Source organism: Pistacia vera, unplaced genomic scaffold (assembly GCF_008641045.1).
Source record: "Pistacia vera cultivar Batoury unplaced genomic scaffold, PisVer_v2 Contig677, whole genome shotgun sequence".
NCBI lineage: Eukaryota > Viridiplantae > Streptophyta > Magnoliopsida > Sapindales > Anacardiaceae > Pistacia > Pistacia vera.
Window position 1 is genome coordinate 1 of NW_022196531.1, and position 60890 is coordinate 60890.

The window sequence follows — 60890 nt, forward strand, 5'->3', positions numbered from 1 at the left end:
TCACATTTATAAAATAAATAAACAAAATTTCAATAATTCAGAGGGTCAATCATATAAATTCAAAGATAAAGCTAGCCAACAGCTAAATAAAGGTACATAGTTATCTGTGACTCTAATAACCTCTCAATAATATCATCTCTCTCACTCCATTTACTGGTCATGGCTACTCAAGGTCAAGTCATCACATGCAAAGGTACTCCTTTACACTCTCTTTTCTTAAATTTGTGTGTGAAAAATCTGATCTTTTACGTGATTGTGATCTGGGGTTTGTGAAGCCGCGGTGGCCTGGGAACCCAATAAGCCATTGGTGATAGAGGATGTTCAGGTGGCTCCGCCGCAGGCTGGTGAAGTCCGAATCAAGATACTCTTCACTGCTCTGTGCCACACTGATGCTTACACCTGGGGTGGCAAGGTACTTGTTTCTTTAAACGTTTTTTATATTGAAGTTTGTTTTGTTTTATGTTTAGTGTTGAAATGTCAGTGATCTCGTGGTTTGATTAGTAAAGTGATAGTGTTGTTTTGTGATTTGAATGTTTTTTTTTTGAGTGATGGGTTATTTGTTCAAATGGGCTTGTGACTTTGAGTGGACAACTTTCTGTTAAGGTTTTGAGTATGATTTTGGTTACATACGGCAATGGGTTATTTGACTATCTGCGTTGGTTTTGATTTGTTGATAAGAGAGAAAGAATTTATTCCATCATTTGCAGTATTAGAACAAATAGCTTCAGTCGTCTTAAATGACCTCGTGATAATAATGGTTTTTCTTTTCCTGAATGTTATCTAAAATGCTTTAAGGTATTTTGTTTTATTATTGTTTTCTGTTTATGGTTTTAATGCGGAAAAATGTTCTTAGTTTGTATTGAGATTGTTGCTGAATTTTATGATTTTTGTTAGTGCCAAATGTAATTTAGAGAAAAGGAATGGTGCAGGCATGCTGAAATAGGTGTGTAAAGGGTCTGAGGTGCAGCTAATTTGATGAATGCCTTTTTCATTTTTCCGATACTACTATCTTAGTTACATTTTCCTCCGCATCTCTTCAACATTTAATATGATGATATATTAGCTGTTATTTGTTAGCTTGACACTGATGTGAATTTCGCTTGATTTTCCTTCCAGGATCCTGAGGGTCTCTTCCCGTGTATCCTTGGCCATGAGGCTGCTGGGTATCTACTCCATATATCTGATACCACATATTCAGCCTCTGGTTTCTTTAAACGCTGAAGGGAAAGTTCTGATTGATTTTTTCTTCTTTTATTTTTCTGACACAGGATTGTGGAGAGTGTTGGTGAAGGTGTGACCGAAGTTCAACCTGGAGATCACGTTATCCCTTGTTACCAGGCTGAATGCGGAGAGTGCAAGTTTTGTAAATCAGGAAAGACAAATCTCTGTGGTAAGGTTCGGGGTGCTACTGGTGTTGGAGTCATGATGAATGATAAAAAGAGCCGTTTCTCAATAAACGGAAAGCCTCTTTATCATTTCATGGGAACCTCTACATTTAGCCAGTACACAGTTGTACATGATGTTAGTGTTGCAAAGATTGATCCACAAGCACCTTTGGATAAAGTGTGCCTTCTTGGCTGTGGTGTTCCTACTGGTATGGGTTTTCCATAACATCATAGTTTCTTCCTAGGTCACGAACCTAAAATTCTTATTTCTTAGCAGATAATGTACTGTAATTTTTATCGATTTGATCATTCTGCAAACCTTTTTTATTTATCCGTTCTGTTTGAAATTTTGAACAAGGTAATAAATTGTTGGTTTTATAGGCCTTGGAGCAGTTTGGAACACTGCAAAAGTAGAACCTGGGTCTATTGTTGCTATTTTTGGCCTTGGAACTGTTGGCCTTGCTGTAAGCATCTAATATAACCTTCTACTTCAGTTTCTTCTCCTATTTCCTTACTTTCTATCCTTTTTTATCTGTTTTTGGCTGGGAATTAGGAGGTTTTGAGACAGGTTCTTGTGCTTGTGCCATAGTTTTTAAAATATTAATTTTATTTTGACTTGATAGGTTGCTGAGGGTGCAAAAGCAGCTGGAGCTTCACGTGTAATTGGCATTGATATTGACAACAAAAAGTTTGATACAGGTACATATCTTGTATCATATAGTAGATTATCATCTATAATTTGATAAATCGTGGATATGATATATGTGTTATGGTTGTCTTTGTCTCTCTTTGTTGTTGGGGTTTCTGGTGCATTGGTCTGGAAAAATGATTAAAGTGGAACTTGCTATGCTTTTGTTACTTTCATAATGTATTTGCCCCACACCCCCTCTCCCTCACTATGGCTGTATACTTATACTTGCAAAATTGATACTGCCAGCAAAAAAGTTTGGAGTCACTGAATTTATAAATCCAAAGGACCATGATAAACCAATTCAGCAGGTCATTGTTGATCTCACTGATGGTGGTGTTGACTATAGCTTTGAGTGTATTGGAAATGTCTCTGTGATGAGGGCTGCTTTGGAGTGCTGTCACAAGGTCAGTGTTTCCGGAATTTGTAGCATAAACTAATGTGTAAAAGGTAGAACAATTATCTGATGGTCAAAACTTTCAGGGCTGGGGAACATCAGTTATTGTGGGTGTTGCAGCATCAGGGCAAGAGATATCAACCCGGCCCTTCCAGTTGGTGACTGGTCGTGTTTGGAAAGGAACAGCTTTTGGTGGTTTCAAGAGCCGTTCACAAGTGCCTTGGCTTGTAGAAAAGTACATGAAGAAGGTAATTGTCATCTAGTTTATGTATTCAATATTTGAGTTCATTTACGTTGGCAGAACTTATGATATTATTCTCCTCCTTTGTTCATAATGCAGGAAATCAAGGTTGATGAGTACATAACTCACAGTATGAGTCTTGGGGAGATCAATGAAGCATTTCACTTGATGCACGAAGGGGGCTGTCTCCGTTGTGTGCTTAAGATGTATGACTGAAATGACCTATTATATTAGCCCTGCATCAAGTTCTTATAATATATGGACATATCTTGTTGCTGCTATTAAGGGCTACATGGAAATTGCATCCCCTCGTAAGTGGAAACTGGAAACTAGACTGTTTGAAGAAAAGTACTGTTATGTCTCTGTTATGATCTTGAAGAAGGTTTGCTTTAAACTTTTAAACATGTGTTGCGGCTAAACGCTTCCAAAAGACTTGCATTATGGTAATAATGATAATCTCAAGTGTGTTCCAATGTTTTGGGTGCTGACTCTATCAAATATTTTTCAATAATCTATACCATAAAAGTGATATGTTGGCTTGCTAACATGGAAGTTATGTGTGATTTATTACTGTCTTGTTATAGAGAAAGTTTAAACTAATGTTTGGTACTGATGGCATTTCAAGGTAGCCGCCATGTTCTCAGTCGGATATTGAAATTTGAATCAAAGATAAAATCACTGCCCATGTTCATGTGTGTGTCAGGACAGCCGGGCATTTATGCTCAGTCACTGCATGAATTTTGAAACTGACTTTTTTTTTTACCTGAACTGTTCTTTAGAACTGCTTTATTGTATTTGTAACAGAGGAAATAGCAGGGAAACCAGGGTTGAAATTACTGCGATTGATTAGTCGTGGATCAATCTAACACTTTACACGACAAATCTCACCCGCTCATTTCCTTAATTAATCGCCCCAGATTCTTTCACTGGATAACAATCTCGCGCTAAAAATAAATCAATAAACTGGAAACGGCACATTTTCTAAATTTAAGTGGATCATCATCATCTAAGATGCAAAGCCGAAGCATAAAGCATTCACACAGAATATTTCTTAGCCTCTGTTTTATTTGTGATTCAATTGTAATTTTTAAAAATTAAAATACGAATTCAAATCAATTTCAAGAGTCCCAACAATGACTAATATTTTTATACTAAATTAATAAACTAAACTAAATAACATAGGAAAAACGAAAACCGTCGGATGTATTATTCAAGAGGTCATAAGTTTGATCCATTTGGGTTGTTAATAGGAATGGTCGCTAAGGGGATTTACTCAGCTGTAAACTTCAAAGCCTTAGAGGATCAATTGAAGTGCGTGCAAACTGGCCGAACACTCCCGTTCAACAAAAAAAAAAAGTTTCGAAACTAACTTAACTGTACAAGACTACAGTCTGAATAAGACATATATGCATATAATACTGAACATCAAAACTAGATACACCAATATAAAACAAAAATCAAACAATTGACTAATCAATCTACGCCATCATGTATGATGTATCCACCTCTCTGTGTTGAATCGCCATGTTCATCATAAGAATAATACTATACATACAACATCTCTCATCATAATAGGCATATGCTAATCCACCATGACTTGTCAAGTCCATTCCTGCCACCTCCTCAGTTGATATCCTCAATAACTTTTGAGTTTATTTAGCATAAAAAACAATGTCCCCATGGTAACACTCACCCATCCTGTACTAACAAAAAATTGTACAACATGTGCTGCTAAAAAACTTTTCCCCACCTCCCATAAACAACCCATATGGCCTCCCTAGTCTGCCTGGATAAACCTCATTAAAATATGACTCCTTTGCAAACAATCCGATGAAAGTAATCCCCCATGCACCACACCCTCCATGAAGTTGAGTAGCTTCTAGGGGATCATCATACTTGAATTTCTCCGCTTACTTGTTACACCCAATGAGGATCCAAGCAGCAACAAACCCACAAATGATAGCTACCCAAGGATCCATAACCAAGCAGCCTCCAGAGATTGTGGCGAACACACCTAGCAAACTGTTACAAACATCAATGACGTTCCAGTGACTTGCAAGTAAACATTTGCCAAAAAGCATGGTGAGTGCAGCTGAGCATCTAGCAAGTGTTGTGATAGATGTTCTTCCAATTGCACTCCATTGACCATGGTAAGATCCACTTTCTCCATAAGTTTTTAAAATCTTCCAAAAGGAACCAGGATTGAATTAATGTAGACGTAAAAATCTACCTGTACGGAAGGGGGGTCTGATCCCATGAGGTTGAGGCCACTAGCGATAAGCTGCACCTGCACCCGTAGAGAAACAAACGCGTGAAGCGAACGGGAAACACCGGGGTGGTGTTTGCCATAGGCACTCCGACGCTCAAGTCAGCAAGGTTGAAAGAGGCTAGTATAGTGAGGGCTAGAGAGTAGAGAGGTTACCAGAAGTCTAGTCGGAGACTGTGACTACGACAGTGATGCGAAACTCTCAAGTAGGAGCTTCGGGTGTGAAGGTGTAATGTCATGTGTCCCTTGTGAGAGGGCTGGCCTCTATTTATATAGCGACTGTCCGGTCTCCCAATCCTGGTGGGAGTAGGAGTCCTAGTGTGACTCTGATGCAAACCCTAGAAGAATTAGGGTCATGGTCAGCTGTCTTACCAGTGTCCGGATAGGAAGGTGATCCTGATTAGGAAAGTAACTTTGAGTAGGAAAGTGTTCTGAACAGGAAGGTGATCTCGAATAGGAGATTGTTCAGGAATAGGAAAATATTCTAAGGGAGCCGTGGGCTCTGGACTCGTCCATGGACCTAGAGAATGGATTGGGATTAGGAGGCTCGTGCCCAGGTGGTTTGGGCCGATTGTATCTTGTATCAAATGGGCCTAATCCAGATTGGGTCGCATTGGGATTGGGCTTGGCTTCTCCTTCACTGTCAGGCCCGTTTTTCTATTTGGGCCAAGAATGATTTTTGGCGCTAACAATCAATACCATCCGAACCACAACAGGATGAACCTAGAACAACAAGTGTACTGTTGTGTCTACGTGAAGCTACAGGTTGATCAGCATGATCGAATCTACCAATACGAGAGCCTACAATGAAAGCACCCCAAAGACCGGCAATGCCTCCAACCATGTGAACGACTTCGGAACCTGCAAAATCAATGACCCCTGTTTCGTAGAAAAGATTATTATCAATTGTAGCTGGACTACCCCAACCGTCGGGTGACCAGAACCAATAAAACTATTGGATAAACTAAACCAGTCAGGAAAGAAGAGTGGATTAGATATGAAATGAACTGGATTCGTCTGGCAATAGAACCACTAGTGATTCTAGCAGTTGCAACGACGAAAGCCCACTAATAGAGGAAGTAAGCATAGTCAAATGAAGGTGAAGGGAAAATTTTAGAGGTCGAAGAAGTGCTTGCCAATGAAACCATTGGAGGGAGAACTAAACGCAAAGGCAAAGCTAAAAACATAATAAAAAAGGCCACCTATGGCGGCGTGAAGGACATTGGTGAGCATGATTGTGTTTTTGGCACGGACAGAGCCAACACAAAGTATGGGAAAGCCAAGCTGCATGACAAAAACAAGGTTGGCAGAGAAGAGAAGATAAACTTTGTTAATGGCACGGGTGATGAATACTGGCTTCTATAAATTAATCCAACTCACTTCCTCTCTCACACTCAGTAACTCAACATGCACAATGACCAATTAAATTAATCAATCAAGCAATAACAAAAATAAAAATGGAACAAACCAGAGGAAAGTGACAGATTATATTGATATTCCATAAAACAGTAGTTCATCAACAAAAGGAACAAATAATTACGAACCTAAAAGAAAAGTAACAATTGGACTTTGAGGGCCAGTACCTCCAAAGACTATTCCCCAGAAAATACAGAATGCCCACTACACCTCACGTCTCTCATTTTTATTACCAACACACTCGGATTCCTTGTAACTAATTCTGCCACATGTTGCTTTTAGTAATTCCCTTTTTTGCCCCTTCCTCTTTTGTATTGTTGAGATACCACGGCTCCATCAATACCCTCCCCAAGAAGTGTCACCTTGTCCTCAAGGTGGAAGGAAGGAAATTGGTGACAGATAGAGTCATAGCTCTCCTAAGTGTTATCCCAAGAAGGTAAGTTCTTCCACTTAATCAAGACTAATTCTCGTCCAAAATTCGGCGTTTATGGATAGCTTGTTCAAGCTCTACATTGAGTACTAGGTTGCTATTAAGGAATTCAGGAAGAGGTTGAGCGACTAATGGTTAGACCTGACAAAACGGGCAGGTGGACCAGGTTGGGGTTGAGTCGATACGAGTACGGGTACGGGTCCCATCCTATGCGTGTATGGGTGGACCCGGGGGTGTCCCTTTTTTCTCTCTCCAATTTTCAATTTTTGTAGTTTCACTCCCCATTAGTTTTAAATTATGACTATTACAACCCCAAAATTCCTGTAGTTTTTATTTTTTACAATTACACCCCCATAATTTCTACACATTGACTTGAAATAAAGGCAACTGAGTCTGACTGTCTGAGTGACATCTGATTTCTAAGTAAAATGGTAATGATTTTTTTTTTCCTTCCCTTTTCTCTCCTCTTCTCCTTCTTCACTCAACAATCCATTTGCTTGCCGTTTCTTTTTTTTTTTTTCTCTCCTCTTCTTCTTCTTCACTCCATCATCGATTTCCTTATTCTTTTTTTTGCTTCCCATTTCCTTTTTTTTTTTTTTCCTCTCTTCTTCTTCTTCTTCTTCTTCTTCACTCTACTATTCCTTTCATTTATTTTTTTACTTTATTTTCTTTTCTTTATTTGAGTAACTGGGTAAGGATTTGTTGGTTGCTTTTGTGTTTATGGTTGTTTTTTTTTCATTGTTTGTGGATGGGTTTATGATTAATAGTTGGCCAACTCTTGACAATTTCGGCTGCCATGGTTCAAACAAATTTGGCACACTAGATCCCATTTTCTTCCTCTTTTCGTTTCTTCCACAATCCTTTCTTCTTCTTTTGAGCAAAAATTCGGATCTAAAAAATTTCGACAGCATTTCTTTTGACTTCTCAATTGATTATTTATTATTTTTTTTTTAAATGAGAAGAGAATGAGGAGAAGAGTCAAATTGTTGAGTGTTGAATCGAAGAGAGTTGGACAATGAAATTTTAGGAATTAGGGATTTAGCTAAAAAAAATTAAATTTTTACAGGTGTGCCTGCAGGTATACCCAATCTGCCTGTTTAGAAAATGGGTACGGTCGAGTACGGGTAAAAAAAAAAAAAAGGGGGTCTAAAATGGTGAACCCATACCCTATATTATTTACCCGGGTACGGGCCGACCTGTGAGTCCAGACCCGTTTTGCCAGGTCTACTAATGGTTGAGTAGACACTTTCTTGAGTTGAGACACGTGAAAAACATTATGGATCTGGGCTGTGGTAGGCAATTGCAATTGATAAGCGACAGGGTCGACCTTCTTAGTGATTTGGAAGGGTCCATGAAATCTAGGACTGGGCTTTTTGTTGATTCGGCAAGCCAAGGACCTAAGGTGATAGTTTAAGATACACAAAGTGCCCTACCTCAAAGTGAATTTCTCTCATTTTCTCATCAGTGGATTGTTTCATATCATTTTAAGCTTTGGCCAAGTTGGCTTTCAACTCATATAAAATCAAGTTGCAGTCCGTTAATTGTTCATCCATTACTTCCACCATGGAACCGTGCTCAACATACCTAAGAAGTATCAGTGGGTCTTGGCCATAAAGGGCTCGAAATGGTGTCATTCCTAAAGACAGATTGTAGGTCGTATTAAACCAAAATTCTGCTCAACTTAACCATTTAGGCCACTGCCGTGGCTACTGTCCAACAAAGCATCTCAAATAGGTTTCCAAACACCTATTCACAACTTTTGTTTGCCCTTCCAATTGTGGGTGATAGGCTATACTCATGTGCAATTTAGTCCTGGATTGTTTAAACAACTCTCCCCAGAAAACACTCATGAAAATCTTATCACGATTTGATATAATAGTGCGAGGAAATCCATGTAACCTTACGATCTCATTAATGAATAAGATGGCCACCTCTTTGGCTAAAAAAGGGTGTTGTAGGGTGATGAAGTGGCGATATTTCGTCAATCTGTCAACAATTACTAAGATAGTATCTACACGTTGCACCTTCGAGAACTCAATAAAATCTATGGAGATGTCTTCCCAAACTTGTGTTGGCACCGATAAGGGTTGAAGCAAGCCGACAGGCTACAAACTGTCATATTTGTTCTGATGACAAGTGGGGTAGTCTTTCACAAATTTTTGAATATCACTCTTCATTCTTTCCCAATATACCACCTGGGATAACCTCTTGTATGTCCGGAAGAACCTTGAATCCCCCTGTAGGAGAGGAATGGAACTCCTGAAGAAGTAACTTAACTTGCAGACTTGACCTAGGAAGAATCAATCGATCTCCGTGGAAGAGTTGGTGACCGACAAGGCGGAAAGGTGGGTGGCTGTCAGGATTAAGCATTAATTCTTGATTGATCTTTTTCAATTTATCATCCCTTTGCACAACATCTTCCCACTCTTCCTTGCTTTTGAAATAACACTTGGAGATGACATTGAATTCTGCTAAATCATCATTCCTAGAGAGTGCATCTGCTGCTTTAATTTCCATTCCCGGCTTATACTAAATCTCAAAATCCAACCCCAATAACTTGACCAACCATTTATGTTGTTCTTCACCTTGCAATCTTTGGACATTTAAGTAGTGTAGGCTGCGTTGATGGGTGCGAATGATGAAGCGCCAACCAAGGAGATAATGTTTCCATTTTTAGATAGCAAAAACTACTACCATCAGCTCTCTCTCATAGACTAATTTTTAACCTTGACCATGAAAAAAAACCCTTGGCTGATAAATGCTAAAGGCCTAACATCTTGCATTAACACTGCGCCGAGTCCCTGTCCTAAGGCATCAATCTCAACAGCAAAAGTTTTAGTAAAATCGAGCATGGCCAAAAGAGAAACTGAAGTTAGGGCCCTTTTTAAGGCTTCAAATGCTGTCTGTGCCACCTTTGTCCAAGTGAAGGCATCCTTACGTAAGAGCTTAGTCAATGGTCTAGCACATACCCTGTATCCCTTCACGAACTTCCGATAATATCTCGTTAATCTCAAAAATCCCCTGAGTGCTCTAACTGTTAGGAAACGATCATCTATGGCAGCGGAAAAACAAAATAATTTATATGATAGATCGTTCCTTAGAACCAAGATCAGGGCATAAAAATTATAGTTTATACATTATAATAGAATCTGCAGAAAAATCAGTTGAAGTTTAGAAATCATACGCACGTTTGGAGGCTTCTCCAACTTGTCTTTGAACGGATTTCGCTACCGACCCAAAAGTAGGATCGAACCAATGTAGTCCACACGAAGACAAGCCTAAGGAACTAAAGAGAGATTTGCTAGATCCTCTTTAGCCTTAAGAACCAAGAAGAAATCAAGCAAATTTTGTTTCAAACAAAAAGGCAATCTGGCGTGGGAAAAAGAGAAAGGGGGCTAGAATTTTATTTCATTGATTGAATGAATTAATTCATTTAATTCACAAAATGTTGCACTTATATAGTGCATACTTTGCCCTATTCCATCATGGAATAGACTTGGGTACCAACCCAAACACCCTTGTATCCAAACATCCCCATTTAGATATTTTAATTTTAATTATCATTATCATTATCTCAATTAAATTCAATTAATATATATATATATAACATTTAGCAATAATGATAATTAGTTTAAACATATGCGAACATATATTTAAACGTAATCTCACTTATTTAATTTTAATATCAAATTAAATAAAAGCTACGACCTCAGCAAATTTAATTGCATTGTGAAATTACCAAAATACTCTTTCGCCTAAAAAGACGAAAATCTTATAAACAGGTTCTTAAATTATCTTCTATATGTGTGACCCGTAGGCTCCTCATCATACCTGTAGTGTGTAGTATTGCGATTAACACCAATTAATCGTCTCACTACACACAGACCAAGATTGACCCCTAGCAAGACATCATGGCCACCCGATAGATTCGGATTCAGCGAAGTAGCTACCTGTCAATGATATGGTTACCGTATAATCCGATTCTTTCATCATCCATTATCTCGACGAGACCGGGGCATAGAAATAGTGTCAACCTCGGTTACTCTCGATATTATGTATTTAGTTACTGGACCAATGACCTGTATTATAAACTGGATAAAGCAACAACTCAATCCCACTGTGGTCACAGTTTTAGTGTCATTGTCATTTACTGAATTGTGCTGTGAGATAACTTCTCCCGTATCCGGGAGTGATGAATCATCTGTCTATCCACCATAGTCTTGATACACTCCTTGATGCAGTCAATCACCACCGTATTGATAGCTCTGAATAAAACTACGTTAGGCTAGTGTCAAACTACACCAATCGGTGCACAAGGCGCTCCGGTGATCTCAAGTCTAAGGATCATAAGCACCACCATTCGTTAGAGGATTTGTTCCATAGAAACTAGGGTTACCATCCATATGGAATCCTCTGGTGGGTCAGTCCAGTGAACTTGCCTACAGTAAGAACCCATGTGATGTACCAGGTTGTCACCAAACAACCTTGACAAGTGAGATCAGTCACTGCCTTTCGACAGGGTCGTTCAACACTATGATATCATTACCGTATTATCTGTGCCCCTACTTCAGAATAATACTAAGGCTATAGACGTTTCTAGAATGACCACCATATGTGCTCATAGGGTTCTCATTATCAAGATTTGAAACACTTGATACCCTCGTCATAGTTCTACCATTCTAAGCACATATATCAATACATATAATGATGATTTACGCGATATAGAATAAAATGTCTTTTATTGATCAATGAACATTTTTACAAATAGTCAATTCTACAATAATTGATTGGCTCTAGGACACCTACTCTAACAATCTCCCACTTGCACTATAGCCAATCATTCATGCACTCAACATTGAATGACCCAAGTGCCTATCATGTTTTTGCTACAATAGAAACTTCAATAATGGGTTAGTAGGTATTCTACAAATCTGCACATTCCATTTCTGATCGATCTCTTAGATCAGATTGAATCAACTAAGTATGCTTTTGGATTATTGGTGAGACCATGATTCCCTAGCCACAACAATGGCTTCATTGTTATCGCAGTAGAACTATACTGAATTAGCAATGCTTGGAACCACATCAAGTTCAGTAATGAACTTCTTAATCCAAACCGCCTACATGGCTGCATTAAATAATGCGATATACTTAGCATCAATTGTAGAATTTGCTGTAGTACACTGATTTGAGCTCTTACAGCTCACTGCAGTTATATTGAGACAAAATATTCAATCCCTGATTGCGATCGATAATCATCTTTGTCTATTTGGAAACTAGAATCACTGTATCCTCTTACAGTGAGCTCATCTTCCCCTCTATAAACCAAGAACATATCCTTAGTCCTCTTTAGGTACTTAAGAATATTCTTGACAACCATCTAGTAACGCTCACCTGGATCCGATTGCTATCTACTGCAAGTGCTCAAAGCACATGAGACATCAATCCGAGTACATAACATGGCATACATGATGGATCCAATTGTTGATGCATAAGGGATCTTCTTCATCCTATCTCTCTCATCTTGTGTTCTAGATCATAATTCCTTAGAGAGATAAACACCATATGACATCGAAAGAAATCCCTTCTTGGATTCTTCCATACTGAATCTTTTCAGTACTTTGTCAATATATGCACTCTGACTTAGGCCAAGCAACCTACGTGATTTATCACGATAGATCTTTATTCCAAGGATGTATGCTGCTTCCTCTAGGTCCTTTATGAAGAAGCACTTGAATAACTAAGTCTTTATCGACTGCAAGTTCGGTATATCATTCCTGATCAGAAGTATGTCATCGACATACAACACTAGGAATGCCATTGCGCTCCCACTCACTTTCTTGTAAACATAGGGCTCATCTTCGTTCTTGATAAAACCGAATTTTTTTACGGCTTTATCAAAACGAATGTTCCAGCTCCTTGAAGCATGTTTGAGTCCATATATGGATCTCTGCAACTTGCATACCCTATCAACTTGCCCATCAAGAATGAAACCATTGAGTTGTGTCATATACACATCCTCTTCAAGGTTTTTGTTCAAGAAAATTGTTTTGTCATCCATTTGCCAAATCTCATAGTCTTGGTATGCAACAATCGCAAGCATAATCCGGATGGATTTAATCATGGCAACCGGCAAAAATGTTTCTTCATAGTCAATTCCATGAATTTGTTTGAAACCTTTGGCAACTAGTCATGCCTTATAAATATGCACCTAGCCATCCATGTCAGTCTTCTTCTTGAAGACCCATTTACACCCTATGGGTTTTACCCCTTCAGGTGGTTCCACCAAAGACCATACTTGGTTCTGGTACATGGAGTTCATCTCAGATTTCATGGCTTCAAGCTATTTAATGGAATTTGGATTCGATATAACGTCTTCGTAAGTTCTGGGTTCATCGTCTTGGTAGACTAGTACATCACCATATTGAGTCACGAGATAACCATATCTCTCGGGCTCATTACGTACTCTCCCAGATCTACGTAGCTCCTGTGCTACCTGAGGTGGTTTACTTTGATCCACAGTTTGTGGAGTAACCTTCTCTTGATGCTCAACCACTTCCTGTGGCACAGTATCCCATCCTTCATCTAGTATAATTTGTGGTTTTGGAACTTCATCGAGTTCTACTTTTCTCCTACTAGTACTTCTTATAAAAAATTCATTTTTTAGGAAAACACCAGAACGAGCAACAAAAAATTTTGCGCTCTTCTGGGTGGTAGAAATAGTATCCTTTGATCTCCTTTGGATACCCCACAAATATACATGTACAGGATTTTGGTCCCAGCTTGTTCGAAGTCAATTTCTTAACATAAGCTTCGCAACCCCAAGTCCTTAGATAAGACAAGTTCGGCTTTCGCCCACTTCATAGTTCATATGGAGTCTTATCTACAGACTTTGATGGCACACGGTTCATAACGTGAGTCACAGTCTCTAGGGCATAACCCCATAATGATGCAGGTAGATCACTAAAACTCATCATGGACCTAACCATGTCAAGTAAGGTCCTATTCCTCCTTTCTGACACTCCATTGTGTTGGGGTGTATATGGAGGAGTGAGTTGTGATACTATTCCAAATTCCTTCAAGTATGTTTAGCTCAATCTGCCAAAGTTGACATAGTTATCATTTTGAGATTATCCTTATTGTCTTTCTTAAGAACATATTATTATGAAATAGTTCCTTAAAGAATATTATTTACGTTCAAGGACAATAATCCATTAGTAAAGTAATACTCTTATTTGTTCTAAGTGGACACAGAAATATAATTTCTAGAAACTGAAGACAAATCATAATAATCCACGAGTTCTAAGATACAAGCCCATCGGCAAAATCAGACTATAAGATCCTATAGCAAATGTAGCACGACTTGCTTCATTTTCAATTGATAGGTCCACCTCTCCCTCGGCTAGCAATCTACTCTAACGTAGTCCCTACACATCAATCAAATGTGAGAACCACATTTTGTGTTAATAACCCAAGATGTTAATGGGATAAGTCGATCTCAAAAACGTACCTGACGAAGAAGTAACATTCTTTTTCCCTCTTGCTAGGAAGGCCTGCAATGTTTCCTCCAGTGGCTGGGATTCCCACAATGAGGACAAACGCCTTTCCTTTCTGTAGTAGTTCTTTCCAATGACTTCTGAGCCCTTGCCTTCTCACTTGAGCTAGCTTCAACCAACGTCAACGTTTCTGACATTTTCATGCCTAACTCAGTAGCCTTCAACATATTCAGAAGCTTAGAAAGGTTCTTCTTATCATCCTCAATGAAGTCATAGACAAATTGAGAATAAGAACCTGGCAAAGACTATTATATAAGGTCTATCGCTAAACCCTCATTAAGTCCACATCTCAAAATCTCAAGTCTGTTCATATACTTGGTCAATTTGAGTATATGATCGCCAGTTTTGGTACCTTCATCCATCTTGCATCTAAATAGAGACCGAGTCACCATATGCTTCTCATTCCTTTGAAGAAAATGAAGAATAGAAGCTAAGTCCATTTTCTGGCACTGCTGTCGCAGTAATGGTGCCATTGATGCAAGCACAATGTATCTAGTCATTTCTACTTTTGCATCATGTGTATGCTTCACATATACATACCCAGTCTCATGGATAGAACTATCAGCAGGCTCTGGTAATAGAGTTTGCTCTGGTAATAGAGCTTGCTCAATGATGTATAATCTATAGCTTGACTGAAGTATATTGTTTATACTTCTGTACCAGTCAACGAAATTCCCACCATTCCATTTCTCTCCCAGTTCGATGATTTGTCGCAGTGATGTTGGGATCATTTTGCTCAATTTTAAGTGAATCTACAAGTGCAGAATAAGTAATTGTTATTACCATGTTCATTATTGTTTAATATGGTCTTTTATTAAACGATGCTCCCACTATTTTACTCAAGTCAATAGCCCTCACTATTAACTCAAGAAAGCCTGTTGGCTTTCCTAGTGGACCAAGATCCCATCTAGCGTATTTCGAACCTTCGTTTTGGCGAACAAGCTAAAATGGGTTGATTAGGTAGGCCAACAAACTTAATTCACACCAATTGATAGCTCCTACTATCAACCTCAAATGTGACGAAGCCAACAAGCCAATCACACAATCTAATGGCCCTAACCATCGTCCTCAAGTGTGATTCTCAGTATCAGTAGAGTGGACACTACATGTCACAAGGTACACATAATATGTGTACTTCTCTACTATGCCTATGACGCGTTTATCAACCTTCTCTTCGGCGAACAAGCAAAACCGTCATTTTAAGTCGACCCATCACCATTAAGGAAAACTCCAATGCATTTTAACCTCCCACTGGTAAAAGTGTACCCTTTGCTTTGGCAGACAAGGTTTCAACGAACAGTAGTTTGATTAAAACCATAGTGATGGAAGGCTTACGTGACTTAATATACTTTAATTGAAGGGTTATTATTTAATGTCTCACCAGATTATTATCTTTGTTAGAATGACATTGTTTGGCATGTTATTGAACATTCAACCGTAGCATGCATTCTAAAAAAAATATTAAACTTGTCGGTATATGGCCCAACTAAAACTGATTTCCTCGAGCCTAGAGGAATCGGTAGGTCACCTAGGGGTCCTGTAATTAAATCTTGAGTCTTCAAGTACATTACAAAAACATCATACTAAATTTACAATAAAATTAATCTTAAACTAATTTTATATCAACAAATTTAAAAACCTCGATTTACATTCGAGGGGAATGAGATGAGAAGAGAATGTACATCGAGAAGAGGAGAAAGATAGGACACGCAGGCCCTATTAAATAAATTACAACCATACATACCCAAAAATTTTAAAACATTCACCATAGGTTTAAGGCTCATGTACCGGACACCATGCAATATACAAACACGTACATGTCATACATTTCAAAAACAATCAATTTTTGAATTGGGTGGGTGAATTATCAATTACCCCTTGACAATCTACAGATCTACAATTTGGTTCAAAAGTTTTGAAACTTTTTAATCTGGCCCCTGCGCACTCGAAAGTGCGCTCACTGCGACGATGGGTTAGATCGCTACAGCATGCGCTGATTAACGTCACGTTCACGCTCCACGTACATTTGCCATGGCGATGGCTATATCGTCGCAGTGAGCGTTGATTGCAAACAGCATTCGTCCTAAGGACAATCACCGCAGCGATGGGTTATATCGCCGCGGCGAGCGTACACTGATCTGTAGCAACATAACAGTTCAACCAGCAATCAAAATACGCCAAACGGATTTTGCAATCAATCTAAACTACTGATTTCAACAAAAATCCATAACCCAGTATATTCCAAAATTGCAGATCATCAACAAATTAAATTAATCAATTAATTGATTTCTTAAAACATGCTTTCATGGTAGACTTTGTGCAGATTCATCAAGGCAACATGTTATCAATCAAATACATGTAATCAACCATTAACAAAAACTGTAAAATCTGGTACCCTAGGCTCTTATACCACTATTAGGAAACGATCATCTATGGCAGCGAAAAAACAAAATAATTTACATGATAGATCGCTCCTTAGAACCAAGATCAGGGCACAAAAATTACAGTTTATACATTATAATAGAATCTGCAGAAAAATCAGTTGAAGTTTAGAAATCATACGCATGTTTAGAGGCTCCTCCAACTTGTCTTTGAATGGATTTCGCTACCAACCCAAGAGTAGGATCGAACCAATGTAGTCCACATGAAGACAACCCTAAGGAACTAAAGAGGGATTTGCTAGATCATCTTTAGCCTTAAGAACCAAGAAGAAATCAGGCAAATTTTGTTTCAAACAAAAAGGCAATCTGGCGTGGGAAGAAGAGAAAGGGGGCTGGAATTTTTATTTCATTGATTGAATGAATGAATTCATTTAATTCACAAAGTGTTGCACTTATATAGTGCATACTTTACCCTATTCCATCATGGAATAGACTTGGGCACCAACCCAAACACCTCTTATATCCAACACTAACATCCTTGGGCACTGACCATTTAAGAATACAATCAATCTTTGAGGGATCTACTGCCACACCTGGAGTTGAAATCATATGGCCCAAATACTCTAGTTGTTCTTACGCAAACGTACACTTTTTTTTGTCAACTACCAATTGATGTTCTAATAGTACCTAGAATGCAGTCCGAAGATGGTGCAAGTGGGCCTCAATGTCGAGGCTGTATATTAAGATGTCATAAAAGAAGACTAAGCCTGCAATCGAACTGAACACGAACGAACAGCCCCGTTCGAAACTCGTTCGATAAGCATGAAGGGGTGTTCGATTTCGTGATGACTGTTCGTGTTTGTTGGATTAACAAAAGGCCAGTTCGTGATCGTTTGACTAACTCATAAATACCTGTTCAAATAACTCGTTTGATAACTTGTAAATACCTGTTCGAATAACTCATTCGATAACTTGTAAATATCTGTTCGAATAACTCGTTCGAATACCTGTTCGAATAAAAAATATACACCAACTTTCCAATTCATGCTCTAAAAAACAAATATACAACAATTTATAATTCATACCTATTTAATTCAACATTTGAAAATAAACAAACTCTCTATCTATATTTATATTTTAAATAAATCAATAAAAACTCAGTAAATTAACATAACTAATAAAACTTCAAAATCAATTTAATAGAACAATAAATCGTTCAAAACAAATTTGGTTCCATATTAAACATGACACAAACAAAAGGAATTTGTATTTTGCATAGACATATATATATAATGTGTAATTGTGTATATACAAAATTATTATCATACATATATTAATCATAGGTTAAATATGTTAAATATTTTATGAAATTACCAAAATTATATGTTATCATATATTTATTATCATTACATGAATTATCATAAATATTTTAAATGTTTACATATATATTTTGTATCAACACCCATAAATTCATAGTGGAATGAGGGCTTATTGTAATATATGATCAATACATATGTGTGATTAATTTGTTATATATATATAATGTGTAATTGTGTATATATAAAATTATTATCATTCATATATTAATCATAGGTTAAATATGTTATGAAATTATCAAAATTATAGGTTATTATATATATATTACTATCTACATATATATTTTGTATCAACACCTATAAATTCATAGTGGTATGAGAGTTTATTGTAATATATGATCAATACAAATATGTAATTAATTTATGTTTAATTAAGCTATTATGTTATTAAATTTGTTATACTATATATCACTTGATTATACAATATGTTATGTTCATAAATTTGTCATATTATATTTAATTAAGCTATTATATTATTAAATTTGTCATGCTATATATCACTTAATTATACAATACGTTTTTTTTTTTTTAATGGTAAGAATTTTATAAAAGAGACAAAAAATATACAAAAACGAAGGGCATACCCCAAGAGAAAGACTGATAAAACTTAGTCAGGAAAACACATGAAAGAAAACCACAAAGCCACGAATTGGCATAAAAGAGCACGTAGGCTCCCCACAAAACAAATCAAGAAGATGTCATAAACCACAAAGCCACAAACCGGCATAAAGAGCACGCAGGCTCCCCACAAAGCTAATAAGGAAGATGCCAAATCGCACGAAGCTGGGCCGAGATCTCATACTTGGGTGCTAAACCCAATATCTTGGCTTGGACTAAATCACAAATAGCTAAGACCGTATCTCTGCGAGAGCTACAGTGTTGACGAAACACATGGTTATTCCGTTCAAACCATAGAAAATAAACTGTAGCTGAAAGGACTAACCGGGAAAGAAGGTACCTGAAGTCCCCTTTACGTCTAAGATGCAAGCTAGCCCACTGGAGCAAAGGGAGCCAAGAGAGAGTAGGCCATGTAGAGAGTGTCCTGGTAGTGACTTCCCGCCAGACATAACTAGAGAAGTCACAGCTGAAAAACAAATGGTCATGGGTCTCTGTAGCCGACCTGTACAAAACACACAGGGAGAATGTAATGACACCATGAGAGCTGAGCTGATCCATGGTGCGAAGCCAACCGAGTGAAGCAAGCCACATAATGAAAGAGTGGTGTGGAATATGCCCTGGAAACCACAAGAGATGATGAATCGAGTTCACAACCCGTTTGTCCCGTAACACATTCCAAGCTGAATCAATAGAGAATCATCCAGATGAGTGACCCTTCCACACAAGATGATCAAGACGACCCACTGAAGGCTGCACTGTAATATAGTCCCAGATATGCTAAAGATCTGCACTACTCAAAGGAAAATCCCACGAACCATCTCGAATAATATCCGAAACCCGAGCATCCCATGGCAAACTAGTAGAAGTCAAAATCCTAAGAGGGAGCAAGTCACACAAAGGTCCCTACGGTAGCCAGTGATCCCGCCATAACAAGGTGTCCCTACCATCACCGATACAAGTCATAATAAGACCCCAGCACCAATCCCTGCTGAGTAAGATCTTCCTCTAAGCCCATGAAGCACTAGAGGTAACTCGAATATGCCAAAAAGACCGGCCACGGAGGAGAACTAAATGGGCTCAAGAGGACCATACAGAAGACCTATCATTAAGCAGTCTCCAAACGTGCTTAAGAATAGCCGCTCTATTCCAATCTTCAATCCTCTTAATCCCCAGGCCACCCTCTCTCAATGGATAGCAAGACCATGCAACCTTGGCAGCCAAAGGGGATAGAGAAATACCCTTCCAGAGAAATGAGGCCAAAATACTCTCAATCCATCTAACTGTAGCTGTCGGCAAAAGAAACATGGATGACTAATAGACTTGTATGGATAAAAGCACCAACTTGATCAGCTGAAGTCGACCTGCATAGGTCAAAGATGCTTACGTCCATAGCTTGATCCGAGACAGAATTCACTCTAATAGAGGCCTACAATCAGAATGTCGAAGCTGGGTAGAGATCAGAGGAACCCCTAGATATCTGACCGGTAACACCCCCAGCTGGAAACCCAAAATAGACTGCAAATGAATTTGCTCCTCATATGTAATTCCAAAAAGAAACAACTGGCTCTTCTCTGCGTTAGTTACCAACCCAGAAACCTTGGCAAAAGAATCCAAGGCCGATTTTATCAGGCTAACAGAGGAAGCATCTGCTCGACAAAACACCATCAGATCATCTACAAAACACAAATGAGTAATAGCTGCCTGCCTACACCTCCAATGATAATGAAACCCAGGGCTTTGGGATGTTTCCCGAATGATACCAGCTAACCCCTCCATAGCCAACACGAATAAGTAAGAAGAAAGAGGGTCCCCCTGCCAAACACCCCGGGAGGACCTAAAAAAACCATGAAGCTCTCCGTTCAGGGCAACAAAGAAATACAATGTAGAGATACACGTCATGATCCACCTCACCATACGCTCGAGAATCCCAATGATACGTAGCCCCAAGAGGATGAAATCCCAACTCACAATATCAAAAGCTTTCCGAATATCAACTTTTAGGGCACATCGATGTGAAGTATCCCCAAAATGATAATTCCGCAAAAGCTCCTGAGTCAATAGAATATTATAAAAAATCCTTCGACCCGGGACAAAAGCCGACTGAGAACTCCCAATAACATCCGAAAGCACTACTTTAAACTGATTCACTATCACCTTAGTAATGCACTTGTATAGTACATTACAACAAGATATCGGTCTAAAGTTAGTCATACGACTCGGGTTCTCCACCTTAGGGACCAAAGCAATCCTGATAGCATTAACACATCTTGGCATTTCATTAGTAACAAATAAATATCTCACCGTGTCTCTGAGATCTATACTAATAATCTCCCATGCCCGCTTAAAAAACAAAGAAGTGTATCCATCTGGACTAGAGGCTTTATCATATGGGATAGAGAATAAAGCAGTCCTAATCTCATCATCAGTGATAGGAGCAATCAAGGGAGAAATCATATCAGAAGGAATGTGCCTAGAAAAATACCTGGAAGCCTCCGCGATCCGAGGTTGAGTAAGGGCAGCAAGAAGATCCTGAAAAAAACCCACTGCCAAGCGCCCTAAACCATAACTGGCAATAATATGAGTACCATTCCCATCAGTCAAACTGTGGATGCGGTTCCAAACCTGCCTGTGGATCAACGACTTATGAAAGAACTTAGTATTCTGATCCCCTAAATTCAGCCACTGAACACGAGATCGCTGCTTAAAAAAAGTCTCCTCATCTCGACAAAGACTGAAATACCGATTGGCAAGGTTTCTTTCCTGAGAGATACACTCAATAAAAAAGGGGTCCTGGTCCAAATTTGCTTGGGTTGTCGCCCACTGAGCACGAGCCTCAATCACCTTGCTGGAGATATGGCTGGAATCCCTAACATGTAGAGATTTGAGCTTCCATTTCAATAGCCCCAATTTCTGCGTAAGACGGAACATAGGATTGCCTACAATAGGCTCGTCCCAAACTGTCTGAACAATATCCATAAAATATGCACGATCAGCCCAAAAATTCATAAATTTAAAAGGGGATGGTACCTTGCCATGACGAGAGCCAAACCGAACAACCATAGAGCTATGATCTGAGACATCCCGAGGTCGAAACTCTGAAACTGTGGTCAGTCGATCAATGAACCAAGAAAGCGATGCAAAGACCCAATTGAGCTTTCGTAGAATAATCCCATCGCCCTGCTGACTATTATGCCAAGTATACTGAAGCCCAGTAAAAGGAACTCCAATCAACTCAGTATCATGAATACAGTGGCCAAAATCATCCATATAACCATACCACACAGGATCACCACCCATTCTATCAGAGGCTCCCAAAATGACATTAAAATCACCCAACACAAGCCATGGTAACCCTTCCAAATCAAACTTCGCCGCCTGATCCCTAAGGAAATCCCACAGGTTACGGCGATTCCTAGAGTCATTCAAACCATACACAAAGGTAATCCCAAAGGAGAACCCCTCTGAAACATGAGTAACCCTGCAAGTGACCTCCTGAAGAGAGGAATGAATGCTATCTACAAAGTAAAGAGAAGGATCCCAACATACTAGAATTTGGCAGGCAATAGAGTCTGTCACATTTGACGAAAACTGCCACGAAAGATGAATCAAATCAATCAAACCCAAAGATGAATAAGAAATCCAATTCCTCACTACGTGTTGTTTCGAAAAGCCGTTAAGGCCTTTAGTATTCCAACTCCCTATCATTGGAACTAGGATAGAAACAAACTATACAAGCACTTGGGCCTAGGCCCCTGCTTTCCTCGGCCCTTCCCCTTTTTCGAGGGTGGTTGGAAAATTGATCCAGATAAGGTGGCATCTGGCGTCTGGAGATCATCACTATGCAGAACAAGCGAGACAAACCTGTTGGAGGAAGTAGATTGTCTGCTCCCAGAACTCATACGAGAAGCCTGAGTGTTTCCCGTGCAGTTTATAAAGCCCATAATGCGGTCCTACTCAACTTCGATAGGAAAAGGCGTATCAAGATTCGACCTAGAATCAGAGTTGGAGAATTCACCTCTACTGGCATGAATAGTCTGCTGATATGGCACCAAATCCAAAGAAATATCTCCAACTGTAGCTGTACTAGAATGCATGGTAGTAGCCCCATCTGGAACTAAAACCCCAACTGATGCTGAAACATCCCTCTATCGCTCCCCCTCCCTAATGGGATCAGTAGTAACTGACTGTCTCAAAGGCTCGTAGTCCTCAGATTGCACTACAATACCACTCCCCGATGCCTTTTGGAAGCTAATAATTGTCTTACTCTTATTACTGAGCCATAGGTGAAGTAGGTACCTCTGGTTGGTGACAAACATGGCCAAAAACATAGCATTTGGGGCATCTCTTGGGGTCTACTCATATTTCACTGTAATCTGAATGGGTTTAGTAGATAACCGGCATTAAAATTCAAATTGGTGCTTGAGAGGCTTGGCTGCATCTATCTTAACACATACCCGTGCATAATCTAAACGGGTCCGTTCAGCAGTAGTCTTATCACTCGACGACCCAACATAGAAGAAACCATGCAAAGTCTTTTGTGAGACCATAAATGATAAGGCAACCCGTACAAATGAGCCCATACCGGAACCTTGGAGATACGACTTTTATCAAAGGAAAATTGAGCATGCCATTGTTGCAGAACAATCGACTTGCCCCCAAACATCCACGGCCCTCTCTCTAGGATTGAATGCACCACATCATTGTCCCTAAATCTGAAGATAAAGAAACCAGTACCAATGGACATAACATCCTCCAAACCTGCAGCTTTCCATGCACGGAAAGCAATTGAGCAGACAGCATGAAATGGCATAGAATACCCTGGGAAATAACCCACAATACAGCGAAACCACTCAAACATCATTGTCATCAATAACATCATCTGGGATATGTAAGATGTCATCCTTAATATTAAGGTCCACAGCTTCAAGGGTGAAATGGGACCCGACCTCTGTCACTCTAACCTTATCTGCCCAAGAGGAGGACACTTTTGATGTGCTCTTACCCGCATTTTTCTTTTCTAAAACTGGCTTAGAAACTGACTTTTTTTTCCCGGGGCTCTGAAGACGCCCAATTGAGCTGGAAAAGCTTCTTAGACTTTGTCATTTTTAAGCCATTAAAAGATAGCAATGATGAACCTGCATTATCATTAGATTCAAACTCAAGAAAACCAAAGGAAAAGTTTTTGTGATGAAAAACCTTAGCTCCTTGAATCGCCACATTTGAGAAAGTGGATAGCAAATACTTGTCATCCATCCATGGCTCCAAATTTCCAATCCATAAGGATTTCCCAAAATTTTCGGAATTTTGCGGCTGCTGGGAGGTGGTGGGGGTAGTATATAAAGTGTTGGCTTGGGTTGGATGCGGTATGGTGTTATTTGGGTGTGGCCGATTTGGTTCGGGCATTTTGTCGAACACTTGGTGGCAGGAAAAAAAATGTGTGATTTAGGTGAGTTGAAAGGTTTAGAACAACAGGGATTTGTGAAAAAATTCCAGGGGTGAAGGGGTTTTGGTGTTGGAAAGGAAAAGGCAGCAAAAAACGACAAAAAATGGCAAAAAAAACACCAAAAAAAAAGGTCCACGAAGTGGGCAAAAAACCCAACCAAAACACCAAGTTCCTAGAAAAAAACAGAGGGTTCTGCCAAAAACTAGGAGTCAACAAGATGCAAACAGCTAGGGAGATTGAAGAGCAAGCCTAGAGGAGTCAATCGTCGCCATCCACTGTAATTCCCGACAGGAAAACCCACCAAAAAATCCAATCCAGTTCTGCAGTTTCTGTTGAGTTTCACGGCGAAATCCCGATGAATGGAGCAGTAAACCGCGGGTGATGGAATGATGAGATAGAGCATCTCAAGATCTTTTCAACGCTGGGTGGATCATCGATTTTTCGCTCCAGACACGCCCGGAGGAAGCCGACGAAGTTCTCGGAGTGGGAGAAATTTGAGAGAAAAACGCTAAAGCGCGTGGCTTACACTCACTGCACAAAAAAAAAAACAAAAAAAAACGAACAAAAAAAAAAAAAAAAGCTATTTGTTATAATTATTAAATATTAAATGTTATGTTATACACCACTTGATTATATAATAGTATATTCATCAAATTTCCATACTATATTTATTATTTATTAATTGAAATGCTATCTTATAATATTTAATTATTGATTACATTTAAAAAAATATGAAGCTATTATGTTATTGGATTTACTATATTATATATCACTTGATTATACAATCTATTATGTTATTAAATTTGCCATGCTATGTATCATAACAATTTATTACTTTTTAATTAAAATGATATATACTTATATATTTAATTATTGATGACATTTGGAAAAAAAAAAATCCAAACATATTATATATATAAGAAAAACAAAAGTAGCATAATATTTTATTATCGATCACCATTAAAAAAAAAATTCATCCACACTAAACCAAACATAATATAAAAATGAAAAAAAAATATATATATAAATTATAATAATGCATACCATGTTTTTCGAACTTAAACGAACGAACAATCGAACAAATTGTTCGCGAACGAATGGATCAGTCGAACGTATAAGTTCGTGAACATAATTGAATAACAGCCCATGTTCGAACTCAATCGAACATATTATCGAATGAATATCAAACTGTTCGCGAACAGATGTCGAACAGTTATCGAACAAACATCGAGTTGTTCGCGAACTGTTCGGTTTGTTTGCAGCCCTAAAGAAGACTAGTATAAATTTTCGTAGGAATGGCCTGAAAATACTGTTCATTAAGGACTGAAATGTTTCTGAGGCATTCGTTAATCCAAACGGCATCACGAAGAACTTATAATGTCCCTCATGAGTGCGGAAGGCTGTCTTGGTTGTGTCGTCTTCCTTGACTCTGATTTGATGCTAATCGAACATCAGATTGAGCTTAGAGAAGACTGTTGCACCACTCAACTCATCAAACAACTCATCAATGGTGGGGATAGGGAACTTATCTGGGATGGTTATCTTGTTAAGGGACTTATAATCGACGCAAAATAGCCATCCTCCATCTTTCTTTTCACCAATAGAATTGAACTCGAAAAAGGGCTAACACTGGGTTTGATGATGCTTGAAGCTAACATTACATTGATGATCTTTTTGATTTCATTCTTTTGGTAGTACAAGTAATGGTAAGGTCTTATATTGGGAGGTGGGTTACCCGGCTTGATCCTAATGACGTGATCTTGTTCCCTAGCTAGTGGAAGACTTGGTAAGGTTTGAAGAGCATCTCAAAATCCCCCAATAACATACTAATTCTCGAATCCTTCTTGTCTCCATCATCTTGCTGTACCTGAAAATTGGCAAACTCAATTACATACCCCTGGCTGTCTTCTTGAAATGTTTTTATCATCCCCTTTAAGGATACCCTGGTCTTGCGCAAAGATAGATCTCCCTAAAGTGTTACCCACTGGTCTGCTAACTTAAACTTCATAGCCAATTTCCACCAATCAATGGTGGTTTCCCCCAAAGTCTCCAACCAAGCTACTTCTAATATTACATCTGCATTACTCATAGAGAATGGGAAGAAATTTTAAATTATCTTCATACACTGTAACTTCAACTAGACATTTCGGCATTCCCCTCTACACTTCACATTATAACCATCCCCCATCCTCACTCCAAAGGTTCTTGTGGAAGCCACCAAAATCCCCAAATCCTTAACCTCCCAATTGATGAAGTTGTGGGAGGCACTGCTGTCAACAAGCACAACCATTTCTTTACCCCCAAATTATCCCTTCAATTTCATTGTCTTTTGCCCAGTAATGTCTATCACTAAACTCACCAATAGCTCTACTTATCCTTGTATCTCTTCTCTCTTTTCATTTGCCTCAACCTCAGCTCCTATATTTTCGCCCCCTTCTAGCTCTTCCTTCTCAATCAAAAGCACCTAAAATTGTCTGTCGCTACATTGGTGTCCAGGGGAGTACTTGGTATCACACCTATAACACAACCCCTTCTCCCTTTTTTTTTCTGAATTTCAGCTTCAGTCAATATTCAGTAGGGAAAAGTCTTGCCGACCATAACTTGATCAAGAGTTTATCGATGAGATGGAGTTAGAGTGGGGAGTTGAAAAATAGTTAGAATTAGAGTAGGGATTGGAGTTAACATCACCTGAATTTCGTCGATATGGCGTTGATCTCGGGTTAGAAGAGTTGGAGCTAGTGTAAGATGGCTAGGTCTTGGTCTTGGGCTGGGAAATAAAGCTCCTTGGGCCACTAAAAGCATTCCCCCATTTGTTTTGCCAGCCCAAGTTAGAGCGGGCCTCTTCAATGACCAAGTTCCTCTCTTCTACTCTTTGGGCCAACAATGTGGCTTTAGTTAATGAATTAGGTTAGGCTGAAAGATTGGGCTCCTACAGTTTAATCTCAGCCCTTACTTTTGATTTAAGCCCATTTAGAAAGGCACTATTGAGACATTCTCTCTCTCTCCGGTGGTCAACGCAGCCACCTCTTCAAATCTCCTTCTAAACTCCACCACCGTTCCTCCTTACTTGGTTGCCATTAGAAGTTCCAGTGGGCTGACCTCTCATGTCCCACTAAATTGCTGCAAGAGAGCCATCTTAAAGGCTGGTCAGGTCCTTGCTTCCTCCCATGATTCAGTTCATTGGTACTAATGGAGAGTCTCCCCCTCCATGCATAACCCTGTCGCCGAGACTTTGTGTTTGTCAAGGATTTGGTTGAAGGTAAAGTAACATCCACTATAAAAAACACATCCATAGGGGTCCTTGCCAGAGAAGATTGGTAGTTCAAGTTTTCGACCCCCTCATTCGAGACGGTTTCCTCCATTGCCATCGTGAAACCATCCTTCTCCACCGAGGTTCCACCTTTCACCTCCTTGGTTTCCCCTTTGGGCTTTGCTTAAAAGTCCACAATCACCATGGGGATTAGGCCCTATACGTCCTCTTCCTTCTCCGCCTAAGCCCTCAACCAAATTCGTTATGCGTTCTTTTTCTTCCTCATCCTTCTTTTGCATCCAGTTTTGAACATCCATCAAGATTTCTCTCATGGCATTCATCGCCTCTATTATCCTACCCACATCTCTCTGAGCCACTGTCATGTCCTTCTCCACATTCTCAACTCTATTCTCCATCCTAGTACCAACCAGACCCCAACAAATTGCCCCATTCGCGGCGGTTTCCTCCATCGCCATCGTGAAACCATCCTTCTCCATCAAGGTTCCACCTTTCACCTCCTTGGTTTCACCTTTGGGTTCCGCCTAAAAGTCCACAATCACCGTGAGGATCAGGCCCTATACATCCTCTTCCTTCTCCACCTGAGCCCTCAACCAGATTCGTTCTGCGTTCTTTTTCTTCCTCATCCTTCTTTTGCATCCAGTTTTGAACATCCATCAAGATCTCTCTCATGATATTCATCGTCTATGTTATCCTACCTAGATATCTCTGAACCACTGCCATGTCCTTCTCCACATTCTCAACTCTATTCTCCATCCTAGTACCAACCAAACCCCAACAAATTGCCTTGCTCTAATACCAGTTGATGAATACTGGCTTTTGTAAATTAATCCAACTCATTTCCTCTCTCACACTCAACAACTCAACACGCATAATGACCCATTAAATTAATCAATCAAGCAATAACAAGAATAAAAATGGAACAAACCAAAAAAAAAAAAAAAAATGATAGATTATATTGATACTCAATAGAACAGTAGTTCATCAAAAAAAGGAACAAATAATTACAGACCCAAAAGCAAGATAACAGCTAGACTTCGAGGGCAGTACCTCCAAACACTATTCACCCAAAAAATATAGAATGGTCTCTACACCTCACGTCTCTCATTTTTATTACTGACACACTTAGATTCCTTGTAACTAACTCTGCCAACTGTTGCTTTTAGTAATTCCCTTTTCTGCCGTTTCCTCTTTTGTATTGTTGAGATACCACGGGTCCATCAGCAGGCTGTGTCAAGAGACAAGAAACTTGTTTGAAACGACATCAAATTGGCCACAGATGTACCATGCAACAACAGTAACATTAGTCGCACCATCCAATAGAGGAGTAAAATCAGCTGTGGAGTATGCAAGAGCAAAAATATTATGCTCTGTTTGGTTTACTCTTTAAAATAATATTCTACTTTTCCCAATAAAGTTAAACAGTGAAGTATGCCTTTAGTTCACATATTCAATTTAAAACAATTCAAAATACTACTCATTCTACTTTTTGACCGTTTGTGTGTAGTCTTTTTCAATAACTTTTTCTAACTACTGACATTTATTCCTTCTTCTTCTCCTTATTCACTCTTCACCTACTCTTCACCAGAATACACCTGTGGCCGTGTATCCCTTCCTCTCTCTCTGTCCATCAACCAAGCACAAAGCACCCATTTTCTTCTCTTCTTCACTCAAAAGGCTTCCTGCACTTTTTTCTCTTACACCTTCAAACACCATTTTTCCTTCTTCACTTAAAGTTTCAGACCCATAGAAAAAATTTCTCCGTTGCGATCTCTCTCTCTCTCCCTCCTTCTAGCAACAAAGCAATCTGCACTGATTGTGGACTCTTCCTCACAACTTCATCACTCCTGTGAAGGCCACCTTAGTTCTCTTTTGTGCGCTCTCTCTCCTTCCATCAAGAACCCTCCTGCAATCATTTTCGTTTTAGATCCAGATATAACTGAGGTCAATCGGCTAATATCTCTCTAATTTCGTCATTAACATCTCAAAATCCGACGCACATACGTAAGCCCATTAACCCTTTGTTTGTATTTTTTTTTTTTTCTTTCATTTTTCCTTAGTATTTTTGCTATATACTTGAACACTACCTACATACCCATATAACGGCAGCCTTTTGCTTCAGCATTTAAATGAATTTGTAATGCTATCTTGCAAAAACCAAGTAAAAAATATTAATATTTGATTCTATTTTAATCACTTATATGAAGGTGTCTTCATTCTGAGATATGCAATCAAACAAGAATAGGCCATAAATTATATTTTACATTGCAATTGAAAATGACTAAGTTTTTACTTGTTTTTATATTTAGGAAAGAGTTAATTACAAAAGTTATCTAGGTTGAGTTAAGATTAACCAAAATGGAGCATCTTTAATTCGGCACTAACCGTTCGTTTTCCATCTTTGGTATCATCTTTAACTTGTTAACTAATCTTTAATTTTTTTTTATTTTTTTATTTTTTATTTTTGGATATTTTTTCACAATCACATCTCTTCGTCAAGATGCTCTCTTAATTCTTATTAAATGCTTAACCAATGAGATTACTTATGGATTAATGTTTCTAGGAAACTCATGCATATTATCCTGTCCTTCTGCAGATTCATTACGAAGTGAATCAGAAGATTGCACATAGAAAATTGAGAAGACGGTGGTTGAAATAAAGATTGTAGGATAAGACAACTAGATGGCAACCAAGGCAATTTAAGTTCATATTGTTAAATACAACTATTAGAATCAAGGATATACAGAAAGTTGAAGCCTTAATTAAAGTCCACTTATAGGCCACATTTGTATGCAACTAGTTAATTTGTAATGTATTAGGGTGATTTACAATTACCAATAAGCTTCTATTGTACTGTTGTCACATGATTTGGGGATTATGAAATTATTTGTCTAACTTATGTATTAATCATTTTGTAGGTTGACAACTCCAAGTTGATCATAATAGCTACTTATGATGCTATGAACAAATGTACATGTCACTTAGCCCCATCGAAGCAGAATTGATTATTACTTTCGACAGAGGAGGAAGTTTTGACGTTTTTCCGCAATTAGGGTACACCAATGACCTTGTTGATCTACTTTGACTGTAGTGTCCCCCGTACTTACCGTTGAAAGCAGTGTTGGGTCAAACAAGATAATATTTTCTCTCTATTTTGTTTATAATGTTGTATGTAGCATATGTTTATGTTGATATGCTTGCTGATTGTTACAATGTTTCAATCTTGGTTGTTGTTCCCACCCTACTGTTATTAGATGAGTGAGTCCGTTCAATGGACCGCTAAAATCACCCATAAGTTTTTAGAACCATTGGCTGAGCGGGCGAAAACTGCCCATGGTACTTCAATAAAATCTTCTGACCATAGGAGGATTAGTGAACAATTATGAAATGTAGCGAACAAGAAATTGGAAGTGTCACAATTGTCTTCTAAGTACTTTCGCTTGCGATTGACATACTACTCTTGGCGTGGGCTAATGCAACATAGGGGGTTTGGTTGGGATCATGAGTCCCAAACTTCAACATGTTCTAAAGAGATTTGGGAAGAATATGTAAAAGGAAACAACATTTTTTTTTTTCAATTCTTATAACACAATAGTCAGTATGCATTTTTTTTTTTTTTTTTGGAAAATATGAATTAATTTATGTCTGTTTTCATTAACAACAAAACCCTGGGGCACAACAGTTCCTACATAAGGGACTTGTTGATAGAGAGTTATATAAGGTCATATTCGAGAATCAAAATGCAACTGGCAGATTTGCTGACACATCTGCGTCTCAACCTACAGCATCTAACATGGGTTTTCCTAATCCTATCGAGGCGGACATGGATCAAGATGACTTCGAACCTGATCCAGATAGATCAACTGGGGAAAAACGATCTAATAGGTCTAGATCTATCTGTAAATAGAAAGAGGAAGAGAGATGTGCAGGGAAACCCACTAGTGGGTGTGATTGGTTTGTTGGCAAAAGCTATTTCCAATAGGACTATAGGATCTGCAGCATCAAATCGCAGTGCCAATGATGGAACCCAAGAAAACGCAAGTGTTTGGACGGATCAATATTCCCTGGAAAATTGTCAGGCAATTTTGGAAAGCATGCAACTTCCACCCCAATTATATATGGATGTTGTGAAGTACTTAATTGCCAACCCAGAGTGATGTCGGCTAATGGTGAATATGTCACTGGAGATAAGGGAATTTTGGGTTTATAATGACTTCCATAGTATGTAGATGACGGTGTTTGACTTCCTTGTTGAACTTGTATTTTTCACTTGTTAGTCTTTATTTATTCCTTTGACATTTGAGATATTTTATATTCACTTCCTTCATATTAAAGACTTAACTTGCTTTGTTATAAGAACCGATACACCATGTGTTGTTGTGCAATGTTTCATATATGTTGGATATGGTCAATTAATTTTAAAATTGAATGTTATTTATACTTTGGTTAGTATAAAAAAAAGTATGGACTAATGAACAAATTGTTACAAATGGACAGGTATAGATGGCATCGTCTATCGACACAAACCATAACCGAGATAATGAAAGTCAAGAAGTAGAGTTATATGTACATGCTCAGCCGCATTGTGTGGGGCTATTGCGTATGAAACTGACTTCAGTATGCAAGGACGCCAACCTAGATATACATCTGCATTAAATGGTTGCAATTATACGGTGGAACTACTAAATGGTCATCCTACAAGAATATACAATAAGTGTCGCACGGGCAAACGATGTTTTCAGACCTTATGTTATATTGGCACAACAAGGCAAAGTGTGAGTAACCAGGCACATGAGTATTAAAGAGCAAGTAATGATAGTTTTTACAACAGGTGGGAAAAACGCGTCAAATAGTGATTGTATGGAGGATTACCAACATTCCGATGAGACAGTCTCTAGATATGTCCATGTAGTTTGTGAAGCGATATTGGAGTTGAAGTTAGATTTTATCAAGCCACCTAACTTCAATGATGTTCCATTAGAGATATTGACCAACCCAAACTATTACCCATTCTTTAAGGTGCTTAATTATTTTTAATTAGTTGTTAGTTAAGTTCATTGTTTTATAAATGTTGTTAGTCTTCACATATTATTAAAATGCAATTTTGTCAACAAGACTGTATTGGAGCAATTGACGATACACATGTACATGCGTGGGCACCATCTGAGGTAGTCGATACGTACGGAAATCGTAAAGGGACATTGTCGCAGAATGTGATGGTCGTCTGTGACTTCAATATGTTGTTCATATACGTCATCACCGGTTGGGAAGGATCTGCCCATGACACACGAATTTTAAATTCAATTCTAGATAATCATGATTCGGGTTTCCCACATCCTCCTCCAGGTGTAACTAACTTCTTTACGTATTCTAGCTAAACTGTGAACATTTTTTTAAGATTTGCAAATAACATTCAGTATTTCATTATAGGCAAATATTACTTAGTAGACGCGAGTTATGTGAACAAAGGTGGGTTCCTCGCCCCACATAGACGGTTTCCTTACCATGTTCCCGATGTGCGTCGTAACCTTTCTCGACCCCTACAGTTGTTTAATTACAGACATGCATCGTTTTGGAATGTTGTGGAGAGGACCTTTGGTGTTTTGAAAAAAAGGTTCTACATTCTTGATGGCATGAACAATTACCCGTTGGAGAAGCAAGCTAAAATTGCTATGGCATTTTGTGTAATTCATAATTTTATCAGGAGGTTCAATAAGAACGATCCTATCTTCCAAAAGATTAATGCTGATGGAGTTTATGAGGAAGGGAATGGGGCGGGTTCGAATCAACTAACTCAGCGTAATATAGACGACATGGGAACTTTGAGGGATAACATAACTAGTGCTACGTGGGCAGAACATGAGTCCATCTCATAATTGTAATTGAATATAAGGGTACGAAGGATTCTGAGGGATGATTATTAGTAGCTTCGTATTATTAATTTAGATATGTATTAATGCCGTGTTTTTAAATAATATATTAGTAGTTGAAATTATTATGGAGAATTTGTTTTTAATTTAGTGATAAAAAAAAAAAAAAAAACTACCAAACAACTAATTAATATTATTTAAACGTAAGTTGAAAAGTTCAATAAATCAAATAATAAATTTTTTTAATAAAATGTATCAAAATATTCTATCTTAAAATCCTTTTTGAAAATTATACCAAACAATTATTCAGTAATTTATTTAACTTTAATATAATATTCAAATAATGTACCAAATACATATTCGAATTCAAATCCTATTCTATTAAATACAACTCAACTTTTTTCAAAAGACTATTTTAAAAAGTGTCAAAATAGTGAATCAAACGAAACCTTAATAATAAAGGCTCCGTTTGGTACATAAATTTAAAATACTATTATAGTTTTTCCAATAAAGTTAAATACAAAAATGCATTTGTTTCAATATTTTCAAAATCTTATTCTACTTTATTCATCTCACAAAACATTAATAATTATATTTCTCGTAAAAATAATCCAATTTTACTATTTTTTTTTTTCAATAATGAATCAAATGATGCCAAAGATATCAGGATCTTTTTGACAATAAAAGCAAGAGATTCCAGTAGAAAAGGAAACTCCAATAACAAGATTCTTGAGTTGAATAGATCACGACATGTACGGTTTAGACTTCGTAACCATTCTTCGTTTTACCGGGAGTCAAGGTATCTACAACTTCCCCCAAATTGTTTATCAAATTATAGAAAGGAAAAGTGAGCTATCCTTACTTCTAACTCAGATTCATATTGTACTTTAATATTCCCCCTTGTATTTTACAGTTTACCTATTCATTCTTGTCCTTTTTATTCCATAAAAATAAAGAGTAATGCTACCCTTACTCCCCCTTCTTACTCCTTTCTCTTACTCACTCATATGATAGGTGGGTGTAAAAAGAGAGAGAAGGGGGAGTAAAGCTAGCATTATTAAAAAATAAAGGCTTTCCTTCTCCTTCCTTGGAATGAACACATGCCCTGTCAATACTTTTGGCCACGTTTCATGGCTTCAAACCAATCATGGATCCAATAAATAGAAATTGGTTTAATTTCAACTCTCGCGTAGAACCATTAGGGAAATTGTACTAACTAATAGTCTAATACATCAATCCTCGAAGTCGAAGAAGTAGAAAATCCTACAACAATGGCCAAATAAGAAAACGCCTTCAGTGCTCTGATTTGGTGTACAGGTAAACATTGGGGATCTATGAACATTATCACCCAAAGGTCCATGAAGATTTTTTTCTTCTACTGATTATCAACAATGCCTTCACTTTCATTAACAGCAATATATATCTTCAGATAAGAAACTGTGCTGCTAGTTGTTTTGATTATGCTACCCACTCATGGAGGTGGAGTCCATTTGCCTGATCTGAAATCTTTGTAGAAGCTGGAGGTCTTTGAAACAACATAAAAGACTGCATACACAGCAATCATATGGAAACAATGAAAACATGACAGAAAATGGTTCACTTGCAAAATAGCATGTCAGTGTGCGAGTGTGTCTTTTCCTATGTGTGTGTATAAAGAGATAATGTATTGAATTGCTCTGATAAGAAAATAGAGAAACCTGGGATCCCAGGGATGATGAAGTTAGCTTCTTTCAGAACATCATAGAGCTTCCTTTTCTCATTTACCTTGACCCATTTAGAGCCCCTACCTGTGGAATGAAAAGAGAAAAGTTTAAATATACATATAAAATTTAACTCACCTGAAACAATTGATCTTTCTTAAGCATCTACATGAAACTCAGAAAAGAACTGTAAACAACTTGGAAGATAAAATGAACTCTTAAAAGAAATTTAAAAACTTGTTTAAGCATAATGAAGACAGACATGCAACTAGCAGCCAAAAAAAGATAACAAAAAAAAACAAAAAGCACCTATTGAGAGATAATTAGCATAAAACCTCTTCATTTACATAGTGTTATCAAGTCTTCAACTGAAAATACCACAATTCAGATACCTGCAGAGTAGTCATCAATTGCATCCTTCTCTTCATCACTGATGCTTTCAGCATTAGCACCGGCAGTCCCCTCTAGCAGATAACGGAGAAGTTTTGTCTTTGACAGAGAAACTCCAGAACCAGCCTGATAAACCAAGTACAAGAATTGAGAATAAAAATCATCTAAAATCTATCACTAAAGATGCAAATGAAGGGCTTCCAGACAATAATGGTGCTACCTGGTGTTCTAAATTGGCACCAGATAATATTTTTAGCAGCGGGCATTATACCACAAAATGTTGCTATACACTGTAATAGTTTTCATCCGCTTATAGGATTACCATGATCAAACAAAGTTTTTAGATAAAAAGAAAACCAGAAACAAGAACTATTTTTCCATGAAGTTCAATTGAAGGTGCAAGTTCTTTCTATATACAATATAACTTAAATATCTTGAAAATGAATTGGTTACCTCATAGTACAGTTCAACTGCTTCACGCATATAGTTATTTTCTTTATCCCATGGCAGTGGTGGACAACCTTCTGAAAACATGTTTGATAGCTGAGGACATTACAAAGTGGTACAAACAACAAAAGGTGGAGAATGTATTATGCAAAATTCGATATACATCAACAATAAAGACAAAGAGAATAAGGCAATTAACGAATTTTATGCTAAAACAAAAGGCCTCTGAAAATGGATATCATGTCAAGATGAACTGCAAAAATGTCGGTCTCACAGAAGTCCTCAATAAAGTCACTGGACATAACCTCTGCATACAGAAGAAGAACTGGCCAGTGAAGAATATTATTATTATCTAAAACCGGTTTCCTTAATCCAGTAAGTTCTTGAAACATCGCCTTCCCAATCTTCAAGCCTCTATTCTGGATTGCAGAAGCAAGGTCCTACATAAATTCGATGAAGTAAGGAATATGACTTAAGGGTAAACAAACAAAAAGAATTGGTTTCATAGAGTCCAATTAGCAAACCTTAGCCTCTGACACTGCCTTAGAAACTAGAGCCTGGTGCTCGTCTTCCTCTTGCTTCCGTGAATCAATCTCCCCAGCAAGCTTCTTTAGTTCCTTGTTATCTGGGTCCTGCTCAAGTCCCTTTTCACAAAATGATTTTGCTTCATTCAACAAATTCAACACCAATGACGCTTTAGCTGCCCGATAATGTGCCTAAGCAACATGAGATATAGGTTAATTAATTAAACAAATTAAACTAACAACAAAGAAAGACCATCTAAGAACCTGAACATGAAATAACTACCAACCTTAACATTATTTGGGCACAATTTGATTGCCTCCTCAGCATCCATGAGAGCGCGTCTATAATTTCCTAGTAGTAAATTGACATGGGCTCTATTTGCATATAAAATCGAGTTCTCAGAGCTACTTAAAACATTCTGATTTATCGCCCTCGTGTAGCAATCGATAGCATCAGAGTAATGCTTTTTACCCTGCTTAACATACTCATTGCCTCTCTCCTGCAACGCTAATGAAAGAACAATAAACCCACAAATATAATAACAACATTCTCCAACGGAATTTTTTTCAATTAATGTAATAACCTCGAGAAGCTTACTTGAGGCAAGCAAACTAATAAACCCCAAAATAAAAAAATAAAAAACAACAGCTTCTTCGAACATGATGTTTTGTTTGTGGTTGAATTTAGAGAAGTAAATATAACAGAACTCATAAGTAGCTTAAATAAATTCAATCGTATGGCAGGTGTTCGAGGAAATTCCAGAGTGAAAAAAAAAAAAAAAAAAAAAAANAAGTAATAGATAATTAATAAACATGAGATACATAGAAATTATATTTATATAAGAATATAAATCCATTCTGAAGTAATACATAGAAAATGATGGATACTTTAAAAAAGTCTAAATACATTTAGAAAAATTATTTATTTAAAGAAAATATAATGATTAAAATGAGTATCCCATAATTTTATTAAGATAAAGAGTATCGAAATAATTAATGTATCTAGACATAAACGTGTCTAGATTCATTGAATTTAAAATACATAAATTAGAGATAATAGAAGTGATTTATATAAGGATTTTAGAATGACAAATCCTAGAAAATAATTTTATTATTAGAGAAATAAATATAAAAGACATAAATGCCTAAAATAATAATTTGTCCAAGATAAATGCTAAAATAAAATTTTATATAAAAAATAAATTTGGGATTTACATAATTTAATCGATAAGAAGAGTGATAAACCTGGAAATAATTTATCCTTTGATAAAAAATGGAAAAAAGATACTATTAAAGCATTTTAATAAAATGATTAAAGGAATTTATCAAAATGCCCCTTACAGGTTTTTGTGCAAAATTGAGTGAATCAAAGTGTTCAGTGTAGGTGGGAAAGTGTCGTTTTGAAACTTAGTGGGCGGGAAAGTATCTTTTTGTCGAACCTTGGGTGGGAGCATGTTGTTCTCCCTTTTTTTTACTACATGGGAAAAATAAGAAACCCAGAGAAAGCAATTTCTAAGAGGTTGAAACGTGCCCGTGAGTATTTTGGTAATCTTAGGACTTTTGGCCTCCAAAGAGTAAAACCGTCATTTTTCTATCAAGATTAGCAAATATTGGTGTTTTAAGACTATGATTTTTTGGAAGATTTTGGAGTTTCAAAAGTATTTTTTCTTGGCTTTTTCAGAAATGAGCTTTCACACATATTCATCCAAGATATCCAATTAGGTATCGCCCAAGGGGGTCTAATTCAATGAAACATCTCGGCTTAATAGGATTCTTTGAATGCACTAATACTATCGCACCGTAACCCACTAAGATTACCCCATTGAAGTGGCTTGGGTCCGTTGGCCTTTGGAAAGGGAAAATACTACTTACTCTTCTTTACCTTATTGTTCAACTGTAAGCCATTGGTTTGTGAAGCATGCTATATCTTGCGTAGACATGAATTTTGTTATGGAAAGGCTTGTGAAAGGATGTTGGTTGGATCGAAATGAATTTGAAATAAAAGATTGTCATCTCTTGATAGGTTTTTAGCAATGGTGTTGTCGTGTAATAGACTTTTATGGAACAATATGTGACATCTCTTGATGGGCTTTTAGCAATGGTGCACTGTATGATGGGCTTTTATAGCAACACGTGTCATAAGCTTATTAACGAGAGTGACATGAGCTTTTAAAATTGTCTTGGGCTCATATGTCAATAAATGCCAAAATGTTTTACTAACATTAGTACATCATTAGAGGGGTATAATTGTTTTTTGTTTTAGGTATTTGAGGTATCTAGGCCATATTGAAGCACGGTTTGTCAAAATTGGGGGCAACCCTCCTATTTTCCATAGTGATGTGTGGCATTTAAATCAACAAAATTTGTGGGGTTTTATTGTAGATATCCATTTTTGTTGTGTGTGTACAATGTACATAACTAACCGATTAGCTATAATTGTGATTTATAGAGTTTGGTTTGTTTGGTACAACTTTTTTCAGTAGAGTTTATAAGGGTGTTTGTCTAAGTTTATAAGATGGTCAAACCAGCTTATAAACTCTAAAGTCAAGTTGATATGTTTGTTTATAACTTTTTTGGGTAAATTGAGGGGAAGCTAAATTGAGGGGAAGCTACTTTTTTTTTTTCTTGGGTTATAAGCACTTTGCTTATAATCTACTTTGAAAAAATATATTACCACATTACCCTTATTTAATTTTAAAAGAGTAATACTAGTCTTATAAAGAGGCATACAAAGACCCATACAAAGAGTCAAATCTAGCCCTTGAAAGAGGGGAAAAAGAGAGAGAGAAAGAGACAATCATGAATTTCAAGGGCTGGATTTGACTTTTTGTATGGGTCTTTGTATGCCTCTTTGTAAAGCTAGTATTAATCATTTTAAAATTCCATTATAACCTTTAATTTTTTATTTCAAACAACTACCGCTTCTATCACTATTCCATCATAAAACCTTATTTTTATACTTTGACCAAGTATATTACCACATTACCCCTATTTTGACCAAGTATATTACCACATTACCCCTATTTAGTTTTTTTTTTTAATATAATTATAATTCATTATATTTGTTCATTAGTTTATTTTGTATAAAGAATCTAAAAATTATTCATATAAATTTTTAATAAAATATTTCTCTATAAAGTATTTGTTTATTTAATTCTAAAATTATATTATATTGTAATATGATTGAAATATATTTTGATAATATTATAGTAAAAAATTAAGTTAATATAATTTATTATTTGATAAAATAATGTAGTACCCTTTTTAGTTATTTTAATAATAAAATGTACTTACAAGCCACATTTTATCAAACGTGTCAACTACTTATTAATCACTTATGTTAGAGTAGGTGCCCTAGAGCCAATCAATTATTGTAGAATTAGCTCTTTGTAATAATGTTCATTGATCAATAAAAATGTATTTTATTCAATATCGGGTAAATCATATTGGATATATTGATATATGTCCTTAGAATGGTAGAACCGTGATGAGGGTATCAAGTTTTCAAATCTTGATAGTGAGAACCCTATGAGCACCTATGATGGCCATTCTAGAAATGTCCGTAGCCCCAATATTGTTTTGAAGTAAGGGCACAGATAATACGGTAAGGCTATCATAGTATTGAATGACCTTGTCGAAAGGCAGTGACTGATCTCACTTGTTAAGGTTGTTTGGTGACAACCTAGTACAACACATGGGTGCTTGCTGTAGGCAAATTCACTAGACTAACCCACTAGAGGATTCCATATGGATGGTAACCCCAGTGTCTATGGAACAAATCCTCTAACAAATGGTGGTGCATGTAATCTTTAGACTTGAGATCACTGGAGCGCCTTGTGCACCAATTGGTGTAGTTTGACACTAGCCCAACACAGTTATATTCAAAGTTGTCAATACGGTAGTGGCATCAAGGAGTGTATCAAGACTATGGTGGATCGACAGATGATTTATCGCTCCCGGGTACGGGAGAAGTTATCTCACGGCTCAATTCAGTAAATGACAATGACACTAAAACTGTGGCCATAATGGGATTTAGTTGTTGCTCTATCCAGTTTATAATTCCGGTCATTGGTCCAATAACTGAATACATAAATATCGAGAGTAACCAAGGTTGACACTTATTTTGTGCCTCGGTCTCGAAGAAATAACAGATGATGAAAAAATTAAATTGTACGGTAACCATATCGTTGACAGGTAGCTACTTCGCTGACTCTGAATCTATCAAGTGGCCATGATGCCTTGTTAGGGGCTAATCTTGGTCTATGTGTAGTGTGTATTAATCGCGATACTATACACTGCCAATATGATGAGGAGCCTATAGGTCACAAATATAGAAGATAATTTAAGAATCAGTTTATGAAAATAGCGTTTTCATCTTTTTAGGAGAAATGATATTTTGGTAATCTCACAGTGCAATTAAATTTGCTAAGGTTATTGCCTTTATTTAATTTGATATTAAAATTAAATAAGTGAGATTATATTTAAATATGCGTACGCATATATTTAAATGAATTACTGTTATTGTTAAATGTCAATATATTTTATATACATTAATTGAATTGAATTGAAATAATAATAATAAAAATAAAAATATCTAAATGGAGTTGTTTGGACATAGGGGCTGTTTGGGTTAGTGCCTAAGCCTATTTCTAAGTAGAATAGGGTTTCACATGCCCTATATAAGTGCATGTGTTCTATGAATTAAATAACACTTTTAATTAAGTCATTTTTATATTCATTTGATTGAAAAGCTCCAGCCCCTTTCTCTCTACCCCACGACACTTTATTTTGATTAAATCAAATTTATTTGATTATTGTTCTTGATTCTTGAGGCTAAAGATGATCTAGTAAATCCCTATTTAGCTCTTCGGGTTATTTTCGTGTGGACTACCACTGGTTCGATTCTATTTTGAATCGGTAGCGAACCCAGTCAGAGACAAGTTCGAAGGAGCCTCCAAACGAGAGTATGAACTCTAATCTTTACTCTGATCGTTCATATTACTGCAGAATATTTGATTTAACATATTATCTGTAAATTCTGTATCCTAATCTTGGCTTAAAATGGAATCGATCACTGTTTTATTTTTGTTTTCCACTGCCATGTGTTTTGATCGTTTCCTAATAGCTTGTAAGTAGTTTAACCAAACACGTAACTGTTTAAATTTTAAATGCTTAATTATAAGCTCAAATTACCTTATAATTAAGCACTAGCTGTTGATGCAAAAATACACCAACTAGAGTTATGTGTGCGTGATTACAGATAACCAGCAATGAATTAATAGTAAAATGCAGTAAAGTAAATGGTAAAAGAGTTTTTAAAGTGGTTCGGTGAGTTAAACTCTTGAGCCTACGTCCACTGTTTTTGTATTTGCTATGAGAGCCTACAATGACAGTCCTAAAATCATTTGCTAACCCTTTTCTCATCGTTGGAGGGGGTTTATATACAAATTTTATACAAAGGAAAGAGCGAAAATAAAGGGATTACAATTAAATTTGAAATGCAACTCCGATAGTCTCGTGATTGAGCGTTGTAATTGCGCAATGATTGCTGTCGATCTGACACTTTCTTAGATAATCGGGATCTGAAGTTATCTGTGAATTGGTTGAAAAACTGTAAGGATTGGTCGCGACTACTTGTACTAGGTCGAGCTATAACTCGAAGAGCTTATGCTAGATCAAACAATCAGTAGAGCCGAGCTGGTTCAGGATCGGGCTATAACCTCACGATTCTTCGAGCTTGATGGAAACATCACACACAACATTTTTCCCCTAGTGTTCGATGCTTGTGTCGAGCTTCAAAGGCTGTTGCTCGATTTGACATCAAGCTTGGACTTTATCAGTTGTGCGCTGAACATAGATTCGGTCGAGCTTCATGAATCAGACTCATTGCTTGTCAACGTACTCCACACTTGGCCTTTTCTCTTTTGTGACATTCTCAAAAAAACTTGGAATTTGAAAAGAAAGGGTACTTGTGTAAATTCCACGTGGTCATGTCGCATTAAATGCGGCAGCCTTCGATAGTCACTTTTCATCGCACGTGGGTGACTACAGCTGTCCACGCATGCGCGAAGTTGAGGTGCGTGCGGTGATGGTTATGATTGTGGCAATCTAACGGTTGATCGCCCATCTTGGATGATTGACACATGGCCACATCCAAAGGCTGAGATTGCTTGATGAATGGAAGGTCGAGATTCACTGTAGATCAATAGCTACGATCGAACCCCGCCCTTTCGTCTCCCATGCAAACCACTATAAAAGCGGGTGAACTCGTCAGAAAGCTTTCACACTTTGCAAAAGTTTGCAAGCGTGTTTGCTTATTCCATCGCTGCGTCTTCATTTTCACGGTGCTTTTCTGGCAAGTTTCTCCTCTCCTTTTAGGCTTCTACTCCGATAAGGCTTCTTTTCGCTCCTTTATTTGTTTTTACAACTTTTCGTGGTTGAGGGTGGTTATTTCTGTGGCCACATTGGGCTTTTTAGGGTTTTGCTTAGTTTTTTAAGTGCATCTCTGGCGGTCTTGGGTTTAAAGAGGGTTTATGGTGGCAGTCGCGGGAATCTTGGTAGGCCACATATGTCTATTGTCCGATGCGAGCTACCTGGGGTGCCTGAATTGAAAACAAGTGTGATAGGTCGCCGAGTTTTTCAAGCTCCGACACATGTTCGCTTCTGTTTTAGGTACCCAAAGGCGAGCTATCGTTATGTCTTCATCGAGCGGTCATACCATTGATCACATGTTTGATTCCCCAACAAGCTTGGTAGTCCTTGGGGGCACACTCCCTGAGCTTTCCAAGGATATCGTTGCACGGAGTTCGGATCCTGATGTGGGGGGCTCTTCAGATCATGCTTCGACAAAGGTCGTTTAATCAAGGAGATCTACAGTCCACAGGTCGCACAAGGCACAATCTTTGATTGACGTCGAGGATCTTAGGCGCATAAATGAAACTTATGCTCCTCAACTCAACTTGAAGGTTCTTGGAGCCTTCTCTCGGAAGAATCCCCCCACAGGTTGGGTGGTGATTTCTAAGACCTTTTTGAGGTGTGAGATATTGTAACAACTTCTTTCTACTATAATATTCGTAAAATATATTAATAAAAAGACAAGTATATTTATCAAAAAAGTTGGGTGCAAAAATTTTATTTACTTAATAAATACATTCTTTACATAGTACAACATCATTTGTACAAAAGGACTCTAAAAAAACAGTGGATAGTGCAGTCAAGTCTTCCCGCTTGCCGACGTCCATCCGACCACGTCCTCACCTATGTCCTGAAAAATATAGAAAACAATGGGGTGAGCACAAAGATGCTCAGTAAGTAAATCTTCTACTCTATAATCCCCGTGCATTACTCAACAATTCTGTTCGTACTCTTGTCACTTTCTCTAGTTCAATCTCTCTTGTTCTTTCTCTACTTCTATTTCTTACTATTCTTTTCTTTCTTTCTATTCTCATCACCCATGGAGAATATCATAACCATGCATGGATGAGACACTAAAGCATAACAATGCATTTTCTTTCTTTTCTTTTCTTTCTATTCTTCTCTTATTTTTATTCTCTGTCGGTCTTGGTCGATGCATGGATTCGGAACCCTTGATCATGTGAGTGTACTCTCTTTCATGTATAGCTCTCATCCGTATATATTCTTATGGCTATACAAATTCTTTTTCTCATTCTCATTCCGCTCTCTCATGGCGGAGACCGCTCTCTCTCATGGCGGTTTACATGCGGGTAACTCTACACTCACGGGTTCCCTATCGCACAACCTATTTTCTTTTCTTTTCTATAGCACTTAATATTCATTTTATTTTCTAGTGCTAATTCTTTCTTTCTCTTTATTCTAAGAGAATTGGTTCTTTTCTTTCTCTCTATTCTTAGAGTGTTTCTTTCTCATTTCTCATATTTCTTTTCTTTTCTGTAGTACTTAATATGCATATGGATGGCTCATGCCTAAAATCTTTCTTATATGCATTCATGAAATGCAAATATGCTATGTTGCATAAAGTAAGGTTCCCTACTTCTACTCATGCTTCTTTTAGGCATTTCATCAAACAATATGTGTGCATACATAAACTCTATTCTAACTTTAATTATACTTCTTTCTTAACCATCCAAAATTGGAGTTCAACTCCTTTAAATCATCACACATCCTGCAAAGAAAACACACTTCAAATATTCCTCTCAAATTCTTCTAATTTCTACCAAAATTTATCAACACAATCCACCCTTCTCATGGTGGAAATTCCTTCATAAAACAACATTGAACTCATTCATGAATTCATCAACTCATTTCAAACATAAAAATTCAAGCATTAATCATATATAAAATCTCTACACATCATTAAATCATGCAAATCACAACTTAGGTGGATTTACTTACCTTAGGCTCAAGGAGAAACCACATAAGCTCTCTACTCTTGGTGGCTTGATACTTTCTCATAAACCTTCAATACAAACTCAATAAGGATCCTACTCTTTCAACAATAAAAATTCACATCTAGAGTAAGGATTCTCACCTTTAAGTGCTTAGGATCAACTTGTATCAATTTCTAGTCAAAAGCTCTTCAAAGATCCTTGGAAAATTGAATGAAAGTTTGAGAGAATTGAAGGATGAAAGAGGCGGTGGAGAAGAATGAATGAAAGGGTTTCTAAAGCTAAACCCTTAATATCTCATATTTTCTCCACTCTTTCCCAATATACCCTTGCTCATTCTTTGAAATTCCACCTATGACCTTTAATTCTTTGCAAAAACATCCCCATTCAAACTATTCTCCATGCAATTTTGTTGCATTTCACTTCCCACTTTTCCTGCTAATTAGGGGTAGAATGGTCATTGAGTCCCAAAAGGAAGAATTCTTTAAAACTCAAGGGAAAATTTCAGCCGAGTCTTCGCCCCGGTGAAAACTCACAGCAGCTACACGGGGATGTAGCACTTCATCGCCGCGGCGAAGCTTCTTCTTCGCCCTGGCGAAGACTGTAACATCAAGATTTCGCCAAGTCTTACAAATTTTTAGGGCAACCACTCAACCAAACCAATACACCCTTTCAACCAAGGGTCAACCAAACCATATTAACAACATACAGACTCAAATGAGGATAAATCAATAAGCATTCAAGTCATTCATCAAATCTTAACTACGTACCTCAAGTGGGGCGTTACAGATATCTATCCTCATCCACCATTTCATCAACAACGTTTTGAGACGGTTCGACATCATCCCTCTCCAGCTATCCACGAATTCGTACATTATAATTGTAAGTCTGTATATAACATACCAGATAGCCAAGCAAGGTGAGCCATCTGTTTAGGAGCTTGTCCATTTGTATAGATTAAAGAAGGGTCAAGACCAGATGTACTACCTCTCCAAGGCAAGGAAGGTACACTTTAACGATTTTGTTGACGTTCCAAAGCTGGTCCTATATTGGGACTCTTATTTTTTCTTTTATGAGACTGGGGAGACCGGCGTTTTTGCATCTAAAGCTAGTAAGACTTCGACCCCCAGTGTGTGCGAAGAGTGTTTTCAAGCTCGATGGTTGAACTAACCAAACTTCTTTGCTTTGCAATTAACGTCGAGTAGAATTTTCTCCTTGTGATGAGCTTACAGAGGCTTTAGTGATCTCTCTGACAGGGAGCACAACATCAACGAGATAATCTTGCTTCCTTGCCTAAGGGCATATGACTTTTGCGAGGATAGAGCCACTTTCAACACCATTCTTGAGAAAGGTAAAGTGTTTACTTGCTCGCTTCTTCCTTTTTTTTTTTTTTTTTTTTTTTTTTTTTTGGTCGTTGATTGTTTGCTTCTTCTTTTGTAAAAGCCAAGAAGCCACCGACTACTCTGGCGAAGAAGCAGCCCACTAATGCTACTGGAACGATCAGGCAAGATGCCTCGCACCCAGCCCTTAAGCGAAGTGGGGGCGAGCTTGGGGAAAGCCCAAGTGCAAAAAAGCCCACAACTGCCTCTAAGGCAATTGGAGAGAAAAGTGCCCTCAAGCCCCAAAAGAGGTTGGCGAAGAAGATTTACGAGCCAACTGGAGGCTCAGGAAAGCAGAAAATGCCTGAGTAGCATGATAACTCGGGCAAGAAAAAGTTGACCGAGTCGTAGGGGGGCTCGAGAAAACAAAAAGTCGTCGAGCAGCAAGGTGGTTTGGATAAAGAGGCCGTAGGGCAAGTTGGTAGCCCAAAAAAGTCTGCAGCCAAAGATTTAGCCAAGAAGAAGTCTGTTCCCCTGGGCAAAGCTGTCATTCTCATGGGAAGTAAATCGAGCTCACCTCAGTAGAGAGGCAAAGTGACGAACAAGGTAGCTCAAGCTACTGTCAACGCATTAATTGACCAACTCCCTGAACACATCAACGTCGGGCTCATGACGACTAGGGATGTCGTCACCCCACAAACTTTTGCTGGTGTTAGGGATTTATCAGTAGTTCACCCCCCTTCTCCCTTTTTTATACATGTTTTCTTTATTCCTTACTGACTCTCATTTTCCCTTATTTAGGCTTGCATGGCAAGCATGCTTCTCTATGATAAGTGTTACCCTACATTGGAGGGCACTCATAAGGGATAGTAGGAAGCGAAAACGCTTAAGAATGATGTCTTGGCTAGGGCCATGGTAGTAGAAAAGGAAAGGGGCACGAAGTAGGTCGAGCTTGAGCGGCTTAAGGAAGAAATGGCGACCTTCAGGGTCAAGGAAAGGGAATTCCTTGACAAAATTAAGGTGAGCAAGGCCACTCGGGCAAAGGTTTAAGCCAAGGCGGTCGAGGCTGAGAAGAGTTTGGCACAACAACAATGTGCCAATAATAAACTGAATTCCGAGCTCACCTTGGCTTAAAAACTGCCTTGAATTGGGAGGCGAAGTTCAAACATGTCTCACTTGATCTTGCCTAGGAGGTGGAAGGTCGACAAAAAGCCGAGGTTGAAACTAAACAGCTCAAGCTTGAAATCAGGGAGCTGAACGAGGCTGTTGTGAACCAAACTTGGAAGACGTCGGTCTTCCTGGTGTAGAAGTTGTGGGAAACTCATCCTTCGATCTACTTTTTCTTTCTTCCGCAGTCTTACCAAAAAGAGGTTGACAGGATGAGGACTGAGGCTCAAGGGATGGCCTATGTTTACTCGGATGACTTCAAGCCCAATGGTGAAGGTGAGGAGGAAGTCGAGGAGAGAGAGGAAGATACTGGCCTTAAGCAAGAGGTCGGGGATCCAGCTCCTCTAGCCATAATTTTGCCCATTATTGTTGACCTTCCTCCGGTCGAGACTCCGAAGGATGTCCCGGTTCCTACCCCTGAAGAGGTTGCCAAGACTCCTGCCATCGACGATCCCTCTGCTCAGATTGGCGATGATGCTCCCGTTTTTCCAACTGCTTAGGAATTTTTCTCTCTCTCTCTCTCTTTTTTTTTTTTTTTTTTCTAGTTTAGTTTGTAACTAAACTTTACAATTAATGAAGGATATTTTTTGCATTTATCTATCGAGCAATTTTTTATTTTTGCAGAGTCGTTTTGATCGTCCTAATTGGGCTTATCATAAAAAATTTGCTCCAAGTTATACATAACTCACTTCTTGAGGAACTTTTCGAATATAAGTGAAGAAATCTTATGCGACAACTCTGACTTCAGACTCATTGTCCGTCTTGAGTTTTGGTCGCCGGCTTATGACCAATTTCCTTCGACGTGTTTTACTTGAATTTTTCCAAATGTAACTTCATCGACTTGGAGAATTTCACTTTTAATGAGTTGGATTTTTGCATGGCTTATAGAGCTAAGCTGCCTTTTTTCGAACTCTTGACTTTGAGTTTTTGGATGCGATCATGTAGATCACAATTTTTGAAACAAAAGACAATAAATGGTAAACAATAAATAAACAAAGAATGACAAACAAAGAAAAGTTTATGAATAATACCTCTTTTTATTGATAGAATTTTTTGGCCATAAACGATCTTACAACAAATGTTTAAGAGAAAATAAAACATGATTGGAACCCAAGCTGCTCATTAGTAATACCTTCGCAAATGCTTAATGTTTCAGGCTTGCAGTATAGCTTCGCCATTGAGGCATTCCAATTGAAAGGTTCTTGGTGCAAGCTTTTTGGAGATCTTGAATGAACCTTCCTATTTGGGCCCAAGTGCCCCCAAGTTCGAGTTTTGTGTACCTTGGATAACCTTTCTGAAGACTAGGTCACCCACTTCAAAGTCTCTATTCTTGACTTTGGTATTAAAGTATTGTCTAGTTCGCTGCTAATATGAGACGAGCCTTAGCTGAGACTTGACCTGATGTTTTTCGATTAGGTCTAGCCTCAAGCAGAGAAGATATTCGTTTATTTCTTTGTTGAAAACTTCTCTCTGGAGTGAACTAATCCCCACTTCAACTAGAGCCATTGCTTCACACCTGTATGATAAAGAGAATGGGGTTTCTCCTGTCGAGCTTCTAGCTGTCGTTCTATAAGGCCATAAGGCCTCGGGCAATTGCTCAACCCATCTTCCCTTCAAGGTGTCAAGCTTCTTCTTAATGGTGTGCTTGATCACTTTGTTGATAGCCACTACTTGACCACTGGCTTAAGGTTGATAAACAACGATGAAGCTCTTCTTAATACCAAGTCGTTCACAGAAAGATTTGAAGTTCTCACTGTCTATTTTTCATTGTCAGTTATTATCGTGTAGGGCATTTTGAATATACAAATGATGTTTTTGTAGACAAAATCTTTTAGCTTGTTCGACTTGATAGTAGTTAGAGGCTCGGCTTCTACCCACTTAGTAAAGTAGTCCACAACAACCACTACAAACTTAACGCCCCATTTTCCTTGAGGCAAAGGGCTTATTAAGTCGATGTCTCAAATTGTGAACGACTAGGAGCTTGTCAAAGTAATTAACTCTTGGGGTGGAGCTCGTGAAACATCTGTGAATCTCTTGCATTTATCACATCTGCGCACATAGTCTGCTGCATCGTCAAAGACTGTTGGACAATAATAGCCTTGATAAAACACTTTGTATGCTAGAGATCTGCCCCCTGCATGGTTCCCATAAATGCCTTCATGAATCTCTCTCAAAACATAGTCCGCGTCTTCATGGGCAACACACTGCAAGAGCGGTGAATTGTACCCGCGCTTATATAGTTTGTCATTGATGAGCGTGTATCGAGCTCATTTTGCTCAAAGTATTCTGGCTTCATTTCTTCCTTCAGGCACTGTTCCATCTCATAGGTAGGTAGTTATTACATCCATCCAACTGTATCTCTGCCCTGTTACTAAGATTGGTTCCTGCGGAGCAAGGATGCTTGGACTTGGGAGGAACTTAACATGTATTGAATCAATCTTCTCTTGGATCATTGCAAAAGCGAGGTGAGCTAGAGTGTTGGCCATAGAATTCTTCTCCCTTGGGATATGAAGAATTGTGCAAGATTCGAATTGTTCAAGCTCGAATTTCACTTGCTGGAGATAGGATGTCATTTTGTCCTCCTTTGTTTGATATTCCTTAGTAATCTGATGGACCACGAGTTAGGAGTCGTTATAAATCTTGATGGACTTTGCCCCTATTTCCTTAGCGAGGTAGATCCCCATGAGCAATGCCTCGTACTTAGCCTCATTGTTGGAGGCGGCAAACCCGAATTTGACTGCGACCCTGATCGAGTTTCCTTTGGGACTTCCGAGTAAGAGCCCAACTCCTACCCCTTTGTCATTTGAAGACTCGTCTACATACAGAGTCCACTGCCATAGACTGCCAAACTTTGGCTTCTGTTGTTCGCTTTCCTCTAAGGTGCTTGTCCTTGGCTGGCTTATTTCTCCTTCTAGTTAATAGGAGAATTCTGAAATGAAGTCTGCCAAAGCCTGACCTTTTATTGCCATTCTCAGGATGTACTCGATACCATATTGACTCATTTCCATTGTCCACTAGATCAATCTACCTGACGCCTCGGGCTTTTGTATTATCTGCCTCAACGAAAAATTTGTCAACGCATGAATGGAGTGTGCCTGGAAATAGGGCTGCAGCTTCCGAGCGGCAATGACAAGTGTATAGGCGAGCTTCTCCATCTTGGGGTATCTTGTCTCTACGTCAAGCAATCTCTTACTCACATAATATACCGACCACTGCACTTCCCTTTCCTCGTGTGCCAAAGCCGCACTGATTGCGGACTTAGATACCGATAAATATAACAGCAGTAGTTCACTGTAAAACCCCACTCCAGTCAGGTATCCTCTGAATATCCCTCAATGAGAATCCCAGTGATACATGTCTGGAGAACGAGTTGTATTTAGAAAAAACCTGTGTAAGGATAATAATAATAATAATAATATACAAAACATGCATATAAGATGTCACGCAGGATCCAAACTTATAATTTCAGAAAACTTTAAGAATTTATTCTGAAATTACACAATCAAAACATATTTATAGGGTGGAAGCTTCCAAAGGTGTTTCACAAACATTTATCATTTACATCAAGATAAAAACATCAAGATGACAATATATCATCTCCCCTCATGTGTAGCCCCACTATCTCTAGCATCCTTCGCTTCTGGTCTACCTGCAAAGCAATCAACAATGAAAGGGTTAGCGCTAATCGCTTAATAAGGAATGATCCATTTCATTCTAAATGTACAATTTGACCTTCATTTAAACATATTTGTTAACACATCTCTTATCTTTTACATCTAGGTATACTTCCCTTTTTTTTCTTCTAATTCATATGCTTTCATCATTTTATCCCATGGCTATATAAACATCAATGCATACACATACAAATAAGTAGGTAAACATAGTACACACACATTACATGTCATGATATAACATCTAAATATCATCTAACATAAGCATAAATCATCTCATGATGTAAATAACATCATAAATCATGTAATGCAACTAAATGCATATGAAGCATTTAACGTGTAGCCGATCAGACTTTTCTTAGTGCCTTAAGTACTTCATATCATCTAGCCTCAAATTCATCTAGAGCTCATATCATCGGGAGGTGTGCTTACACGTTGTTTAGCATCTAAAACATATATTCATTTTTCCTCAACCGGTATATGAGGATATGCTTACGCGTTTTCCATCATGTCTATATGCATCTCTATCATGTTTATATGCATCTCTAACATCATATGGCATGTAGATATATATTTTGGTGAGCTTAATACTTTTAATTCATCTATGGATTATCAATCAATTTACATTACCTCTTGCTCACATACATCATCTTAAAACATGTATTACATTACATCTTCATGCCATTTCATAACATTAATCATGCATGCATTGACATCATGAGCGTGTATATCTTTCAAAGATCATCTAACTAATGGGTAAACATTAGTCCATGGCATAATTACAATAATACATTAGTAATCAATTCATAATCATAAGAATTGATCATGTTAAATCTTAAACTTTAATAACCAGGAGTTTATACTTCAGGCCATTTTCCATCCATTTCTAAAATGAATTGGCTCTTGGCATTAAAAGTTGTAAGACTATCTCTTAAATTTCTAGTGCTTTAAGAATCATCTCATTTTGAGTTTTATAACTCAAGGTATGGTCGAAATACTGAAGCATGTTTAACATAACCCCTAAGCTTACCAAATCCGAATTTCTTTTCATATTAAACTATGCCACATCAATTCCTATTGACAATTAACCAATAGGTCAACTTATGAATCAAATAAACCTCCCCTTAATAGTCTTTAACATCTTAAAGGAAGTGTAAAATCTCATTCCTATAATCATCCATTATTGTTATAACATTGTAAGCTAATGCAAACAACACATCAACACTTCTAATAGCAACCATTCAACACCATGTGGCGTCCAATACTACAAGTTTTGCCACAATCAGCATCCAAACTTCATTTTCTTCAATCAAATATAACAACTCATAAAACATAAACAACAATAACTTCATGTATAATGAATTCAAGGCAATAAATAGAATAAATGAGTTCAACTACACTTGCCATCAACTAATTTTATGCCTTAAACCTTAATTTAAGGTTTCATAAAAAATTACAAACCCTAGCATAATTCCTAAAGTCATGGGAGGTTCTTCCTTACCTTTTTAAAGAATTCCTCCAACAAATCCTTTGCCTTTGTCTTCTTTTACACCTTAATCCTACATATATAACATTATACCTCAACATCTACTTCAAATCACATCAAAACTAGGGTTTTTAATCCTTACCTTAAACCCTTCAACTTGAAGATCCAAGGCTATTATCTTGTTCTCCTTGAAAAATTATGCAAAACTCCTTTAAAACTTAGAGAGAGAAGACTTGTTTCATAGAAGATTTGAGAGAAAATGGAAGAAAGGTTGAAGAAATGCTCTCTCCCTTGGCTTGAACGAATTTCCTCTCATTTATAGGAAAATATTTTATTTATTTTCCAAAATTATACTATTGGCTCAATTATTTTAATTGTATAACTCATAAGTCCTTAATTCTTCATATAAGGGTATTTTGGTCATTTTGCACTAAACATAATTATTACTTAATTAATACCATTAAATGCAATTAAGCATACTCATCCTTGACTTTTTCAATGCTTATCCATAAAGAAAATGACTATTTTGCCCCTAATACCTTTCTATGGATAACTAATTCATATTATTCCAAATGAATTGACTATTTTGCCCTTAGTTAGATTTTATGCTTTTTAACATAAAATTAACTTCTAAATGACTATTTTAAGTTAGGAACATACCTTTGACATCTTGGGTATTACACTCACCCTAGATAGGCTTTGATAACAAATGATGTTGTCCCAAATGTTTCTTCAATTCCTATAAGGCTTTCTTGCACTCCTCTGTCCACTTGAAACCCTTCTTCCCCTTCAAGGTCTCAAAGAATGGTAAGAACCTGTCTATGGCTGGGGAAACAAACCTACTAAGTGCAACCATACGCCCTGTCAAGCTCTATACCTGCCTTATGCTGGTCGAGTTTTTCATGTCCAAGAGAGCTTAAATCTTCTCTGGGTTGGCTTCCATACCTCGCTGATTGACTAGAAAACCTAGAAACTTTCCCGAGGTCACTCCGAAAGCACTCTTCAAAGGATTGAGTTTCATTATGTATTTTCTAAGGATATCAAAGTTTCCCCTAGGTGCTGAATGTGGCTTTCGGTGGCCTTTAATTTGACGAGCATGTTGTGACTGTTGTCGATGTACACCTCCATTATCTTGCCAATTTGCTCGACGAACATTTTGTTCATCAAATGCTGGTAGGTCGCTCCAACGTTTTTCAGGCCGAACGACATGACGCTGTAACAGTAAATACCCTAGTCAGTAATAAATGAGGTGTGTTCTTTATCAGGTTGATAAATCGAGATTTGATTATATCCCGAGTATGCATCCATGAAGTTGAGTAGTGCGTCCCCAGCTGTCGCGTTTACTAATTGGTTGATTTGGGGTAGTAGAAAGCTTTCTTTGGGACATGCTTTATTTAAATCTGTGAAGTTGAGGAAAGTTCGCCACTTGCCATTTGACTTCTTTATTGGGACTAGGTTGGCGAGCCAATCTGGATACTTCACTTTCCTGATGAAGTTGATGTTTAAGAGTTTGTCAACTTCATTTTTTAGCACTTTAGAGCGTTCTGCATCCATAGATCTTCTCTTCTATCTGATTGGTCAAGCTGTTTGGTGGATATTCAACCTGTGGCACATTACCTCGGAGCTGATCCCCACCATATCTGCATGCACCCATGCGAATACGTTGACGTTTTTCTTTAGAAAACCCACCAGATTGTCGGCCATTTCTATGCTCAGACTGCCATCAATCTTTAATACACGAGTTAGGTTTTCCTCGTTGATAGATATTTCTTGTAGCTCTACTGCTGGCTTTGCTACGGGCTCTTCCCAATGAATGTGAGGATCTATGGTATCCTCGAGAGGTCTGGGGTGTGGTTTAGACTCTACAATGATCATGGTTTTTGAGAGCGGCCATTTTAGTGCAACATTAATGACCTGGTTGTAACATTCCCGAGATTCTTTCCTACAGCTTTTGATTGTTGCAACCTTACCTGGAGTTGGGAATCATTGCTTAGCAACACATTGAAGTGATTGCACTCAGATCATCCAAGATCGGCCTTCTAAGGATGACATTGTATGTGGTTTGGCAATCCACTATTAAGAATTCTACCATCACTGTCCTGATTTTGGGTTCTACCCCCAAAGTCACCAATAAGTCGATTGTTCCCTTGAAGACCAGACTATCCCTGGTGAATCCATAGAGCGGCGATGGGCACACCCTCAAATCTCTCTTAGTGAACCTCATTTCTCAGAAAGCTCCCAAAAAAATGATGTTTGTTGCACTTCTATTATCGACCATCACCCTAGTACTCTAGCGTTGCCAATCCTGGTTGCAATTACAATTGTATCATGATTATGGCGAGGAGATTCTTCACATTCTTCCACTGTGAATCCTACCAACTCGCTCTCTTGCCTATGCCGTTTCAACCGCTTCTGTTCATAGCTTATTACTTAGGGGATCGAGTCTGTTTTGGCCTCTCGAGCATATTGCTCGCGAGAACGCCTTGAGTTCCCTGCAATATCTGGACCCTCGTATATCATGCCCACCAGAACATCATTGTTGGCATTTGTTGGGGCTTGTTGGATCTAGTTATTTTGCTCGCTAATACCTTCCCGAGTTGGTGCCTCCTTAACAAATTCTTTTAGGTGGCTTCTTTTGATCAGATCTTCGATGGCATCCTTTATAGCCCGACACTCGTTGGTATTATGCCCGATGTCCTGGTGGTATCGGCAATATTTTTATCGATCTCTTCTACCCAAAACCTCCCTCATTCTTTCTGGAGTGGGCAGCCTCCTAGCCTCATGGGAGACTTCATATATATGAGCTATGTCTTGTGTGAGGGGGTGTATTATGCATATCGTGCGAAAAGCTGCATGTCCCTGCGGTTATCTATTCTCTATCTCTTTTGGGACCTGTTTTGGTCCCTATCATTGCAGTCTTGGCCCCTCCGCCTGTCTGATGGGTAATCTTATTGCTTGTCTGGGGCTCTTTGTGGCGAGCTTCTAGCTAAGGCTGCTAACGAGCTTTCTACTCGTTGGTGCTTTACAGCCATCTAATAAAATTTTGCCAACCCCACATGATCTTCACTTTGGAGCTCTTTCCACAGTTCCGTTTGCGACCTGATGCTGACAATTAGCAAAGTCTAGATTGACTCTTCAGGCACATTCGCGACCTTTGCTTGCTCATTTTGGAACCTCATTAAATACGAGGTTAGTGTTTCATCTCTTTCCTGATGAATGTTGCTCAAGTAGCTGAGCAACATTGTGAAATGTCTCCTTGCTTGTAATTGCTGCAAGTATAGCGTTGAGAATTGTTGTAAAAAACTAATAGAGTTCACCTTGAGTCTTTTGTACCACCTCTTGGCATCCCCTACCAATGTGACCGCGAAGCAGCGACACTTTGCTAAGTCGCAGATCTGGTACAGCTCCATTAGGTCATTGAAAGTGTCGAGGTGGTCTCTGGTATCTCCTTTTCCATCAAACTTACTTTTTGGCACCCTGAATCCCTAGGGAAGTGAGGCCTAGCGAACTTCCTGTATGAAGGGAGAGCTCACTATTTCTTTCGCCGTATTGTTCTAGCGGGTTCTTAGATCGTTGAGCATTTTCTGCACCTAATCCAAGTCTTCATTGTGATTGCCTTGGCTGGTTTTGTTCAGCCTTACCTCAAGCAGGTGAGTTCGCAAATCTGTTGCTTATGAGTCCCCTTATTATGCATATTGATGCGTGAGGTTAAGTCATGATGGTTGGGTTGGTAGGTTCTATCATGCTCGTCATTGCGTTGCTCACAACGTTGATTATAACCGGAATGCCGGTCATTGCCAGATTGGCGCACATGACTCGCCTCGTGAGCTTGCAAAGTCTAAGCCTGCCTCAGGTGTAGGTTAAAACCGGCACATTGGCAAAGTCTAAGCCTGCCTCAGGTGTAGGTTAAAACCGGCACATTGACATGGGGATATCGCTGGGTAGGTCGAGCGTCTCGTGGGCGAACATTACTTTAATTTTCCCCATTGGTTATTTTCCTGGTCGCCTCCCGCGGTTAGTTTGCCTACGGGACTCACGCTCATGAGCATAGTGTATTTTGTGACGCTAGGGTATCAGTCGCCCCTCGGTGTTGATGACCAGACTGGTCGCTGACTGAATTTCGATCTGTCACAGTGATATCAGTAAAGCATGGCTAGTCAAGGTTCTGTGTGGTTGGTTGTTGATTTCTCAACTTAGCGACGTTCTATTATACCACCTATGCAACCATTGTTTTGATAATTTCCACCAGTTGGCCGTTCTCGAGATTTGACGTCCTTGCTCCCTGGTTTTTTGCAACCTGTGAGTTGGTGACACTGGTGGTCAATGCCCAATAGCGTCTTGTTGCACATCCTGGTGGGTGGTTTCCACCTTGTCGTGGTTTTTTGTTGTGGTTTTTGATCTTGTGTGCACCATTGTGGGCTTGGAGTGATCGGTTTATTGGGATTGCTTGCTGGAAATTCTAAGATTTTGGTGGAGGCCCTCCTTCTAGCGCCAAAATGTTGATGCAAAAATACACCAATCAGTGTGATCCGATTGACCTTGACTAGATCAGAATTGATGTGTGCGTGATTACGGGTAACCAACAATGAATTAATAGTAAAATGCAGTAAAATAAATTGTAAGAAAGTTTTTAAAGTGGTTCAACAAGTTAAACTCTTGAGCCTACGTCTATTGTTTTTGTATTTGCCATGAGAGCTTACAATGACAGTCTTAGAATCATTTGATAACCCCTTTTTCATTGTTGGAGGGGGTTTATATACAGATTTTGTACGAAGGAAATAGTGAAAATAAATGGATTATAATTAAATTTGAAATGCAACTGTGATATTCTCGTGATTGAGTGCTGTGATTGTGCAAAGATTGTTGTCGATCTGCTCCTTTCTGAGATACCCAAAATCTGAAGTTATCTATGAATTGGTTGAACAACTGTAAGGATTGGTGGCAACTAGCTTGTACTAGGTCGAGCTATAACTCTACAAGCTTATGCTGGGTTGGACAATCGGTAAAGCCGAGCTAGTTCTGTATCAGGCTATAACCTCACGATTCTCCGAGCTTGATGGGAAAATCACACACAACATTAGCTATTTATAAGTTAATTTTCATAAGCTCGGCTAAACAGGCTCCATAAGAGTAGAGTTTATTAGAGTAATAGGGATGGGAAAAATCGGTTAACTGATCCGGTTGGGGCATTTTTTGAACCGAACCGAAAAATTAGTTCAAAAATCCAAACTGAAACTGAACCGAATAAGTGGTTAAACTGATTTTAAACCGGACTAAATAACTGGTTAACCAATTTGAACCGAATTTTAAATAAAAAAAATTAATCTTCTTTGAATAGAAAGTATTCCTATTGGAAGCAATAATAGATTTGATTGTCTCAGGATTAATCTTGGAATGGGGCCCTGAAGGTATGCCAAAAGTCATAACAATAAGTTTTAAATACAATAACACTAGAAAACAAATTAATCAGAAATAGAGATTAGAACGAGAAGCCACATACCTCAAAAGTTTCGTTGACGATGAAGGAATTCCTAGAACTAAGATTATGAGGAAGTCGTTTCTTTCCTCTCCATGCCAAAGAACTCAAGTTTAGTTGCGATAAAAAGAGTATGAGAATGGAATTTGAATAGTTGAGAGACAGAGGCGAAGGCAACTTAAATGGTAAAGTGGGAGAGAGAATGAAGAGCATGAGCCACGAGGTACACATCTACACGAGATGTAGAATTGAGAGTGAGAGACGCCTAGGGGTTGGGTTTGGTTTTGACTTGTAAATGTAAGCTGCACACTCTCCCATGTTCTTGACAATATTAAACATGACATTTTTTCCCTATATTAATTACTACTTTTTTTTTTTTTTGTAAATCGATTTTAAAATCTGGTTTCGATTAATCGATTTGAAAAAATTTATAACCTGAAAACCAAACAAGATAATCGGTTTATGAAATTCTGAAAATCGAAACCGAACTGGTTTATAAAAAAAAAAACTGAATTTTTTATTCGTTTTCGATTCGGTTTTTCGGTTTCGTTCAGTTTTCGAACTTTTTTTCTCACCCCTATAGAGTAGAACTTATTAAAGGAAAGCTTTTATAAATGAAATTGTTAATTATTTTAAATTGTGTCTTTCCATGGGTTTCTCAAATATTCTCAATTCATATCGATTAAATATTAACCTCGATATTCTTTCTAACTTAAATATGTCATCCTTTCATTCCTTAGTCGACTGAACTTCCACACAAAATCTAAGCTAATCTTTTAACATTTACTCCAAATTTGTCTTTGCAATCCTTTCAAATTTTACCCTCCACCAGCAAAGTCTCCTTAGATAATATCTTTCATCGTGGATCTCAACATGACTAACAGAAATTCTCTTGTTTCACTATGTGCGAGTGATTTGCCACCAAGGTTTATTAAATATATTCGCCAAATTCTCCGGTAACCTTTTTATACCCAACAAACACACCATGACCTCCCAAAGCAAAAATCAAAATTTTCAATCGACACACATTAATCTTGACCACAAAGCACCGTATCCCTTCTCCCATGAAGTTAACCTGTGCTTTTTCAAGCTCTTTTAAAGACCCTTAAGCGAGGGCAACAATGTCAAGTTAATGTTCTATTAAAATAAGGCATTAAAGCATTTGCTCCCTCAAATTCCAAGCACAGTATCATCAAGGGGCAAATGGTTGCTATGTATCAAACACCGGTCAACAGTAACGTTGAGGTGGCAAAAGGCTTCAACAACGCCCAAGGCTTTCAACACCTTTAGCTTTTATAGTTAAAATGTTGAAACCAAAAGACAAACACATCCAAGTAAAATATAAAATAAGAATAGAACATAATGATTTACTCTTATTCATTCCAATTAAGAAACTACGTCCAGCATTCAAATAGATAATTTTTATTGAATATCAGAACTTTACAACAATTGCAACGACAACTCACTCTCTCTCTCTATTCTCACCTTAGTTTTGTTCATTATTACAGAAAATACATAATAAAAACCTAACTCATTTGGGCTTACCTGAATTTAACCCGACCCAGACTCAAATATTAGTAAACTAATTCTAAACCCAATTAGACAATTTGTCAATGCTAAAAGAAATATACACAATATCCAACAAAAGACAATAACATTCACATGGTGTTATTCATTGTTGCAAGTAAAGGTTTATCAATTCACTTACTAGATGTTCATAATGTGTTATGGTAATCCTTCGCACACACGACAATTAAAAATATAAATTGATGTGATAACATCTATACAGTATTCATTTATATTTATTAAATTACTTACAATAAATACTTATGTACATATTTTATTAAAATATAAGTTTAGATAAAAATAATATAGGGTTGTTTGATTGGGGATTATCTCACATTACTAAGGTAATGTCAACTTATATTACCATGTTTGATTGTTAAATAATAAAGACTTTGGTAATTTTTCGAAACCAATAGTAATTACTGTTGGTTATATAGGTGATAACGTGAATACTATCATTTTCTTAGGTATTTTAAGATTACTTGATAATCTTATTTTTGTTACTTTTTTACCTTTAATTATTAAATTTTTTAGACAATAATACCCTTGTTTTAAAAACAATTTACAAAAATATCTATAGACTATTTTATTCTTTATACAAATTTTTTAAGACATAAATACCTTTGAACTTAAAAATAATTACCCAAGACTGGTGGCCGGATTTGGCCACCACTGTCGACCTGATTGGATCTGGCCAATATTTTTTGCCAGAATTTGGTTGACAACTGCTAGATTAGTTCTGGCAAAAAAACAGTCAGATTTATAGATTTGGCCGAAAACAGCCAGATCTATGCCAAAATAAATCTGGCCGGCCAGATCCGGTTAGTCGTGTGCCATTTCGGCCACGTTGTCGACAATTGTGGCCGACGGTTAATAGTGGCTTGAGTGATTAAGGTTTTTTTGTTAATTTTAAACTTTTATTATGGGGGTGTTTTAGCTAAATTCTCAAATGTAGTGGGTTAAAAAGATCTAAAAAATAATAATATAATAATATTAAAATTGAAAGGCAATTCAATAATCTATATAATATATCCACCAATTTATTTCTCCCAACCAAACATATTAATATAACATACCCACCAATTTATTCAAATCTAACCAAACACATTTAATAAAACATTTTTAATAATTTTTAAGGTAATTTATCTTCCTTATAATTAGGGATGGGCATGGGCCGGGTCGGGGCCAAAGACCCCTATCACTGGGCCCAGCGTGGAAGCCTAAGGGGTAACCCGAATTCGGCTTGTCCTTGAATTGGGGATTTCGGCAAATCCTCAAATATATATATAATGAATCAAATCATACATATATTAATACTATTATTGTATTATACTTGTATTATATTAATATTAACATTTAGTCATTTACATATATATCAAGTAATTTATATATGTATATTTAGCTTATTAATATAACATATATATCAAGTAATTTATAACACAT

General features: G+C 37.8%; 3 protein-coding genes and 1 pseudogene across 3 annotated transcripts; 2 read left to right on the forward strand and 2 right to left on the reverse strand.

Moving 5' to 3' along the window:
- Positions 1-33: 33 nt before the first annotated feature.
- LOC116113284 (alcohol dehydrogenase class-3) lies at positions 34-3226 on the forward strand. The gene is made up of 9 exons (XM_031399426.1): positions 34-193; positions 276-412; positions 1117-1163; positions 1269-1594; positions 1767-1849; positions 2009-2084; positions 2323-2480; positions 2557-2718; positions 2811-3226. The coding sequence occupies exons 1-9, from the start codon at positions 160-162 to the stop codon at positions 2925-2927; spliced, it is 1140 nt and encodes a 379-aa protein (XP_031255286.1). The 5' UTR covers positions 34-159; the 3' UTR covers positions 2928-3226.
- An 848-nt stretch (positions 3227-4074) lies between these two features.
- LOC116113282 lies at positions 4075-29181 on the reverse strand (annotated as a pseudogene).
- Positions 29182-32256: 3075 nt separating this feature from the next.
- LOC116113283 (putative nuclease HARBI1) lies at positions 32257-33341 on the forward strand. Its single transcript, XM_031399425.1, has 3 exons — positions 32257-32484; positions 32544-32811; positions 32896-33341. Exons 1-3 carry the CDS (start codon positions 32257-32259, stop codon positions 33339-33341), a joined length of 942 nt encoding a protein of 313 aa, XP_031255285.1.
- Positions 33342-34776: 1435 nt separating this feature from the next.
- LOC116113285 (tetratricopeptide repeat protein 4 homolog) lies at positions 34777-37058 on the reverse strand. The gene is made up of 7 exons (XM_031399427.1): positions 36684-37058; positions 36397-36588; positions 36112-36312; positions 35879-35959; positions 35428-35551; positions 35033-35122; positions 34777-34880 (listed from the first exon to the last, which is right to left on the reverse strand). Exons 1-7 carry the CDS (start codon positions 37056-37058, stop codon positions 34807-34809), a joined length of 1137 nt encoding a protein of 378 aa, XP_031255287.1. The 3' UTR covers positions 34777-34806.
- Between the last annotated feature and the right edge of the window lie 23832 nt (positions 37059-60890).

What these genes read in the sequence shown, in the direction of transcription:
- LOC116113285 (XM_031399427.1), bottom strand. Translation starts at nt 37,058, where the DNA reads ATGTTCGAAGAAGCTGTTGTTTTTTATTTTTTTATTTTGGGGTTTATT. An exon ending in TGTGCCCAAATAATGTTAAG is followed by an intron (nt 36,589 to 36,683) that starts GTTGGTAGTTAT and finishes CATGTTGCTTAG; the next exon opens with GCACATTATCGGGCAGCTAA. An exon ending in CATCATCCCTGGGATCCCAG is followed by an intron (nt 34,881 to 35,032) that starts GTTTCTCTATTT and finishes CTGTGTATGCAG; the next exon opens with TCTTTTATGTTGTTTCAAAG.
- LOC116113284 (XM_031399426.1), top strand. Translation starts at nt 160, where the DNA reads ATGGCTACTCAAGGTCAAGTCATCACATGCAAAG. An exon ending in CTTGGCCATGAGGCTGCTGG is followed by an intron (nt 1,164 to 1,268) that starts GTATCTACTCCA and finishes TTTCTGACACAG; the next exon opens with GATTGTGGAGAGTGTTGGTG. An exon ending in TAGAAAAGTACATGAAGAAG is followed by an intron (nt 2,719 to 2,810) that starts GTAATTGTCATC and finishes TTCATAATGCAG; the next exon opens with GAAATCAAGGTTGATGAGTA.
- LOC116113283 (XM_031399425.1), top strand. Translation starts at nt 32,257, where the DNA reads ATGAGTATTAAAGAGCAAGTAATGATAGTTTTTACAACAGGTGGGAAA. An exon ending in ACTATTACCCATTCTTTAAG is followed by an intron (nt 32,485 to 32,543) that starts GTGCTTAATTAT and finishes AAATGTTGTTAG; the next exon opens with TCTTCACATATTATTAAAAT. An exon ending in TTTCCCACATCCTCCTCCAG is followed by an intron (nt 32,812 to 32,895) that starts GTGTAACTAACT and finishes ATTTCATTATAG; the next exon opens with GCAAATATTACTTAGTAGAC.